This window comes from Geotrypetes seraphini, chromosome 8, assembly GCF_902459505.1.
Source record: "Geotrypetes seraphini chromosome 8, aGeoSer1.1, whole genome shotgun sequence".
Lineage (NCBI taxonomy): Eukaryota > Metazoa > Chordata > Amphibia > Gymnophiona > Dermophiidae > Geotrypetes > Geotrypetes seraphini.
The window spans coordinates 69,200,758-69,266,232 of NC_047091.1; the positions used below are offsets into that span (position 1 = coordinate 69,200,758).

At 46.5% G+C, this 65,475-nt stretch overlaps 1 protein-coding gene across 1 annotated transcript; it reads right to left on the minus strand.

The window, feature by feature from the left end:
• Positions 1-4,862: 4,862 nt before the first annotated feature.
• Positions 4,863-33,377, minus strand: ARL2 (ADP ribosylation factor like GTPase 2). Its single transcript, XM_033957005.1, has 5 exons — positions 33,144-33,377; positions 31,108-31,218; positions 30,695-30,857; positions 18,779-18,859; positions 4,863-5,357 (listed from the first exon to the last, which is right to left on the minus strand). Exons 1-5 carry the CDS (start codon positions 33,206-33,208, stop codon positions 5,223-5,225), a joined length of 555 nt encoding a protein of 184 aa, XP_033812896.1. The 5' UTR covers positions 33,209-33,377; the 3' UTR covers positions 4,863-5,222.
• Between the last annotated feature and the right edge of the window lie 32,098 nt (positions 33,378-65,475).

The following is a 65,475-nucleotide window of genomic DNA, read 5'->3' on the forward strand; positions in this document are numbered from 1 at the left end:
AGCTAACAGTTGCTCCGTCTTAGGGCCGATTCTATTCAATTTATTCATAGGAGATTTGACCCAAGGACTTAGAGGAAAAGTATCACTGTTTGCCGACGATGCCAAACTATGCAACATAGTTGGCAAAAGCAACGTGCCTGACTTTATGACGCAGGACCTAAGACAGCTTGAACAGTGGTCATCAACTTGGCAGCTGGGCTTCAATGCTAAAAAATGTAAAGTAATGCACCTAGGCAAAAAAAATCCACACAGAACTTACACACTAAATGGTGAAACCTTGTCCAGGACCACGGTGGAACGTGATTTAGGAGTGATCATTAGCGACGATATGAAGGCTGCCAATCAAGTAGAGAAGGCATCGTCCAAGGCAAGACAAATGATGGGCTGTATCCGTAGGGGTTTTGTCAGCAGAAAACCTGAAGTCATAATGCCGCTGTACAGATCCATGGTGAGACCTCATCTCGAGTATTGTGTTCAATACTGGAGACCACACTACCGAAAAGATGTGTTGAGAATTGAGTCGGTTCAGCGAATGGCTACCAGGATGGTTTTGGGGCTCAGGGAACTCACGTATGAAGAAAGGTTAAAAAAACTGAGGATGTACTCACTGGAGGAGCGAAGAGAGAGAGGGGACATGATTGAGACCTTTAAGTATATTACTGGGCGTATAGAGGTGAAAGATGATATCTTCAGTCTTACAGGGCCCTCAGTAACCAGAGGACACTTGCTGAAAATCAGGGGAGGGAAATTTCAGGGTGATGCGAGGAAGTACTTCTTCACTGAAAGGGTGGTAGATCATTGGAACGAGCTGCCTCAGAGGGTAATTGAGGCCAGCAGCGTGTTAGATTTCAAAAGAAAATGGGATATTCATGTGGGATCTCTAGGAGAGTAAGAATCAGGGAGTGGGTCATTGGTATGGGCAGACTAGATGGGCTATAGCCCTTTTCTGCCGTCAATTTCTATGTTTCTATGGTTTGGTATGGAGTATCTTGAAGGATACTGTTGAATCAGAAGATTTAGGGAGTCCCAATAGAAAGGATTAAAAAAATGATGAAAGAAAGCCAAGAGTGCTTAAGAGGGAAGCAGAGTAAAGATGTCAAGTTATCCCTGTCATCTTCTCAGCAGCCTATGGATACAAGGAAAAAACACACAATTTGAAGTATCTGTATACAAATGCTAGAAACCTAAAAAATAAAACAGGAGAGTTAGAATATATACCACTGAATGATGAGGTAGATATAATAGGCATCTCAGAGACCTGGTGGAAGGAGGACAGTCACTGGGACACTATATTACTTGGGTACAAATATTGCATGGATAGAGTAGATCAAATTGGAGGAGGATTGAGCTATATGTTAAAGAGGGAATTTAATCAAATAAAACAAACATTCTGAATGACACAGATGGTAGTGTGGAATCCATATTGATAGAAATTCCATGTGTAAATGGAAGGAATATACAGGTAGTGTTATAATACCCTCCCCTGGGACAGAATGAGCAGACAGATGAAGAAATGTTTTCAGAGATTAGGAAAGCAGACAGATTGGGCAACAGTATAATAATGGGCAATTTCAATTACCCCAACATTGACTGGTTAAATGTTACATCAGGGAGTGCTAGGGTAAAATGACTGCTTCTTGGAGCAACTGGTCCAGGAACCGACAAGAAAGGGAGCAATTTTAGATTTGGTCCTTAGTGGTATGCAGGACATAGTATGGGAGGTTACAGTGATCATAACGTGATCAAATTTAATTTTCAGTAGGACAACTATGAGGAAATGAGGAAAATGGTTAAAAAGGAGCTAAAATGATCAGTTGCAAAGGTTAGGACTGTTATTTTAAAAATACCATCATGGAAGCCAAGACTAGATGTGTTCCACGTATTAAAAATGGAAAGAAAAAACGAGAACCAGCATGGTTAAAAAGTGATGTGAAAGAGGCTATTAGAGCCAAATAAAAAACACATCCTTTAAAGAATAGAAAAAGGATCCGAATGAAGAAATAAGAAAAGATACAAGCACTGGCATGTTAGATGCAAAGCATTAATAAAGGAAGCTAAGAAAGAATATGAAGAGAAACTTGCCAAAGATTCAAAAACTCATAGTAACAATTTTTTTTAGGTACATCAGAAGAAGAAAACCTGTGAGGTAATCAGTGGGACTGTTGGATGATCAAGAAGCAAAAGGGGCACTCAGGGAGGATAAGGCCATAGCAGAGAGACTGAATGAATTCTTTGCTTCAGTCTTTATGGAAGAAGATTCATGAGATCTACCTGAACTGGAAATGGTTTTCAAGGGTGATGATACAGAGGAACTGAAAGAAATCTTGGTGAATCTGGAAGATTTATTAAGCCAAATCGACAAGAAGAATAAAAAGTGATAAATCACCTGGACCGGATGGTATACATCCCAGGGTTAGTGATCTGTAACCTGTTGCTAAAATTGTCTGTAGTACCTGAGGATTGTAGGGGAGCCAATGTTACGCCGATTTTTGAAAAGGGTTCCAGTGGAGATCTGGGAAATTACAGACCAGTGCTGGGCAAAATGGTGGAAACAATTATAAAAAGTAAAATTGTGGAACATGTAGACAAATATGATTTAATGAGACAGAGTCAGCATGAGTTCAGCTGAGGGAGATCTTGCCTCACCAATATCCTTGACTTCTTTGAAGGTATAAATAAACATGTGGAATAGGTGAGCTGGTTGGTGTAGTATATCTAGATTTTCAGAAAGCTTTCAACAAAGTTCCTCATGAGAGGCTCCTGAGAAAATTAAAAAGTCATGGGATAGGTGGCAAAGTTCAGTTACTAAACTAAACTAAACTAAACTAAACCAAACCTTAAGTTTATATACCGCATCATCTCCACGAAAGTAGAGCTCGGTACGGTTTACAAGAACTTAAAAATGAGAAAGGATAGGAAAAGGTTTACATAAGTTTATAAATAGAGTGGAAAAGTAAGGGAAAAAAGAAATTACATGTTAGAGAAGAGCCAGGTTTTTAGTTGCTTGCGGAATAAATGGAGGGAGCTCAGGTTCCGCAGCGGGATAGTAAGGTCGTTCCAGAGACCTGTGATTTTGAATAGAAGTGATTTTCCCAGTTTACCTGCGTGAAGAATTCCATGTAGGGAGGGGAAGGATAGTTTTAATCTTTGGGCGGTCCTGATGGAGTCAGGGCACGAGGAGTTTAAGAAAAGTGGGATTAGGGAAGGAAGGATGCCGTGAATAATCTTAAAAGCCAGGCAAGAGCATTTGAATTGGATTCTGGAAATCACTGGGAGCCAGTGAAGATTGGTCAGGAGTGGGGAGACATGGTCAGATTTACGTTTTGCAAAGATCAGCTTGGCTGCAGTATTCTGAATAAGCTGGAGTCTTTGGAGGCTTTTTTTTGTTAAAGCATAGGTAAATGGCATTGCAGTAGTCAAGTTTGGAAAGGATGATGGATTGGACGAGGACGGCGAAATGTTTTTGGCGGAAGCAGGGTCTTGCTTTCCTTAGCATGTGGAGGCTGAAAAAGCATGATTTTGTCAAGGAGTTGAGGTGATCGTTGAGGGAGAGAGAGGAGTCAATAATGATGCCAAGGACCTTGCTTGAGAACTCAAGGTGTAAAGCAGTGCTTGAGTGTAGTGCGAAGAGGGTAGGCAGGTGTTCTAACTTTGGGCCAAGCCAGAGTAATTTTGTTTTTGATTCATTTAGTTTCATCTGTACCAAGAGGTACCAGGAGTGGAGTCTCATTATGCAGGATGCTATGATATCGTGGAGGTTGGTGAGGTTCTGGTCTGTTTCAAGAAGGACAAGGATATCATCGGCGTATGTGTAGATTGTTTCAAGGGGGGAGAGCTGGAGGAGCTTCAGTGAGGACATATAGATATTAAAAAGGATAGGGGATAGGGGTGATCCCTGAGGGACACCGCAAGAAGGAGACCAAGGAGCAGACATGGTGCCATTAGAGTTGACAATGTAGGAGCGAGAGCGAAGGAAGTTTGAGAACCAATTAAGAACGGTGGAATCAATTCCTATCTCGGAAAGTTGATAAAGTAGTATGTCGTAGTGGATGACATCGAAAGCAGCAGAGGTCGAATTGTAAAAGTACAGCGAATTTGTTTTGAGAATGTAGTTGTTGCACCTTTGATATTAGGGAAACAAGGAGGGACTCAGTGCTGAAGCTGGGTCTAAATCCATGTTGATAGGGGGGCAGAATGGAGAATCTCTCTAGGTAAGAAGATAGCTGGGTAGCGACTATGGTCTCAAGCAGTTTGGTTAGGAGGGGGATATTTGCTATGGGGCGGTAGTTCGATGGTGAGGAAGGTCGAGATCAGCTTTTTTCAGAAGAGGGGATAAGGCAATGTGTCCCATTTCTGTGGAGAACAGGCCAAATAGTAGGGCAGTGTTTACAAGATTGGTAAGGGAGGAGATGGCCTGCACAGGAATGTTATCGTAAAGGTAGGATGGGAAAGGATCTAGGATACATTTGCAGGATTTCAATTTGAGACAAAGTTTAGAGATCTGGGGTTTGGAGGTTAGTTCGAAGACAGTCCAGGATCTATCTGCAGGGATAGGGTTGGAGTCGTTGGGAGGTAGAGAATTGTAAGAGATAGTTGGGGGGAAGGAGCATCTTATGGTGATGATCTTTTCGTTGAAGAATTTAGCTAGGTCGTTTGTGGATGGGGGAGAAAGGGGGAAGGTGGAGTAATTTTTTGAGGTTAAATTACGCCAGATGTTGAACAGTGTACTAGTTTGGTTTTTTGATCTGGTGATTTTGTCACCATAAAAATTTTTCCTTGCTTTTTTCAATACAGTGTTGTAGAACTTGATGTTGTCTCTCCAGGATTGTCTGTCAGAATGGGATTTAGCAAGAACAAACATGTAGAGTTTTAACTTCAAACTTTTATTTGCAAAAAACAATGTCATAGTACTTTAAATAATTAATGTCATAGTCCATCCTCCCTCCCTTCCACTCTGAAAAAAAAATTATCTGCAATGTCTGAGTAAAGCAGATATAGGTAGGAATAAATGTACCATATGGGACACTCCATAAGGGTGTTGCATTAATAACTGACAGGGGCTCTGAGAAAAAGCAGTCAGTCTTCAGGATCATCACTACATAAACCAAGATATGACTGCGTCTGCCACCAGTATCTGCAGGTTTCATAAGGAAGCAGATTGACTTAAGTCTTAGCTGCTTATAAACAAGGAACATGGGTCTGTCCATCAAGCTGTCTCCTAATCAGTCAGCAGTAAATATCCGGCTGGAAATGTCATCAAGAAGCCAGTCGATTCCCAGCAGCAGATTCTCCCCAGTGATAGCGCTACATCCCTGGATACACCAGTGATGGGTCTTTATGTTGTCAAGTTCCAAGGCCTATAAGAGGGCAGAGAGAAAGAGAGAGATGGCAAGAAGGAATATCTTAAAATCAGATATTAAATACACATGCATGTTTGGGAGTAAGAGAACTATTTTAAAGCATTTATATTCAGCATATTCAAAGTTCTGAGTGGACTACAACAAAACATAAGAAACAGCTGGCTGGGGTAAGGGGATTTGAATTTAATTAATTTGTATTTACTGCCTTTTTGAAAAAATTAACTCAAGGTGGTGTACAACAAGAATATGTCAAACAAAGGCAATAGACAATTACAGCACTGAAAATATTCAAAGATGACATAGTATGCTACCTAATCTAATCTAATCTAATCTTCCATTTGTGAGTCGCAACATATCTATACAGGCTCAAGGCAACTGATCAAAAAGGAAGGGGAAAAGAAGGAGGGGAAGAGGACGTGGAGAGATAAAAGGAGGGACTTAGATGTAGGGGATGCTATACAGAAACTGAGATAGCTAGTTGTCAAAAAGGTGAGTCTTCAGGTTTTTTCTGAATCTAGTGTAGTTTGTCTCTTTCCTGATAGCTTCTGGTAGGTCATTCCAGATTTTTACACCCAGATAGGTTAGCATAGAGTAGAAAATTTATTTGTAGTGGAGGTATTTTGTGGATGGTAGGTTTAGTTGGACTCTGTTAAAGATTCTTTTTGATGTTGACCAAACATTAGAGAATAATTGGATGAGTGGGGCTGCTGAGCTTCTGTATAGGATCTGGTGTAGGATACATGACGATTTGAAGATTATTCGGGATGATATTGGGAGTCAAAGTAGTTGCCTGATGAAGGTTGTAATCGAGTCAAATTTCTTTAATTTGTAGATTAGTCTAACGGCTGTGTTCTGGATGAGTTGTAGTTTGTGGATAAGAGCAATGCTGATGCCAAGGTAGGCAGAGTTGCAATAGTCCAGTTGGGGTAGGACCATCATCTGAATAATGTCAACACAATATACAATGAAAACATTTAATAGACAACATAAGGTATAAGGAAAAGTGGAAAACAGAGATAGATAAGACAGAGTAAAAGGAGATTATGTACTTACCCTGGTAAGCTCTTTTCCAGTAGATAGTTGAGAGATTCTAGACCAGTGTTTCTCAACTTGGTCTTGGAGTACCCCCTTGCAGTCAGGTTTTCAAGATATCCACAATGAATATGCATGAAACAAATTTGTATATAATGGAGGCAGTGTATGCAAATCAAGTTTATGCAAATTCAATGTGGATATCCCAAAAACCTGACTGGTAAGGGAGTGCTCCCCGCGATCCGGCACCCCCCCCCCCCCCCCCCCGCGATTCAGCACCCCTCCCCCTGCCGCAATCTGAAGTCCCCCAGACCCACCCGAACCCGCTTCTTACTGTCATCTGGGCCTCGGCACCGGCATGTCCTGTGCATTGGTGCCGGTGCCCAAAGATCGGCCTCCTCTTCTTGCTGGGCCTTGAGCATCTGCGCATGCTCAAGGCCTGCGAGTTCACGCTCTCTCCGAGATCTCGGCCATTCCTAAAAAGCATGTGCAAATGTACTAACCTCTTGCCCACACTTCGTACAGTGTGCCGTGGGCATCCCACCACTGTAATACAACTGCTTCTGGGTAAAATGCGCCCAACAAAGCACTCTGAAACCACATTCCTGCAATCAAGCACTAGATGTCAGGGAGGGAATAGTCCGTTAGTTGCACCAACTTCCCAATCTTCCCGGTGCATACCCAAATTCTCTTCCTAACTGATACGATAAGAAGTAAAATCCTTAGACAAGTGTATCGCAAACTGTGTGCCTCCTGATATTTTATGGCATACAGGCTCCGGTGTTAGCTAACTTGCAACTTCCTGCCTTCTGTGGGAGCAAGGAGGATTCCTGCTACCCTTCCATAGCAGAAGAGGCTGTCGCACCTGCCTGACAAAGGAAAACACCCTATACATTGCCAAAAAATCCACTCTGAAGATACTCGAAGCTGTTTGAGGAGGAGCAGTGGGCAGGGCTGATTCCATATGCAGCAGGAGAGCAGCCTGGCTGCTGCATTCAAAATGGCAGTGGTTCCCACCAAAAGAGGAGCCGCCAACCCTATGCGTTCTGACTCTTTACTCTCCAGGCCCCTGACTTCTGCTACCTTTCAAGAAGTACAGGGCTTCAATCTGGAGTCAGACGCTGCTACCTGCGAAGAGGCTCTGGGCAAACAAAAAGAGCAATTTCTGTTGGAATCAATCGTCCGGTGCACGCCCCTTGGGAAAGAAGAAAACAACCCCACAATAGGAAGGTAAACCCTGTGACAGCAAAAATACTGCAAGGAGGTAATTGCTGGGACTCCTGCTTTCCTCTTCTTCTCTCCCCACCCCCGAACCAACAGCGGCAGCTCAGTGTGATTTTAACTTAGCCACACAGCAGCAGCTATCCTAGTGGCAGCTGTGTGGCTAAGTTAATATCACACTGAACTGCCCCTAGGCTAGAGAGAGGAGGTATTACTGGACGGGGAGGAGGGAAGGAAAAGGGGTACTACTGCTAGACATGGGGTTAGGGAAGGGAGAAGGGGTACTGCTGGGCAGGGGGATGAGGAAAGTGGTACTGCTGGACAGAGGGGAGGTAAAAAGAAGGGAGAAGAGGTGCTGATGGACTTGGCAGAAAGGGCAGGGAAAGGAAAAGTGCTACACACTGGAGGGGAGGGCAAGATGGTGCATGGGGAGAGAGCATGTTGGGTTGAGGGGTGGGAAGGAGGGATGCCACTGGAGGGAAGAGGCAAGGATAGAGGGAGAAAGCATGCAGGAGGCAGAAAGTGTCGGAATTATAGAGAGGACGAGATGGATAGGGGGAAGGAGAAGTGTTACACTCTGGGGAAGGGGGAGAGAGCAGAGAGTGAAAAGTTGGATCATGGAGGGAGAGAGATGTTAGTTGGGGGAGGGAAGGAGGACCAGAGGAGAAGCATGCAGGAGGAAGAGAGAGAAAAATGTTGGACTGGTGGAAAGGAAGGCGAAATGCTGGACTAGGAGGAGGGCCAGAAAGGAGGAAGGGAAGGGATATGGACTGCAAGAAGCAAAAAGGAGGTTCTTCATGGGCACCAGACCCTAACTGAGAAGATGATGAACAGGGAACTGGAGCTTCTTGGCTTGCTGAAGACGTATGAGATCCGCATACCATGGATGAAGAGGCTAATCCGGAGCTACTAGAATCACCAAGCTGGGATGTGTCGCTATCCAGCGGATTAACTGACCAACCAGAAGGCACGGAGGGAACACATACAGGAGCTCTTGAACTGGCCAGCCTAGACTTCCGCTCTGTGTACTTCGACTGAAAAGGCGCCTGGCTTTCGAGTTCTCTGCTGCAGCCATCAAGTCCAGTAGAGGTTGACCCCAGCGTTGAACAATCAGACTGAACGTCTTATGTGAGAGAGACCATTCTCCCAGATCCAGAATCCGTCAGCTTTGGAAATCTGCCTGAACATTGTTGATGCCGGCCACACATGCCACTAAATTACAGAAGATAGAGCTTCCGCCCAATGAAACAGCATGCGAGCTTCTTGGCACAAGGGAGCACTTCTTTTACCTCCTTAAAGATTTATGTATGCCACTGCCATGGCGTTGTCAGAGAAGACTTAAACCGCTTTTCCTTCCAGAAGGGGCTGGAGAGCAAGTAGCGCCAGCTGAATTGCCCTAATCTCTAGACAACTGATCGACCAACGTTTCTGACGAGGAGTCCATTGCCCCTGAATTGATCGTTTCCCACAATGAGCACCTCAACCTGACAGGCTGGTATCCATCATAAGTCATCCACTCTGATATCTGAAGAAGCCTGCCCTGACGGAGAGCCTCCCGCTGAGGCCACCAGCTCATGCTGCTGCAAGCTGGCCCTACCAGGGGAGTGGTATCTGAAGGGAATGACGCTCGGAGCCCACTGAGAAGAGACTCCTGTAACAGGCCCATGTGCGCTTGGGCCCAGGGAACTGCCTCCAAAGAGGCCACCATGGACCCCAGAAACTAAAGATACAGCCAGGCCGTGTGAGCTGGGCAGTCCAGAAAAGCCCTGATCTGAAGTTTCGGTCTGCATACCTCGGGAAGAAACACACGACCCTTATGAGTATCGAAGAGAAGGCCCAGATACTCTAAGGACTGGGAGGGCATCAATTTGCTATTCTTGAAGTTGACAATCCACCCCAACGCCTGCATCTGAGACACTACCATCTCCACTGCACTTTCGCACTCCAAACAAGATGAAGCTCGAATCAAGCAGTCATCCAGGTAAGGATGAACCTGGATCCCCTGCTGGCGGAGAAAGGCTACCACAACTACCATCACCTTGAAGAAAAGTGCGAGGCGCCATCACAATGCCAAAGGGTAGAGCGGTGAACTGAAAATGCTGTTGCAGAACATGGAAACGCAAAAACCTTCAATGCTCCGGGTAGATCGGAATATGGAGGTAAGCCTCTGAGATCCAAGGATACCAGAAATTCTCCTGGAGAGATAGCTGCTATGACTATGTGCAAGGTTTCCATCTGGAAATGGGGAATCCGAAGAAGCGATTGACTGACTTTAGATCCAGAAAGGGCCTCCACTCTTCCGAATCTTTCTTTGGCACAATGAAATATAAGGAGTATCTATCTAAGCCAAATTCTTGCTCTGGAACGGGTGCTATTGCTGCGATGTCTAACAGATGTTGCACAGTAGCGCAGACTCAGATCTCCTTTTCCAACTGACCCGCCGGAGAATCCAGAAAGAGCTCTGGAGGCAGGCAAAAGAAGTCTTGTGCCCCTCCCGAATGATATCCAGCATCCATTTATCTGATGAAACACAAGTCCATTTCTGATAAAACTGAGACAGGCGACCTCCAATGCGAAGAAGTTTCGACTGACTCTTAGTGTCATTGGGTCTTCTTAGGAGCAGCCGCTGCTCGGGAGGCTAGAGGCCCAAGGCCACCTGGAATCCACTTTAGGTTGTTCAAAAACCTGCTGAAATTCAGGGGCGGGAAAGGCAGCCTGCACCTTGAAACCCAGGTGGGTTTCCGTTCAGACGCACACAGCCTGCGCTAGAAACCTGTGACAGGGTCACCGGCCAGCAGACTCCCACGGGAAGGAACCCTAGGTACTCGAAAAAGGTGGCACACAGCAGGCTGGCTCCACAGATCCACCAGAGTTTCTCTGTAAAGTTACAGTCTGGCACCGCAGGACTGCATCCTTTTTTTCGACAGGGGACCACCGGGGAGGATCTCAAGGCACTGAAGCCACCAAAAAATGAACTTTAAGCAAAAAAACAAGAACTAGAAGCAGAGCAACTGCAAAAGACTTCTGCACAGACTGCTTGCAGAAATTGTAACTGGGATTGTTTACCAACTCTCAGGCTAAGGGGGGGGTGGAGCATGTGTTCAGAAAAGATGTGGATTTCTGCAACACTCGGACTGCGGATTGGGATTGAACATCAAGCATATGGAATTCTGAAGGGAAGTAACAGAATCTAGTTTGATGCAGTGGAGGTGGCCTGTGAGTGATGAAAGAGGCCTAATGCACCAGGTCCCCTGTGCCAGCATAGTTCTGAGAAACTCCTCCACCCCTAGGGCAGGGCCAGCATAATCTAAGGACCAGGTGAGGCTCTGGCCCAGGGCACCAGCACTAAAGGGTGCCAAACACCCAAGCTCATGACATCACTGGCCTATAAGTTAAACTTAGATAAGCTGCTTACTGTGAGCAGCTGGCAGTGATCCAGATGCCCAGTATACAAGCAGAACACAACTTCAGTATTTCCCTCCACTGATGCTGCCTGGAGTGAGGAACAGACCATCATTTTCAAATTCCAGGGTCTTGAACTCAGTCTGAGTCTGGGGGAGGAAGAAGGTGAAATAGTGGAAATTACTGTTTGGGGGTAGGAGTGAGAGAACCTGAAAGCTTGCCACCTGCTAAAAGGAGGGTGGCATCATGAAAAATACTGCTCCTTTGGTTCATTTCTATAGCCCAGGGATAGGGAACCCCGGTCCTCGAGAGCCGTATTCCAGTCAGGTTTTCACCAATGAATATGCATTGAAAGCAGTGCATGCAAATAGATCTCATGCATATTCATTGGGGAAATCATGAAAACCCGACTGGAAAGCACATTAACTGATGGGTGACGGAGTCCCGGTATGGACAATTTTAGAGTGATTGCACTCTAAGAACTTAGAAAGTTCTAGCAGGCCGCACCGCGCACGCGCAAGTGCCTTCCCGCCCGATGGAGGCCTCTAGAATGGAACGAACCGGCTGAGAGAGAGAGACAGGAGCAGTGGTTGGGCCGAGAGAAACTAAGCTGTCAGGTGGTGAGATGGCAGGTTGGGATGAAGTAGAGATTGCTGATGCTGAGTAAGTAGAGTAGGAAATACTGGCAGCAGTATGGGTTCCCTGTAACTGAGCTGAAGAAGAAGGGAGTACCAATGTTGACGAGGCCACCGTGGGGCGATGAGAATCATGGTGGCCTTCTCCCTCTGAAGCTTGAACAATGTCCACAACATGAGAGGAAGGGGAGGAAAGGCATAAAGAAATTGGTCTGCCCAATTGAGGAGAAAAGCATCTGGTGTCAGACGATGAGGGGAGTAGAGTCTGGAACAAAAGAGGGGCAGTTGATGATTGTGGGGAGCTGCAAAGAGGTCCACCTGAGGAGTGTCCCACTGAGCAAAGATGGACCGTAGAGTGACAGGGTCGAGGGTCCATTCATGAGGTTGAAGAATCCTGCTGAGGTTGTCTGCTAAGGAATTCTGTTCGCCCTGAATGTACACCGCCTTCAGAAAGAGACTTCGAGCTGTCACCCAAGACCAAATCCTTTGGGCTTCCTGACATAACAGGCGAGAGCCTGTTCCACCTTGCTTGTTGATGCAGTACATGGCTACCTGATTGTCTGTGCACAGAAGAAGAGCCTGGGGACAGAGAAGATGTTGAAACGCTTTGAGAGCATAAAACATTGCCCTGCGTTCCAGAAAATTGATGTGATGAGCTCGTTCTGGACCGTCCACAGACCTTGTGTGTGAAGATGGTCCATGTGTGCCCCCCAGGCATACGGGGAAGCATCCGTGGTAATGATCATGGAGTGAGGAGGCAGATGAAAGAGAAGACCTCTAGAAAGATTGGAGGAGTTCAACCACCATTGCTGAGACTGTCGGAACGACGATGTTACAGATATGTGACGTGAAGGCGGATCTGTCGCCTGGGACCAATGAGTGGCCAAGGTCCACTGGGGAGTACGAAGGTGGAGACGGGCGAGAGGAGTGACATGCACCGTCGAGGCCATGTACCCTAATAGAACTATCATCTGGCAGACTGAAATGGAGTTTTGAAGGAGCACCTGATGACAGAGGTAGAACAGTGTCTGTAGACGGTCGGAGGGAAGAAAAGCCCTCATAAGAGTGGTGTTGAGGACCACTCCAATGAATTGCAGTCGCTGAGTAGGAAGAAGATGCGACTTCGGGTAACTGATCTCGAATCCAAGGATTTGAAGGAAGGAGATGGTGTGGTTGGAGGCTAGAACCACCTGCTGAGATGAAGGAGCCTTGATTAGCCAGTCGTCCAGGTAAGGGAATACTTGGAGACTGTGAGACCTGAGAAAGGCAGCTACCACTATCAGACACTTGGTGAATACCCTTGGAGATGAGGCTAGGCCGAAGGGTAACACACGGTATTGATAATGACGGTGATGGATTTGAAATCTGAGATACCGTCTGGAGTTCTGATGTATGGGTATGTGAGTGTATGCCTCTTTGAGGTTGAGGGAGCATAGCCAGTCGCCCTGAGTGAGAAGAGGATAAAGCGTGGCCAGAGAGAGCATTTTGAACTTTTCCCTGACTAAACATTTGTTGAGATCCCTGAGATCCAGGATAGGTCTGAGATCTCCCGTCTTTTTGGGGACCAGAAAATAACGGGAGTAAAATCCCTGCCCCCTCTGATCTAGAGGAACTTCCTCTATGGCGTTCAGAAGAAGGGATTGGACCTCCTGAAGAAGGAGGGAGGACTGAGAGGGGTTGGAAGCAGACTCTTTTGTAGGATTGTCTGGTGGAAGAGTCTGAAAGTTGAGAGAATACCCATGACGAATGATGTTTAATACCCATTGATCTGAGGTGATGAGTTCCCAACAGGTGAGAAAGATGTGCAGGCAACCTCCGATAGGCTGTGGTAGAGGGGAAGATGGAGGGAGACTGGTTATGTCCCTGAGAAGCAAGTCAAAAGGGCTGAGTTGATTTGGGTAGAGCAGCTGGTTTTACAGGTTGCTGCTGTGGTGGACGAGCCTGTTGATGTTGCTGTTGACGCTGCCTCCTAGGCTGATTCTGAGGAGGATAGAGAGGCCGAGCAGAATAGCGACGTTGGTAAGACTTGTGTTGACGGAAAGGGCGATCTGGTGGAGGCTTCTTCTTGTTTTTTAGTAAGGTATCCCATTGGGTCTCGTGGGCAGACAGATTTTGTGTGGTGGTGTCCAAGGATTCACCAAACAGCTCGTCACCCAATCAAGGAGCATTTGCCAGGCGGTCCTGGTGATTCACATCAAGCTCCAAGACCTGAAGCCAAGCTAGGCGGCGCATGGCAACCGCCATGGCAGTAGCCCTGGATGTCAGCTCAAAGGTATCGTAGATGGAACGTATCATGAACTTCCTCAGCTAGAGCAGACTGGAAGTATATTGCTGGAATAAATGGACCTTACACTGAGGGAGGCATTTCTGGAGGGAAGACAGCTGTTGGATCAAATGCTTCAGGTAGAAAGAAAAGTGAAAAGCATAATTACCAGAACGGTTAGCCAGCATAGCATTCTGGTATAACCGTTTTCCAAATTTATCTATGGTCTTCCCTTCTCTACCAGAAGGGACGGAGGCATAGACACTAGAGCCCGCCGATTTTTTGAGAGTGGACTCCACGAGTAAAGACTCATGGGGGAGTTGTGGTTTGTAGAAACCTGGGATAGGGATCACCTTATATAAAGTGTCCAATTTTCTTGGAGCTCCTGGGATTGTCAAAGGGGTCTCCAAGTTCTTGTAAAACGTTTCTCACAGGATGTCATGCAGAGGTAACTTGAGGAACTCTTTTGGAGGCTGATCAAAATCCAGGGCTTCAAGGAAAGCCTGGGATTTTTTGGAATCAGATTCCAAAGGGATAGAGAGAGAGTCAGACATCTCCTTCAAGAATTTTGTGAAGAAGGACTGTTCAGGCTTAGAAGGCGGTTCTTGGAGAGAAGTATCTTCCTCGTCTGAAGAAACCGCCTCCTCGGTACCCATAGGCTCTTCAAAATCGTCCCACAAGTCAGGGTCACGAACCTGTGAACCCCGACCTCGAGAAATCGGGGTCGAGGGTGCAGTATGGTGGGACTTGCGCACCGATTTAATGGCGCATAAGGAGGCAGCACCGGGAGAAGTGATACGGTGCCGAGCGGTATTGGGAGACGGTCTGCAAGGCATGGTGCGAGGTTCTGGGTTCCGCTCACAAAATGGGCATGGAAGCGGAAACAGGAGGTATCGGTGCCGAAAGTGTCGACACCGACAATAAAGGCTGCTCAACCAACGGTGCTGTATGCTCAGACCGGACCGGGGCTGGAAGGTTCAGTGCCAGCAGAGCAGGGAGAAGATGTTGCAACTGCTCTTGAAGCTGGACCGGTAGGATAGCCACAATGCGGTCACCTAAAGAAGGCACCGGTACCGCTTTCTTTTTCTTCGGTACCTGTGGTGCCGCTCGACACTCGGGAGATGAGGAGGCCGATGATGTGGCACTCACCTCAATGGGAGTGGAGCGCTTACGGGGGTGCCTCGAGGTCGGCAGGACTGGACTCACTGCAGGATCAGCCGGAGGACGCTCCAGGGAAGAGGAAGGCTTCTTAGCCAGCTTACCTGGGGGTGCGACACCGGAGGAAGCTCCGGCAGTGTCGAAAGAGTCGGTGCCGATTTAGAAGGGGCAGCCGATATCGGAGTGGATGTCGATGGTTCCATCCCGGCACCGAAGAGAAGTCGTTGTTGGATTTGGCGGTTCTTCAAGGTGCGCTTTTTAAGAGAAGCGCAACGGGTGCAAGAGGAGGCGTTGTGATCCGGACCCAGGCACTGAAGGCACCAGTTGTGGGGGTCGGTCAAAGAGATGGGCCGAGCACACCGCTGACACTTCTTGAAACCTGGCTGCGGGGTGAACACAGCCTCTGCTGAATCGAAGGCGGAGGCTTCGATTGTGCCAACAGGCCCCGCTGGGGCGAGGTGAAAAAAAGATCCAAAATTAAGAAAAAAAAAATTTTTTTTTTAAACAATACTAAATGAAAAGAAAACGAGGAAGAAAAACTTCCAGACAGAAAAAAACGCGCGAGCGGGAAGGCAAAGAAAATTTTCAACAGCCGTTGAAAAAAAACACGTCTTCTTAGCTCCGCGGAAAATAAGAAACTGGGGACCGCGCGCCTCCGTCGGGCGGGAAGGCACTCGCGCGTGCACAGTGCGGCCTGCTAGAACTTTCTAAGTTCTTAGAGTGCAATCACTCTAAAATTGTCCGTACTGGGGCTCCGTCGGTGCCGTCACCCATCAGTTAAGAATATGCTGCCTGCTTGTCCTGGGATAATACGGCTCTTGAGGACCAGAGTTCCCTACCCCTGCTATAGCCCATCCTCCCAAAAGGAGCCCAGATCTGGTTACAGGAGTACATACACAGTATAATTCAAAACACGACATATTCAGGTAGATAGACATATACATCTGGTTTACAGTAGATGGTACATTTGGATTACACTAAGAATAACATTTGAGTTCTAGTGGGTCGGTTAATGGAGCTACTGAGTTTTTAGATGCGGGACCTTAAAGAGTTGGGTTCGTAAAGAGGAAGGTTTTCACAGCCCTCCTGAAGTTCCATAGTCCATCTTGCATTTTGATGGAAGAGGAGATGATGTGACATAGTCTATGTATGAAACCGCTTGTATGCGGTTTCAGTCTTGAAGGAATGTTCAGCCAGTAGGGTCAGACGTCTCTCTCCTTGAGATCTCAGTGGTCGGCTGGGGGCATAGGTTTGTAACTTTGTTGTCATATTGTCATATTCTACAATATACCTTCTCCCTGGTATATTGTAGAAGGTTTTGAAACCAAAAACCAGGGCACTGAAGGTGCAGTGTTTTTTAATAGGTAGCCAGTGCATGGAAGCTAGTATGGCGGTAACATGTTTGCGGATGCCCAAGTTTTTCAGAAGGTGGATTGCAGCTTTCTGCACACACTGGAGGCAGGAGAGGGTTTTAGTAGATTGAAAAGGTGACGTTTGTTTCTATGAACTTGCATAGTTGTGCGAGTACTATCTTTTCTAATATTTTTGACACAAAAGGGAGGTTTGATACTGGTCTAAAGCTACTTGGTTTGTCTGGATTCATGGTGGGTTTTTTTTTTAGAAGCAGTCCAGCTCTGTAGTATCTCGCCTGATTTTAAGGTAAGATTATCAGAGGTAAGATGGATTCCAAGAATGCCTCTTTGGTTTCTAGCGTAGTGGATGGGCATGGGTCAAGGACAGATATTGTGGGGCATAAGGAGTCTACTATAGATTTTAGGTCGTCATAGGTCACTTGTTTAAAGTTGTTTGATTGACAGATCTATGGCTGTATGCTGGGGGGGTGAGCAGAGAGAGCGCTATGGGTAAGAGAGAATGTGTATGCTAGAGGAGGCAAAGAGCTCTGAGTGTATGTATGTGCATTCGGTGGAGAGGCATAGAGAAAACGGGGGTTATCCACCTTTGAGAGGAAGACCATATGGAGCCACCATGATAAGGAGGATACTTGGAGTATGATTGACAGATTTATGCTGGGGGGGAAGCAGAGAGAGCGCTATGGGTAAGAGGGAATGTATATGCTGGAGGAGGCAAAGAGCTCTGAGCGTATGTATGTGCATTCGGTGGAGAGGCAGAGAGAGAAAACGGGGGTTATTCACCCTTGAGAGGAAGACCATAAGGAGCCACCATGATAAGGAGGATACTTGGAGTACGAGCAACCGCAGCAGTAGCCCTTAAGGAGCATTGTTTGCCAGGTAGGCAATTCTCCAGCAGCCCTTTTCGTAGGATACATTTTTAAGACTTGTGTGCGATATCATGTAGAAGGGTCTGTGGGATGTTTGGTAGAGTTTTGGCCTCCTTTATCCTCCCCACCCAGCAATCTCAAATCTCACCGATTGCTAAGGTGGGGAAATAGCAGGAGGAAAGCTGGGAAAAATAAAGAAAATGGGAGGGAGGGGGCAGTTGGGGCTTTAAAGCTAAGAAAACAAGAATAAAATATTCATAGAGACAAAAAAGGATAAGAGAAAATATTCTATGGCAGGGGGCCGAGGGGAAGGAAGGTGGCAGGACAAAGAATGTAAAGAAGGGAGAATGAACTTTTTTTTGGGAGGGGGGATAGTAGAGGAAGATGCTGTATCACATTGTGGGGGGAGATTTATACAGGACAGAAGGATGGCTGCTTCTATGCCAAATGAAAATGGTGGGATGTATTGTTTCCATTCTGACCCGTTTCCTCACTTAGTCCTTGGGACTCTGACTGATCTAGTTTTCTGGATATCCACAGAGCATGCACAAGAGGTTTGCATGAATTGCCTTCATTATACATTTCCAGAAAGCCAAGGCATGTCCTGGGAACTGGATTCTATACCTCTGCCTCAGCCTGTCAGCAAATGTTCAGTGCAACTCACCTCCCTGTATGCACAGAAGTGTTCCTATAATCTCAGCATATTTATCCGCTATAATAAAGCCCTTAGCGTGCATGCGTACTTCAAACTCCGTGTGTCTGTGCTTTGTGCCTCCATATGTGAAGTACAATAATTCGCCTGCCTCAGCCCCGATCTCCAACTGACTTCCTGCCTTCTACCGGGACACCTCTTTTTCTCACCCCCGGACCAGAAGCGGCAGGAGCCACGGTTTCATCAAGCAGCCATGGGGCCTCTGCTAGGCCGTCCCACTTTATGCAAGGCGGGCCAGCCCAGCAAAAGCCCCGAGGCTGCCGAGGCTAGCAGATGCTGGGGAAGGGATAAGGGGTACTACTGGACAGGGGGAGAAAGAAAGAAAGGCCTCAGCGCCCCATTGTGCTAAAAGTTTACACATCTATTCTTGCATCCGTTAATGTAACGGGCTTAAACACTTGTAGTTCTATATTTATTGTCACTATTTGAATGGGTAGCAGTGCTGAATGTATGGACAATATGGATACCACACTGGCATGTTGTTCTTCCTCACTCCTTTCCACTACCTCCTCAGTCTTCCATATCATCTTGACCCCTTCTGCCAGGAGAAAGGAACAATTTATTTTCTTCTTTATATATAATTTTTCAAACTGAGTGAAACATTCTAATTTTGTTTCCAATTTTATTTCTATCTAGTTTATTTATGTAGCTCATATCCCCAAACTGGCCCTAAGTAGGGAGGTGGGGCAGAAGGGGAAGTTGGTCTAGGGTGCTACAACCTCTTCAGCCAGCCCTGCCCCCAAGGGCAGCTCTTACCTCACGGATGGTGTCCTTTGTGAGTGCTCCGGGCAGGTCCTGCTTGTTGGCAAAGACCAGCAAAGTTGCTCCAGCCAGTCGCTAAAGAGGAAAAAATGTCCATCAGAAACCCATCATAAAAACTCTCTAATATCATCCCTGTTTTCACCTACAGATCTCATGCTGTGGTGTCCTCCTGTGGGAGACCAGGATGCAACTTGTACCTCACAGCCATTTTTGATGCAGAGTGAGCATCTGTGTATCTTCATAAGACCAGCACTTCCTTATATTAAAAAAAAAAAAAAGTCCCCTACTTGCATCTTAAAATACAGAGGAGCCCTTTTACTAATAGAATTAGCACACACTGGCCCGGGTTCTGTATAGGACGCCATGATAGGTATAGCAACAGCCTGTCCCCCCCCTCCCCTCTCCCGCTCGACGATCACCAGCAGGAGGGTGCCCAACCTCTCCTGCCGGAAGGCTGAAGCCCCCTCCCCCAATCGCCAGGCCTAAGGAGGCACCTGGTGCTCACTTATCCTCTTTTTCTCCTCCTCCAGCACTGCATGCAGTACTTATACAGGACAATGAGGATGAAGACACCAACTGAGTAAGAGATAGGTACTCTATACTGTATCACCCATGCTTAATGTACAGTACTGTGTAATTCAAAAACTGCAATAAATATTGTAAATGTTTTCACCAAAAATTGTGGATGTGAGCTTTTTGGTTATTCGCGGTTTCATTATATTCACAAGGGTTTTTAACAGAAAACCGCGAACATATGAAAAGTTATTCATGATTTTTCTGTATTCGCGGGTCTGTTCATCCCCCAATCACTGCGAATATGGAGGGAGAAGTGTAGAAATACTAACAAGATACATAGTCCTCAATGGAGGGATGCAAGAACCCCAAACCATAGGAACCGATGGTATCACAGCCAACAAAAATAAAGAGATAGATAAAAGGAGTAAAATTTCAAAGGCTTAATTAACTGACAAGATGAATTTAATCCAGCCATATTAATTCAAAAGAAAATACATTTTCTCAAGGAAAAATCTCATTCAAGCGGCTCCATAAACACTATAGTGAAGGTGGTAGTTTTAACAAATTTTAATAAACAATGTTTAGCAGACAGCACTGTGTACACCTAGTAGCACTATAGAAATAAGTAATTCTTCAGCTAAAATCTCACGTAACGTCTCTAGATCAGTTTTTTAAACTTTGGGTTGCAAACCAGTGGGTCACAGCCTTGTTCTCCTTCTTGTACTGCCTCAATTTTTTTTTTTTTGGCTTTAAAAGCGCCAAAGCCAAGCTTCCCTTTCTTTCAAAACCATGGTAGTAATGAAGGATTTGGACAGGATTTCTATATGTAAAAGACTGTGTCATTGGTGGGAGATCAGGCAGTGTGGAGAAGAAGATGGGACAGAGCAAAACAACTAAACAGATTTACAAAGGAATTACAATACAGGGACCTGTACTACCATGTTATTCTTAGTGTTTGTGAGGAGAGTGAAGGTACAGATAGCAAGTTGATCTGAACCGGCTAACTGAGAGAGATGAGAAATGGGTAAAGGGAATAGAGTGAATCACACTGAGTGACTAGAGAAGTGAAGAAAGTGAATGTACAAGAGTGTTTGGAGGGGTGGTAATGAAGAGTGAGAGCAATGGGGGAGGAAAGCACTGTGACCAAGATACAGAGAAAAAGAAATTGACAAAGCCGATACTTGGAGTAGCACTTTCATCAGGACAGGTTAGGTCCACCTTTTAGACTGTGGGCCCGATTTAATAATATTACATCTATATCAAAAATCCAAAAATATTTATATTTTAAAAAGGCAACATAGGCGTCTATGCACCTTTATATGTTTTATATGTCCCCAGATCCAATTCCAGTACTACATGGTTACCAAAGCATACATTTATTTATACTTGTGTAAAATAAGCAAGTGTATTCTGTGTGAGCACACATACAGTATTTTATAAATTACATATAACATTGCAGGCACACTGTTGCTTGTACATTGCTGCATAATGTTAGAAAAGCCCATTTCTAAATAATAGGATTTACATGCAGAATGAAAGATTAGGTTCTTACCTTTGCTAATCTTCTTTCTTGTAAATCCACACTTTATTCCGGGACCAGTGGGTTAATTCCATCCACCCACCAGGATCTGTAGGAAGCCTCAAAACTTCAGAGGTTTTAACTCCTCCCCCTCATACCTCATTGCTGAGTATGCTCCTCATCTCACCAGTCAGTGAGTAGCAAAGCAGCCAGGAACATCTGTAGAGGATAAGAACAAGAGAGAGAGGGGTACGGGGACACTCCCCGACAAGTAAGTATATTCTGCTCACAACTGTAAATGCAAAACAGCAATAAGGAAAAAATCAAATCTGGATAAACATCAGTAACCTGAATGACAACAGTGCTAGAAGTAGAAACTGACAGGAGGTGCCTTAACTGGGGACCCCCCCAAACTGAGTGCTAACCCCATTCTGATGGCACTCTAAATAAAAACTGGACAGAAATGCAGCTTAACAGTATTTGTAAAGGCAGACACTCGGTGAATCAGCAAGTATAGGGTGGGTACCTAGAATAACAAGAATTTACAAGAAAGATGATTAGCAAAGGTAAGAACTTAATCCTTCATTCTTGTACAATCCCACTTTATTCCGGGACCAGTGGGATGTAACAGAATAGTCTCGAATATTCAGGTGGGACCGATGAGCCTGCTGCCAAGACAAAGACACCAAAAGCAGCATCTTGCTTGGCCACATCAATCCTTTAAAACTTGGAGAAGGTATGCAAGGAGGGCCAGTTAGCAGCCTTGCAAATCTTGTCCAGAGAAACAGCCGATGACTCTGCCCAAGAGGATGAAACATCTCTGGTTGAATATGCCCGTACCTCCAGAGGGGGCTATATTTCAGTCGCAACGTTAGCCACTGCAATAGCCATCCGAATCCAACTAGAAATGGTGGACTTCAGAGCTGGCCTAATCCTGAAGGTAGGGCCTGTCAGAACAAACAGGTGGTCAGAGAGGCAAAACTCTTAGGAGTCCTCCAGATACAGTAACCAAAGCCTGCACATGTTCCAAGGATCGCAAACCCCAGTCCTGCTCCCTCAAACTAGAGGAAGCAAAAAACAGAAAGTTGGGCTTCCTGATTCACATGAAAAGTGGAACCACTTTCGGAAGAAGCATCACCATAGAATACATAATACGGAGAAAATGCCCGAAGGAGAGGGCCCGAAGCTCTGAAACTCTACAGTCAAAAGTAATCGTCACCAGTACATCTTGACCGCAAAATCCATCAGAGATGCTGGCTCCACAGGTTCATACAGAGCGGAGAGCCAGATTAAGGTTCACTGTGGGATAGGAAAGGCACAAGGGAGGCCTAAGCTGCAGAGCGCTCCATAGAAAATGAGCTACATCTGGATGAGCTGCCAAAGAGCCCTTCAAAGAAAGAGCAGAGCCCACACATGAAAAACACCCCTACAATTTACACTTGGAGTGAAGTTACCACTAAGCGCTTCTGAAGGTTATCCTGGAAAAACTCCAGGACCCGAGAAGCGGAGGGGAGAAACTGGTCCACCTGACTCAGGGCGCACCAGACTGGGTAACACCTCCAAGCCTTTGCATAGGTTGCATCGTAATCTGACTCTGTGTGAGAAGGCGGGAATGCAAAGCTGGAGCCCCTGATCCTGTTGGAACCGAACCAAATCAGCATACTTCAGCTGCCTCAGCCAATCGGGAGCCACCAAAACCACCGGATCCTCGTGGGCTGCTATCCACTCCAACAGATGCCTTATCAAGGGCCATGAAGGAAAGATATAACAGAGGCCTTTCGCTGGCCAGGGCTGAACCAGAACATCATAGAAACATAGAAATTGACGGCAGAAAAGGGCTATAGCCCATCGAGTCTGCCCATGCCAATGACCCTGACTTTTACTCCCCTATTGATCCCACGTGAATATCCCATTTTCTCTTAAAATCTGACACGCTGTTGGCCTCAATCACCTGCTGAGGCAGCTCGTTCCAATGATCGACCACCCTTTCGGTGAAGAAGTACTTTCTAGCATCACCTTGAAATTTCCCTCCCCTGATTTTCAGCAAGTGTCCTCTGGTAATCGAGGGCCCTGTAAGACTGAAGATATCATCTTTCATCACTATACGCCCCGTGATATACTTAAAGGTCTCAATCATGTCCCCCCTCTCTCTTCGCTCCTCCAGTGAGTACATCCGCAGTTTTTTTAGTCTTTCTTCATACGTGAGATCCCTGAGCCCCAAGACCATCCTGGTAGCCATTCGCTGAACCGATTCAATTCTCAACACATCTTTCCGGTAGTGTGGTCTCCAGAATTGAACACAATACTCGAGATGAGGTCTCACCATGGATCTGTACAGTGGCATTATGACTTCAGGTTTTCTGCTGACAAAACCTCTACGGATGCAGCCCATCATTTGTCTTGCCCTGGACGAAGCCTTCTCCACCTGATTGGCAGCCTTCATATCATCGCTAATGATCACTCCTAAATCCCGTTCTATTGTGGTCCTGGACAAGGTTTCACCATTTAGTGTGTAAGATCTGTGTGGATTTTTTTTGCCTAGGTGCATTACCTTACATTTTTTAGCATTGAAGCTTAGCTGCCAAGTTGATGACCACTGTTCCAACTGTCGTAGGTCCTGTGTCATAAAGTCAGGCCCAATGCTTTTGCCTACTATGTTGCATAGTTTGGTGTCGTCGGCAAACAGTGATATTTTTCCTCTAAGCCCTTGAGTCAAATCTCCTATGAATAAATTGAATAGAATCGGCCCTAAGACGGAGCCCTGAGGTACTCCACTCGTCACAGCTGAAGTTTTGGAGGGGGTACCATTTACCATCACCCTTTGAATCCTACCATCTAGCCATTCCTTTACCCATTTAGTGAATGTATCCCCCAATCCCATCGATTTTAGTTTGTTTAACAGCCTGCGGTGTGGGACGCTATCAAAAGCTTTGCTGAAGTCCAAATATATCACGTCCAGGGACTCCCCGGCATCCAGATGACTGGTCACCCAGTCAAAGAAGTCAATCAGATTAGTTTGGCAGGACCTTCCCCTGGTAAATCCGTGTTGGTGTGGATCACGTAAATTTTCTTCGTCTAGAATTTTGTCAAGATTCTGTTTGATCAGTGTTTCCATGAGTTTGCACACTATGGATGTAAGACTCACCGGTCTGTAATTTTCTGTCTCTGTTCTGCAGCCCTTTTTGTAGAGTGGAATTACGTTAGCTGTTTTCCAGTCTAGGGGTACTTTTCCCGTGCGCATGGAAAGATTGAAGAGCACGGATAGTGGTTCAGCCAGAACTTCCCTCAGCTCTCTGAGTACCCTGGGGTGTAGATTGTCAGGTCCCATGGCTTTGTCTACTTTGAGTCTTGAAAGTTCGTGGTAGACGCTACTGGGTGTAAACTCGTAATCATGAAACAGGTCATTATGGCTGTCTCTTATCTGTAGTTGTGGACCAGCTCCCGGTGCTTCACAGGTGAATACTGAGCAGAAGTATTCGTTTAGCAGTTCTGCTTTGGTATTATCAGATTCTGCGTAGTTTCCGTCTGATTGCCTAAGGCGTACTATCCCATCTTTGTTTCTCTTCCTGTCGCTAATGTACCTGAAGAAGGATTTGTCCCCCTTTTTAATATTCCGTGCTAGATCTTCTTCTGTTTGAAGTTTGGCTTCCCTGACTGCCTTTTTAACAGCCTTAGATCTGGCCAGATAGTCTTCTTTTGCCTCCTTTTTCCCAAGATGTTTGTAGGTGATAAATGCTTCTTTTTTCTTTTTAATGAGGTCCGAAATTTCATTGTTGAACCATTGTGGGTTTTTGTTTCTCCGGCGTTTGCTTACTGTATTTATGTAGCGGTTAGATGCTTCGTTCAGAATGGATTTTAGATTTGACCACATAGTTTCCGGATTGTCAGTTTCTGCATGGTTTTGCAGCTCCTGATGGACAAAGTCTCTCATGTGGTCGAAGTCTGCGCCCCTAAAGTTGAGGACCCTCGCAATAACATCTGAAGAACTGATCAGCTTTCTTGTTGACCGCAGTCACCATGAGAATGAGAGCAGGACACCCCCACTGAGCGACTGTGCAATTGAACGCTCTTTGAGAGTGACCACTCTCCTGGTATAGAGTCCATTCCTACCATCTGTACTGCAGGCAGCAGCACAAGGCAGTTCTCCGCCCACCAGAAGAGCAGCTGAGTCCCCATGTTTAGAGAGGGACTCCTAGTGTCCCTTCTGTCGATGAACGTAAGCCACTGTCCGAGAATATATTAACAGCTCAATGACAAAAATGATCCTCGAAGTGGAGAAGAGTCAGCCGAAATGCCTGCAGTTCTAGGTGTTTGATTGACCACTTGCGCATGGAGGGCACCTACTGGCTTTGAACAGTTTAGCGGTCATGCATATCGCTCCCCCAGCCTTTAAGACTCGCAGCCGTAGACAGAATCACACAATCTGAGATCCAGAAGGGAAGGCCCCTGGAAAACGTGAGAGGTCACAACCCCCATGCAAGACTGCTTCGTGCCACAGACATCTAGGGTAGGGGGTGGATGGAACAGGTCCAATTATATATTCCAGCATGAAAGAGCATCCTGCAATGGACACAGATGGCTCTGACCCAAGGGACAACATTGATCATTGTCGCCATGGTCCTCAGAACCTGAATGTACTGCCATGCCATTGTGATCCAAGTGGTTAGAAGGTCCCTGAGAACTGGTCACAGCGTCTCCTGATGGAACACCTGCAGAAACACTGTGTTCTGACTTGTGTGAACTCAAACTCCTAGGCACTCCAAATCCTGGGCTGGCTAGAGGTGATACATTCTGAAGTTGGCGGTGAAATAACTGTACCACCTGATGGATAACTCCGACGCCCCTCGGACAGCGAGGAAGCTCTGGTCAACCAGTCATCCAGATACGGGAGAACCAGGATGCCCAGGGTGCAAAAATGGTCTGCCATCACCAACATCATTGTGATGAAGGTCCTGGGTGCCATTGCTAATCCAAATGGCATCACCGCAAACTAGAAATGCTGCCCCAAGGCATGAAACCGCAGAACCTTCCGGTGGGAATATGGGTATATGACTCCGTCAAATCCAAGGAGGCTAGAACTCCCCTGGCACCACTGAAGCAAACACTAAGCACACAATCTCCATGTGGAAGCGAGGTACTTTCAGCGCCGCATTGCCTGCCTTGAGGACCAGAATTGGTCTCCAATCACCGGATCCTTCCCATACAACAATGAAGTATGTTGAGTATCTCCAAGTCCAATTCTCGCTCTGGAATGTATTCTTTGGCCGCAATATCCAGGCGTCTGCGGACTGTGATCTGCACCAGAATCACACTCTTGGGGTGGCCAGCAGGGGAATCCAGAAAACACTCGGTCAGAGGAAAGAGAAATTCCATTATACAGTCATCCTTGAGAACCTCCAGAACCAAGCAGTCGGAAGTAACAGCCTGCCATTCCGCCATAAAAGTTGACAACCATCCCCCAATGTGCGGGAGAGGAGATAGAGAGCTGAACGGGAATCCCGTGGGTTCTCCCTTCAGGTCGCGGGGATCCCATGGGGACGCTCCCCTAGGGTCGCAAGGATCCCGTGGGGACGCCCCCTAGGGTCGCAAGGATCCCGTGGGGACGCCCCCTAGGGTCACATGCACTCGAGCTGCGAGGCTCGTCTTCTTTTCCCTACCTGCCCTGTCGCAGCACACAGCCGACCGGAAGTCTTCCACGATGTCAGTGCTGACGTCGGAGGGAGGGCTTAAGCAAAGCCCTCCCTCCGACGTCAGCGCTGACATCGAGAAGACTTCCGGTTGGCTGTGTGCTGCGGCAGGGCAGGTAGGAAAAATTCAAGGCAGTGGCGTACCAAGGGGGGGGTCCGCCACGGGTCAGCCTTAAGGGGGGGTGCAGAGCCGGCCAGATCCCCTTACCTTCGTGGCGCTTTCCCCCGACCGACCGACAACAGGCCCGGTCCGACAAACCTCCCTGCCCTGTAGCCGCGAATCTAAATTACCTTCGTACAGCAGCTGGATTCAGGGCAGTCAGGTTTGTCTGACCAGGCCTGTTCTGTTGTCGGTCGGGTGGGGAAGCGCCACGAAGGTAAGGGGCAGGGAGGAGAAAGGGAGGAAAGGTGGAGTGGAGAGGAAAAGACGCTGAAGGGACATGGGGAAGAGAGAGTGGGGCGAAGGACACTGAAGGGACATGGGGAAGAGAGAGTGGGGCAAAGGACGCTGAAGGGACATGGGGAAGAGAGAGTGGGGCGAAGGACGCTGAAGGGACATGGGGAAGAGAGAGTGGGGCGAAGGACGCTGAAGGGACATGGGGAAGAGAGAGTGGGGCGAAGACGCTGGCAGGGAAGAAGACAGAAATGCCAGACTATGGGGGAAGCGGAGGGAAGAAGATGGGCGCCAGACCAATTTGGAAGGGGGGGAGAAAGAGAGAGGCACAGTAACAGAGCAAATGGAAGACGCAGAGAGAAGAGAGATAGTGGATGGAAGGAATTGAATGAGAACATGAGGAAAGCAGAAACCAGGCAACAAAGGTAGGAAAAAAATTCTATTTTTTTTTTTACTTCAGGATAAAGTAGTATATTAGTTGAGTTGATAAAAATTTATAAAAACATTAGAAGCTCTGGTAGAAACCCGTTTACAAAGTATGTATTCTTCCCAATTAATATTTCCAAATTAATAAAGTCTCTTTGCTTATTTGTAAATGGGTTTCTACCAGAGCCTTTAATTCAGTAGCATAATTAAATGAAATAACTATTTCTGAAGTTTATAGGGACGGGTGGGGATAGAGCGGATTCCTCGTGGGGACGGGTGGGATTTCTGTCCCCGCGCAACTCTCTAGGAGGAGACCGCAGTCTGGTGTCAGAGCTCTATCTTTTTGGAAGCAACCAGCTGACTTGCCATGGACTGCTGACAGCGAGACTTGCCAAAGCGTGGTCTGGCAAACGAGGAGGACCATTGTCTCATGGAAGAGCCCAAGAACTGACAAAAACACCTGAAGGGAGGAAAAGTACAATGCCCAGAACCCCTTGAAAGGTGAGATATATACCCAGAAAACACTTTGGGCCTGCAACCTTGCACACCAGCCATAAGGTCATCCAGACCCTGGTTGAACAAGAGCTATCCCTTAAAGGGCAACCGGTTCAAGGTCTCTTTAGAAGATGAAACACCAGACCACTGTCAGATCCAAAGCAGCCTGAGCCAAAACAGAATGGGCACCAAGTATGGCAAAAACTGTCAAATTGTTGTATAAGACATCAGCCATATAAACCACTCCAGAGATGAGAAAATCCAATTTGCGAACCACCACAGCGCCAGGATCATGGCACAGCTTGGAATGGCACAAAATAGGAAGATGATACCGGGGGGTCACGTGATGTGCACGTTCTGAGTAGGACACCCCGAGGAACAGTTCCGGGAACGGCTCTCCTAAATCGGAATCTCCCTCCGACCTACCCTCTCAGATTTGAATCTCCAGTGTATCTATTCGTTGCTAAAGATCAGACAGGCAGCCTATTATCTCCAGCAAATCTGTCCTGCGGGGCATGCCACATAAAGGTGCACGGAATCATCATGCTCCCTCTACTTTGGCAGTAGCCAAGATGGTGTCAGAGACCGGGCCCTCTGCGGGGCCATCTGTCCAGCCCCCTACTGTGCTTCTTCATGAGGACGTGGTCGGCGAATTAAAAAACACAATTCATGGCCATTATGGACGAGAAAATATCAGGGCTGCAGGCAAGCTTTCAGGAGGTGAGGGACAGTTTGAGCACCTTTAATAATCACGTGCTCCAAGGTGAGGACCACATGGTGCAGCAGAAAGCTGCCACGGACTTGCTCTCTACTCGTATTTAGACACTTGAACGTACAGCTCAGCAACTGCAGGAGAGCGTGGACAACCGCGAAAACCGAACTCGACGGAACAACTTAAGAGCAGTGGGCAAACCAGAAATGGTAAAAGACGGTGATCTGCGCGCCTGGCTGGAAATCTGGTTACCCAGATCCCTCCTAATGGGCGAGGACCCAACAAAACTGAGTCTGGAGCGAGCGCACCAAATTGGGCAGCGATGAGAGGGAGAACATTGACCTCGCCCGGTGATCATGCGGTTCCTCAACTTTGTGGAGAAGGAGCAGGTTCTACGCCAATATCGGGAGGGTAAGCGGCTCACCTACGAGAATTGCCCGGTGCTCCTGTTCCAGAACTTTTCTTCAGCGGTGGCGGCTAAGCAGAGAGCGATGGCTTCGTTTTGTTCAGTGCTGTACCAGTGGGGCCTCCATGCTGTCCTTCAGTATCCCGCTCGAGTGAGCCTGCACTATCATGGGAAGCAGCTATCCTTTGACCAACCGAAGGAGTTAGAAGCTTTTGTGCAGGCTTTACCACTGGCGGGCTGCGGGAGCTTCTGGTTTGTTACAGGCACCCCAAGGGAGATGCTCAGAGGAGCCACCTAAGCAGGACTGTTTGCCTCACTTGTGTACAGCTTTTGGTGCCTTTCACGCCGCTGATGGCTTAGAAACCATCACCCCTGACGGAAGGCAAGCAAAAAGACCCTGGTCCACCAAAGCAGGGATCCCTGTGACCAGCACAGATGTTGGTGGAATCCATGACATCCTGCCCTGGGGAGGTCATCTATGTGGTTTTCTTTCAAAAATGAAGCTGGCAAGTATAAAAAATAACTTCAAAATCAAATTTGGAAAAATCCAAGATAGCCACTGAGGGCCTGTTTGATTAAAAATAGCCCGGGATAATCACAGATAACCCTCAAAAACAGAGGTTTTAGGATTTTAGGGGTGGGGCGGGCATAGGGCAACTACCTAAAAACCCCTTTTTAAAGACCCCCCAAATCTCTGATTCAAGTTGTTAGCTTGAACTCACAGAAACATGTGCTGACAGGAACACCGCAGCCTGTACTCACTGTAAAATGTGCTGAATGGAAACATACTGCAGACAGAGCAGAAAATGCCTCAAAGAACTGAAAATCCGGATTTCACCTCTTCTGACTGCCCCACTGGCCTGACCTTCATGGCTGGAGACCTCTGCCACTCTCGGACATGCCTTGCAAATGCCTGGCAGAGGTACGCAGTCTGGTTCTGATCCCAGCCATGTCTCCACAGAACCACTCAGCCTGCGCTCAACCTACTAGCTGACAAACCTGGGGTGAGCAAACTCCCAAGGAAACAGTTCCTGAGTCCTGATCTGAAGTGCAGGCTGCCCAGGGGGTTACTGCCTAACAGAGAACCCTCCAGAAGCAGACTTTTTCCAAAGGTCTGCAATCTCCCGCAGTCAAGATGTCCCCGCAGGGAACTTCCACAGCACGAGGGCGAAAACTGCAAACAAAAAATACTAAAATTCCACGAAATTAAACACGAGCAGAAAGATAAGTTCCAACAGCGGTGAGATGAGGAGCATGCTCAGTGATGAGCGGTAGGGGGTTAAAGCCTCTGAAGTTTTGAAGCTTCCTACAGATCCTGGCAGGTAGACGGAAATAACCCACTGGTCCTGGAATAAAGTGGGATTGTACACAAAAGGCAGTTATAAAATTATTCCTCCTCCCACCTCCACCAGGTAAAATGTATATTATCCTTAAAATAGTTTTTAATCATTATTACATGTCAAAGTGGCTATAGTAAACAGATACCATCCTTTACCTTTATAAGAAAAAGTATTTGTTTTTTGCTGGGAAAAAAGTGTGAAAACCACTGATTTAGACTGCTTTCCCTAGAGGGGCAGTTCGCACCACTTCAGAGGTATCTCCTTATATTCAAAGATGCAGAAACCCAGAGCAGAATGACTATGCCTAGACATGTTACAGTTTTGTGCTTAATGAATTTTGAAGATTTTATACTTTCTGAAACCATGATAGTTACTGGGTGGAGTAGGGCAGGCAGCAGATCAAGAGCTCAGTTACCTCTTCAACCAGCAGGCTGGCTAGTTCCTGTCTGCAATCTTGTAACCGTAGTCGATCAGCACTGTCCACTACCCAGATAAGCCCATCAGTGCTCTCAAAGTAGTTCCTCCAGTAGGAGCGCAGTGATTTTTGCCCACCTACATCCCAGAAGTTCAGCTTAAACCTAGAAACAATAAAAAGAAAGTGAAAATGGCTTTGTATTATGACCACTAATGAATATTAAGCATGAAGTCCTATGTGAGTTAATAGAGGTTGGGGAAATGGGAAATGAACACCATGGCAAAAATCCAGCAATCAAAGGCAGACAAACCCCCCCAAAAAAACAAAACTGTTACATGACCACCAATATTCACTTAGTGGCTCTTATGTCCTTGCCATCAAAAGGACAAAGTATGCTAGAGGCCTTAACTCACCCCCTGTGTTCTAAGGTCTTGATATTAAAACCCAGCGTAGGCGAGATTGTATCTACATCCTCTCCATTGAACTTCTTCAGAATTGTGGTTTTCCCAGCATTATCTAATCCCCTGGAATAAATTTCAGTTAAGAAGTAAATAAAAAATGAGTCTCTTCCCCAACCTTTTTGACACCAAGGACCGCTTTTATAGAAGCAAATTTTTCCAGGGACCAGGATTTAGGGCGGGTTTGTAGGGCAGTTTTATACACAATATACATTACATTTCTATTATTATTAAGAAATAATATTGTAAAAAGAAATTATACAATTTACCATAAAGCAGAATCAGTGAGAGCCCTGAGCTTGCTGAACTTCGATGACCCCGTCAACCCAACCCCCTGTGCAGCATCTTTCCATCTCTTCCTCCTATCCCTCCTGTGCAGAAGAACCCTAATGACCCCCACCAACCATCCCTCTGGGCAGCACCTAACTATCTCTCCCTCCCATCCTCCATGTGCAGCAGAACCCCGATGACCCTGCCAACTCATCCCCCTGCGCAGCATCTTTCCATCTCTCCCTCCCATCCCCCATGTGCAGCAGAATCCCGATGACCCGGCCAACTCATCCCCCTGCACAGCATCTTTCCATTTCTCCCTCCCATCCCCCATGTGCAGCAGAACCCTGATGACCCTGCCAACTCATCCTCCTGCACAGCATCTTTCCATCTCTCACTCCCATCCCATCCCGCATAGCAGAACTCCGCTGACCCTCCCACCATGAGGCCGACATACCTTCGTTCCAAACAGCAGCGGCAGCAACACTGAACAGGCTGCTTCACTGCCTTCCCCGCCGGGGCCTTACCTGTGCCGCTGCATCATTGATGATGTCATCAGTGACGCAGCAGCAGAGGAAAGGCAAAAAAAAAGCCTGTTCAGTGCTGCCACCGCAGCTATTTAGAACGGAGGTATGTCGGCCTCATAATGGAATAGTTGGCGGGGTTCTGCTGTGTGAGATGGGAAGGAGGGATAGAAAGATATTGGCGAGGAGATCTCTCATGTCCTGGCTGTCAGACGGCGACCTGCAGCCCGGGGGTTAGGGACCCCTGTACTAAAGAATAGCTTTCTTACATTTCCCAATTTCCAAGCAAATACATTAACTGAGACAGATAGGATTCAATACAATCTCCTCTCCTCAGGATCAGAACTAGAACTGGGCCATTAAATTAAATTTGGGATGGGCATGGGAAGGTGACACCCTCCCATTCAAATGTTTAATGTGCTAATGCAGAATTGGTCCCGCTTCCCCATTGCCAATATGACTGCCTTAGCTCCCCAACAAAAAAAAAAAATCTATATACCAGTATATAAAATCAGATGTATCTCTGTGTGTGTGTATGTATGTTCCAGCATAACTCTGAAACACATAGACAGATTTCAACCAAACTTGGTATACATATGACTTACTATCTGGGAAAAAATACCGTGGGGGTGAGAAGGGGGTGACGTCAAAATAATAAAAAACGACAGATAATGTGTAAACCCTTAGTTTTCGGGCTAGCTGAGACTAATACTGACACACTCCCAATGCCCTTTAAGTTCAAGTTCAGCCCCATACAGAGGGCCATTCTTGCTGCTAAAAATGAAGATGTCCACGAAATTACCTGGCGTAATCACTGAATACAAGTCTATCGATACCGGAAGATTGGGATAAATAAATATCCAGGCAACGCCGGGTAATCAGCTAGTAAATAAATAAATGAAAGAGAAAGAATTCACAGCTATAGTCTAGGGTTGTCACACCTTTACCCAAGGCGCTCATTCTTCGTTGCCCTGCCTCTACCGTGACAATGATTTCAGTCTTTTCTACAGCCCTACATGAGTACGCGGCACTGTACAGATACACATGAGAAGTAGTCCTGTTTTGCAGTCCAGCTTACTTTTTCCCTTCCCCAACAATTGTTATTATTAATCCCTAAAATTTGGCACACACGTACCCTCACCCAGATGCTGGGGAGGGGCAGTTGCGCTCTTCCCTCCCCTTCAGGTGAAAGGATACAGCATGAGGATGCGCACTTCACGCTCTTTCTGCTTCATTTTCTTAAGGATGGCGAGAAGTCCCATCTTCTCCCGGAAATATCCGCACGGTCATGCACCCCACACTTCCAAATCGTCAGATGCACCGGCCGTCCCTCCCCTGCAACATCACTGGCCTACCACCGTGACTTCCAACAAACACATCTTCACTTTGATTGGCCGTACTGCGTTTTTTTTTAACTTTCTTCCCGAGAGGGCGGGAGAAACAAAACCCACAATTTTATTGGTCCATCGCGGGGATAGTCAATTACCACGCCACATCTTGATTGGGTAGCTATGAACTGCGCCTCTTTTTAGGCCTCGTCCCAGCTACTCCACTGTTTGTCCATAGTACGGAGAGTTGTCGCTAGCTGCTAGAATAGACAGAAATTTTTTGGGCGGGGCCAAGGAGATGACGCGCGCAGCGCCTGCTGACGATACTCCTGTCCAATACCAAGCACGTTAATCTACTGAGTCCAGTATCTTTCCCTTCCCTCCAGTATCTTTCCCTTCCCTCCAGGTGGCCTGTACCAAAGTACCCTCTATGCCAGTGTTTTTCAATGCAAGGCCCGGGAGGGGTGCAATGGCGGTCCTCGTTAACTTTTTGGGATGCAGTGGGGAGCCAGGTGTTCTTCTACTCTTTCGTCTGGACAGAAAAGGAAAAGTAGATGGGGAGAGTGTGTTTGAAGGACATGGAATTTCTGAATAGACAAAAGAGAATGCATTTGGAAATGCTCATAACCTTTGATGGTACACCCAATGAAGTTTGAGAAGTTTGGTTGTGGGGGCACTGGCTCCAGCAGGTAGGGTTACCATATGGCTCCAGAAAAAGGACGGATTGAGACATCTGGGTTTTACTTTCATTGCTTTCAGTGGAAGTAAAACCTAGTTCTTGTACATGTGGAATCTACACCATAGGGTTATTTTTCTCTTCCAGCCTTAAACTGTAGGATATTTACAAGAAAGATTAGCAGAGCTAAGTAACCTAATTTTTCACTGTCTCAATCCGTCCTTTCAATGGTTTTTCTTCAGCTCATTAGAATCCAAAGTGTCCCCAGATTAAAATTTAATGAAGACCACTGCTATGCATAAATCCTCATCATACATTCCTGCCAGCAGTGGCTTGGTAAGGAGGGGAGGGAGTGGGGAGAGTCTGCCCCAGCACGGTCTTCCTAAGGGCATGGCCCCCCTCTTCCTCTCTGACCTCCCCCGCTCCTCTCTTTGCTGCATGTACGCATCCCTTGCCTTCCCTGTTACCTTTTTTACTTCCCCAGTGCGAGGTTGCTGCCCATGTCATCGGCATTCTCTCTGTCACTTCTAGGACCTGCACCTAGGAAGTGATATCAAAGGGCAAGCCGACATGGATGGAGGCATGCTGCTCACGCCAGAGAAATTAAAACAATACAGAGAAAGGGAAGGGACACCAACACCTTGGGTGCTGCTCACCCATACTATGCCACTGACTGCCAGTGGGGGTAGTGTCTAGGTCAGTGTATCGCAAACTGTGTGCCTCCTGAGATTCCAAGTGTGCCACAACACAGTGAAGAGGAAGCTAGGCGCCTGCAAGCTGACTTGCCTATGCGGTACAGTGCCAGCACTGCATTGTGCTGTCCAATTCGAATCGATTCATTGAACCGATTCGTTTTCTAAAAAAATCGGGCTCGCCAATTCTGTGACCAACCCTCCTCTCCAAACCTTTGGGCCTCCGAAAGCAGGAGTGGCAGCGCTCTGGCAGTGAACAACCTGTCCTAAGCGTTGCCTCTTGCTGACTGTCTGCTGCTGCTCCTGCTTTAGGGGGCGATGGGGAAGGGTCAGTTGGGAAGTGCTACATAGGCGCCAGCGCTGGATACCCTTGGCTCCACAGATTTAGGGGGCCCCCCGAAGGGCGGCATGTTTCCCCCTTATCTCTAGCATTCTCTGGCTTTGCCCCTGGCCTCCAGGTCTCACTTTCAAAGTTAATTACAGCAGCCTGCAGAGGATCACCGGTGCTGTAGCGATCCTAGAAGGCTGCCGTCGGCCTCCACAGCACATTCCCTCTGCCATGATCTCACCCCTCCTCTGACGTCAGGGGCAGGACCGCAGCAGAGGGAACATGCTGTGGAGGCTGACGGCAGCCTACTAGGATCGCTACAGCACCGACGATCCTCTGCAGGCTGCCATAATTAGCTTTGAAAGTGAGACTGGGAGGCCAGGAGGGAAGCCAGAGGTATAGAAGTACATGGAGGGAGGGGTCCAAAGAGACATGCATATGCCGGACTGAGGGGGGGGGGAAGAAATAATGGGTCTAAAATTGGAGAGGGAGAGAGATGGTGGACAATGGGATGGAGGGACGGAAGGAACAGAAAGGGAGAGAAGTTGGACATAAGGGATGGTGTGGAAGGGGGCAGATAGAGATACTGGATAGGAGGGTAGTTGTGAAGAGAAAGGGAGAGATGATGGGCCCTGGGATGGTGGACGGAGAGATGCAGGATGAAAGGGTAGTTAAGAGATGGTGAATCTGGGGGTGATGGGGTCCATCGTTGCAGCTGCAGGGATGGAGACAAAGAAGGATGGAGATTAAAAAAAGGAAAGATGCCAGACCTTCATGGGAGAGAAGGGAAGGACAGAGATGGAAGATGGATGGTTAGTACGGAGAAAGAAGAAAACGACAAATGGGCAGGAGATACTGACAAGCAAGTTATCAGAAGACAAACAGAAACTAGAGCTGGGGACCAATATGATTTGAATAATGACCAGACAACAAAAGGTAGAAAAAATAATTTGTTTCTGTTTTGTGATTACAATATGCCAGATTTGAAATGTGTATCCTGCTAGAGCTGGTGTTAGACCGGGAAAGTGAGCTAGGACAGAGAGGAAGTCTATTTTTGTTTATTTTGTTTACACCACAGCGCCAGTATGGGTAGGGCAAAGGGGGTGGGGTGGGTGAAGAGGCTATAAAATAAACCCATCAGGATGTTTGAAAACAAAACAAAACCAAAAAACACTCAATTGGGCAGGAAAATCGAATTGAAAAATCGATTCAATAGGCTGAATTGAATCGAACATTTTTTTCTGAATTGGATCCTCCTGCTGTCGCGTATCTACCGGGACTCCTGCCTTTCTCTTCTCTCTCCCCACCCTCGGACCAGCAGCAGCAGCTCAGTGTGCATATAAATTCGCCACAGCTGGTGTTAGCATTAGTTTAGACGCGGTTCCATCAGACAGCCTTGGGGCCTTTGCTAAGCCAATCCGCTTCGATGATGCAACTTCCTCTTTCGTCAAAGGCGGGCCGGCCTAGCAGAGGCTCCAAGACTGCCTGATGGAACTGCGTCTAAACTAATGCTAACGACAGCTGGGTGGGGAAGTTAAAAGCACAGTGAGCTGCCGCTAGAGAGGAGAGATACTACTGGTCAGGGGAGGAGGGAAAGAAAAGGGGTACTGCTGGACAGGGGAGGAGGGAAAGGGAAGAGAGGTACTGGTAGACATGGAGAGAGGGAGAGGTGCTGCTGGACAAGGGGGAGGGAAAGGGAAGGGAGAAGAGATGCTGCTGGACCTGGCAGGAAAGGAAAGGTGCTGCACACTGGAGGGGAGGGGGAAATGGTACATAGAAAGATGACCGCAGAAAAGGGCTATAGCCCATCAAGTCTGCCCATTCCACTGTCCCACCCCATTAAGTCAGAGTGCTGCTCGACCCACGTGGATGTCCCATTTATTCTTAAAGTCGAGCACGCTAGTGGCCTTGATCACCTGCACCGGTAGTTTTTTTCCAGTGATCCACCACCCTTTCTGTAAAGAAATACTTCCTGGTGTCACCACCAAATCTCCCTCCTCTGAGTTTGAGCGGGTGCCCCCTTGTGACTGAAGGTCCCTTAGGAAAGAATATGTCGTTTTCCACCTCGACACGACCTGTGACGTACTTAAATGTCTCAATCATGTCACCCCTCTCCCTGCGCTCCTCTAGAGAGTAGAGCTGCAACTTGCCCAGTCTTTCCTCGTATGAGAGACCCTTGAGTCCGGAGACCATCCTAGTGGCCATTCGCTGGACTGACTCAGCTCGAAGTACATCTTTACGGTAATGTGGCCTCCAGAATTGCACACAGTACTCCAGATGAGGTCTCACCATGGTTCTGTACAGTGGCATTATGACTTCAGGTTTATGGCTGACGAAGCTTCTATTGATACACCCCATCATCCGCCTTGCCTTGGATGAGGCCTTCTCTACTTGTTTGGCAGCCTTCATGTCTGCACTGATGATTACTCCCAAGTCCCGTTCTTCTGAGGTCGTAGCTAGTGTTTCTCCATTCAAGGTGTATGTTCTGCATGGATTTCTGCTGCCGAGATGCATCACCTTACACTTCTTTGCGTTGAAGCCCAGCTGCCATGTCGAGGACCAGTTTTCCAACTTGATCAGATCCTGCGCCATACCATCCGTGAGATCACTTTCACCTATTATATTACACAGTTTGGCGTCGTCGGCAAACAGCATTACTTTTCCCTGAAGCCCTCGGGTCAAGTCCCTTATGAATATGTTAAAAAGGGATGGTCCCAGGACTGAGCCCTGCGGCACTCCGTTAGTCACCTCCGATGTCTTAGAGAGGGTGCCATTGATCACCACCCTCTGAAGTCTTCCACTCAGCCAATCATTGACCCATGCCGTTAGTTTCTCACCTAACCCCATCGATTTCATCTTGTTTAATAGTCTACGGGTGTGGGACACTGTCAAACGCTTTACTGAAATCCAAGTACACTATGTCCAGAGACTCTCCCGAGTCTAGCTTTCCTGTCACCCAGTCAAAGAAGCTGATAAGATTGGATTGGCATGACCTGTCCCTAGTGAATCCATGTTGACAGGGATCCCTCAGATTCCCCTCATCCAATATCGCGTCCAATTTCCCTTTAAGTAGAGTTTCCATGAGTTTACACACTATTGATGTGAGACTTACTGGTCTGTAATTCGCAACCTCCGCTCTGCAACCCTTTTTGTGCAGAGGAACAACATTGGCAGTTTTCCAGTCCAGGGGGACTCTACCCGTACTTAGGGAGAGATTGAAGAGCATGGCTAACGGTTCTGCCAAAACATCGCATAGCTCTCTGAGCACTCTTGGGTGCAGATTGTCCGGTCCCATGGCTTTGTTCACCTTGAGTCTTGACAGTTCTTGGTAAACATCAGCTGGTGTAAACTCAAACTTCTGAAATGGGTCATCCATGCTTTGCTTTGCATCCAGCCGAGGCCGTGCCCTGGTGCCTCGCAGGTAAAGACTGAACAGAAGTAATCATTCAGTAGTTTGGCTTTATCGGAATCAGTTTCCACATAATTCCCATCTGGCGTTCTAAGGCGTACTATCCCGTTTGTGTTCTTTTTCCTGTCGCTAATGTATCTGAAGAAGGATTTGTCCCCTTTCTTGATGTTCTTCGCTAGAGTTTCTTCCATACGAAGTTTGGCCTCCCTGACTGCTGTTTTGACCGCTGCAGACTTTGTCCTGTATTCAATGTTTGCTTCTTTTTCCCCCATGCGTTTGTATGATAGAAATGCTCTTTTCTTCTCCTTGACAAGGTATGATACCTCATCTGTGAACCATTGGGGTTTCCTTTTTCTTTGTTGTTTGGTTACCGATTTTATGTAGCGGATAGTTGCCTCATGAAGGATCGATTTCAAGGTTGTCCACATAGCTTCCACATTATCAGTTACTTCTTGAACCTGCAGCGTCTGGTAGATGAAATCTCCCATGCGTGCGAAGTCAGTGCCCCTGAAATTGAGTACCCTTGTTTTTGTTTGTGATCTAGGGAAGCCTTTCTTAAGGTTAAACCATACCATGTTATGGTCACTGGTGGCTAGCGTCTCTCCCACCGAGACGTCCGAGACGCTTTCCCCATTCGTAAGTACCAGGTCCAGGATGGCCTGGGCCCTAGTGGGCTCTAGTACCATTTGTTTGAGCCGTACTCCCTTCATGGACGTTAATATCCTCCTGCTATCACAAGTTGTCGCTGATAGTGTGTTCCAGTCTACATCAGGCATGTTGAAGTCTCCTAATAGAACAGCCTCCCCCCGTAAGGTGATATTCTCAATGTCTTCAATTAATTCTGCGTCCTTTTCCTCCGATTGTCTCGGAGGTCTGTATACCACACCAAGGTACAGGCATTTTTCTCCACCTCTGGCCAAGTTTACCCAGATGGATTCCCCAGTATACTTGACATCTGTGATCCTGGTTGTCTTAATGTTCTCTTTGATATAAAGTGCTACCCCACCACCTAACTTACCCTCTCTATCTTGTCTAATCAGGTTGTATCCTGGTATGGTTATATCCCACCCATGAGAATCTGTGAACCATGTTTCGGATATTGCTACTATGTCTATGTCTGCATTAACTATTTCTGTTTCTAGTTCTAGAAATTTATTCCCTAGGCTGTGTGCGTTAACATACATAGCTCTCCACTCTTTCTGTTTGCTAAGCTCCTGTTTTGAGCCACCCATTTGAGTCAAATTGTCTCCTAGCGATTCGTTTGCAGTAAGGGTACTTACCTCAGACCTAGAAGCGTAATGTTGGTGCGCTACATCAGGGCTGTTACTTACTGCTCCGGTGTAAAAGTGGGTACCCACCCCCGACTTACCTAGTTTAAAGCCCTTCGAAGTAGGCGGGCTAGTCTGTGTCCAAAGACATTCTTACCTCTGTTGGTCAGGTGGAGTCCATCTGGTCCCTGTAGTGTCTCTCCGTGATTCAGGAATCCGAAGTTCATCTCCTGGCACCATCGTTGTAGCCACTCATTCGTCTTCAGGATGCGTTCGTCCCTGTCCCTTCCTCTGCCCCTAACAGGAAGAATGGAAGAGAATACTACCTGTGCTCCTATCTGCTTCAGCCTCTTTCCCAGAGCTCCGAAGTCTCTCGCTATGTCCTCCAGGGTGTTCTTGGCAGTGTCATTCGTTCCGACGTGGATGAGCAGCATGGGGAAGTGGTCCTGGGGCCTGAGAAGTCTATTGAGACAGGTGGTCACGTCTCTTATTCTGGCTCCGGGCAGACAGCAGACTTCCCTCGACTGCATATCCGGTCTGCATATTGGTCCCTCGGTGCCCCTCAACATGGGGAGAGATCATGTTAGTTGTGAGTGGGGTTGGGGAAGGGAAGGAAATTGTTTCAGGAGAGAGTGAGAAATGGACATGTGGTGGAGAAGGAGAAATGGTGCATGGGGAGAGAGCATGTTGGGTTGGAAGGAGGGAAGTTACTTGCGGGAAGAGGCAAGGAGAGAGAGAGAAAGCATGCAGGAGGCAGAAAGTGTTGAACTCATGGAGAGTGAGATGGATGGGAAGGAGAAATGTCACATTTGGGGGAGAGGGCAGAGAGTGAAAAGTTGGACTCATGGAGAGAAGTTGGTTGGGAAAGGGAAGGAGGACCAGAGAAGCAGCATGCAGGAGGAAGAGAGAAATAAATGTTGGACTGGGAGAGGAGCCAGAAAGGAGAAAGGGAGATGGATTGCAGGGGGCAGAAAGGAGGGAGAGAGAAATGTTACACGGGGGGGGGGAGAGATGACTAAAGGAAAGGAGAGATACCAGACCAGGGAATGGAAGGGAAGGAGGGAAGTCTGGTAGTGCTATAGAAATAGTAGTAGTAGTAGTAGAGATGTCAGATTTGGGAAGGAGAGGAGAGAGATGCCAGACTGGAAGGGGGGAAAGGAAGGAGAAAGATGTTGGACCACTGGGAGGAGGGAGGGAAGGAGAGAGATGTCGGACTACTAGCAGGCAAGGAGAGAGATGTCGGACTACTGGGGGGGGGGAAGAGAGATGTCAGACCATGGAAATGGGGAGGGAAGGAGAGAGAGATGGGAAGGTAAGAAATGGAAAAGTAGATTTTGAGAAGATAGCAGAAAAATTGAATGTTAATGCCAAAGATGGATGCAAGGCAGAAAGTGAAGAAGGAGAGAAAAACAGTCAATGGATAAGAAGGCACTGGAAACAGTTTAAAGCACAGAAAAATAGTCACCAGACAACAAAGGTAAGGGAAATGATTTTATTTTCATTATAGCAAGAATGCACTGACTGAACAGTTCAAGATCTTAGGAAGGAAACTGAAGATGAGGACCCAGAGGATAGCCTTCTCAGAGATCCTGCCGGTACCGAGGGCAGAAACGAAGAGGCAGACGGAGCTACAATCAATTAATGCATGGATGGGAAGATGGTGTGAGGAAGAGGGTTTGCTCTTCGTGAGGAACTGGACAATGTTCTGGGGAAAGAACAAGCTCTTCAAGAAGGATGGTCTATTCCTGAGCAAGGAGGGAACTAGACAACTAGCAAATAACGTCAGAAGAGTGATAGAGCAAGCTTTAAACTAAGTAGAAGGGGAAAGCCGACAGTCGACCTGGTATCGACGGTTCAGGAAACAGTATCCAGCGAGGGTACTGAGGGGGAAGATTGCGGGGAAGACACAAGTGGCAAGCAACAGACTGTGAACAAACAAGGGAGCCAGATGAAGCGAGAGGGGGACAGGATGAACATACTACAAGGGGAAGTCAAAATGGGACTGGATGATGCGAAGGAACAAGAGGAGGACAATAGGAACACGCCACAAGGGGAAGGCAATAGGAATCTACCACAAAGAGAAGACAAAAGAGACAATACTCAGGAGTTGGCAGGTCAGGAAAGGGACAGAATGAAGAATGAAGAGGAAGGGAAAATACCAGGACTTGAACGGCATGTATACTAATGCAAGGAGCCTAAAGAACAAAATGGGGGAACTAGAAGTTATGGCCAATAATGAGAGAAGAGACATCATAGAGATCACAGAAACATGGTGGAACGAGGAAAACAAATGGGACATAGTACTGCCAGAATACAAACTCTACCGAAAAGACAGGACTTACCAGAAAGGAGGAGGAATAGCACTATACATAAGGGACACCATTCACTCAACCACTGTGGACACAGCAGCGACAAATGCCCAATTGGAGTCATTGTGGGTCAAAGTACCAGGAAGCAACGGATCCGAGATAAAGATAGGACTGTTCTACCGTCCACCTGGGCAAGCTGAAGCTGAGGATACAGAAATGGTAGCCGAGCTGAGAAGGGAATGCAAGAACCCAAACACCATAGTTATAGGAGATTTCAACTATCCTGGGATAGGGATTTGGAAATTCAAAATGTGCAAGGGAAACGGAGTTCCTGGAAGCTGTTCAGGACTGCTTCATGGAACAACTTGTCGAGGCACCAACGAGAGGATCAGCGATTCTGGATCTGATCCTCAATGGGCTGAAAGGACCCGCAAAGGGTGTGGAGGTCGTGGGACCACTAGGAACCAGTGACCACAACATGATTCAGTTCAAAGTGCAAGTAGGATTACCTAAGGGAAAGAGAACCAAGGCAACAATGTTTAACTTCAAGAAAGGGAACTATGATGCCATGAGACAAATGGTGAGAAAGAAGCTCAGAAACAGCTCCAAGGAAACTCGGACTGTGGAGCAAGCTTGATCCCTATTCAAGGACACAGTAAACAAGGCACAAAACCTATATATACCAAGATTTAGGAAAGGATCCAAAAAGAATCAGACTAAGGACCCTGCATGGATAACAAGTGAAGTAAAGAAAGTGATAGGAGACAAGAAAAAATAATTTCGGATGTGGAAAAAAGACAAAACTGAAGGAAATTGGAGAGAGCACAGGAAGCATCAAAAAGAATGTCACCGAGTAGTCAGGAAAGCCAAGAAAGAGTATGAGGAGAGACTGGCCAAGGAAGCAAGAAATTTCAAACCATTTTTCCGATATGTGAAAGGGAAACAGCCAGCGAGGGAGGAGGTGGGACCCCTGGATGAGGGTGACCGGAAGGGAGTGGTGAAAGAGGAAAAAGAGGTGGCTGGTAGGCTAAACAAGTTCTTCTCGTCTGTCTTTACAATAGAAGACACATCCAGTGTGCCAGAACCGGAAGAAATCTTCAGGGGAGATCAAGAGGGGAAATTATCATGCATGGAGGTAACCCTCGAAGACGTTCTCAGGCAGATAGATAGATTAAAAACTGACAAAGCTCCGGGCCCAGACGGGATCCACCCGAGAATACTGAAAGAGCTCAGAGATGAAACAGCAGAGTTACTGCGGCATATTTGCAACCTGTCCTTGAGAACAGGGGTAATCCCGGAGGACTGGAAGATAGCGAATGTTACACCGATCTTCAAAAAAGGATCAAGAGGTGACCCGGGAAACTACAGACCGGTGAGCTTGACCTCTGTTCCGGGGAAGATGGCCGAATCACTGATCAGGGAAGGTATCAATGAGCATATAGGAAAACATAATCTGATGAGATCAAGCCAGCATGGTTTCTGTAAAGGCCGATATGCCAGATGAATCTACTGCATTTCTTTGAGGGAATAAGTAAACAATTGGACCAAGGTGACCCCGTAGACATCGTATATCTAGATTTCCAAAAAGCCTTCGACAAGGTGCCCCATGAACGCCTACTGAAGAAACTGTGGAGTCACGGGGTGGAAGGGGACGTGCACAGATGGATCAAAAATTGGCTGGCGGGCAGGAAGCAGAGGGTAGGAGTAAAGGGGCACTACTCTGACTGGATAGGGGTCACAAGTGGTGTTCCGCAAGGGTCAGTGCTGGGACCACTGCTGTTCAATATATTTATTAATGATCTAGAAACGGGGACGAAGTGCGAAGTTATCAAATTCGCGGATGACACAAAACTCTCCAGCAGGGTCAGAACTGTTGAGGAATGCATAGAACTGCAGAGCGACCTGAACAAACTGAGTGAGTGGGCAAAAAAATGGCAGATGAGCTTCAATGTAGAGAAATGTAAGGTCTTGCACATAGGGAAGGGAAACTCCATGTACAGCTATACGATGGGAGGGAGGGTACTCGGGGAAGGCAGCCAAGAAAAAGATCTGGGGGTATTGGTGGATAACACAATGAAGCCGGCGGCGCAATGTGCAGCGGCCTCAAAAAAAGCGAGCAGAATGTTGGGCATTATCAAAAAAGGTATCACTACCAGAACGAAGGAAGTTATCCTGCCACTGTATCGAGCAATGGTGCGCCCACATCTGGAATACTGCGTCCAATACTGGTCGCCATACCTCAAGAAGGACATGGCAATACTCGAGAGGGTCCAGAGGAGAGCATCGAGGATGATAAAGGGTATGGAGAACCTTTCATATGCCGAACGGTTAGACAGGCTGGGGCTCTTTACCCTGGAAAAGCGGAGACTGAGAGGGGACATGATAGAGACTTATAAAATCATGAAAGGCATAGAGAAGGTGAAGAGGGACAGATTCTTTAGACTAGCAGGGACAACTAAAACAAGAGGTCATTCAGAAAAACTGAGAGGAGACAGATTCATAACGAATGCAAGGAAGTTCTTCTTCACTCAACGGGTGGTAGACACCTGGAACGCGCTTCCCGGAGAGGTGATAAGACAGAGTACAATTCTGGGATTCAAAAAGGGACTGGATGACTTCCTGGAAGCGAAGGGGATAACAGGGTACAGATAGAGGTTTACCTTACAGGACATTGAGCGAATAGGGTATGGACATTTTAGGTTAGGTAGGGAAAACTTTCAGGTCATGGACCTGGAGGGCCGCCGTGGGAGCGGACTGCCGGGCACAATGGACCCCTTGTCTGACCCGGCAGAGGCAATGCTTATGTTCTTATGATTGAAATGTGTCAGTTTTGAGAATTTATATCTGCTGTGTATATATGAAAAATGAATGGAAAAAATTGAATTACAATTAGTAAAGGAGGTGGGTACTGGGGCACAGCTTGGGTGGGCCTAGAAGGTTTGTGGTTGGGGGTACTCAATTGATATTTGTTAGACTTAATGGGTACTTAGCTTGAAGTAGTTGAGAAACACTGCTGTAGGCAATCAGCTGACGCCAGCACCTTTTTCACTCCGGCTGTCTTCCCTGCTGGCACCCCCTATTGGCGTCTCGGGGCCCGTCTGGAGGGCCTCTGCGTATGCGCAGATCTTGATGTGATGATGTAACGCACAGCGATGTCCGCACACTTCCGGGTACCTTTAGTGTGCCCCGGCTTGAGAAAGTTTGAGACACTTGTGTAGGTATTGCATTTTCTGTAGAGGGATAGGGAACCTACCTGTCCCTGGTAATTCAAAACAATATTGAAGTCTCACCTCTTACTCCCCACTTCCTCAGCACACACACTGTTAGGAATATGGTTAGTGTTTCTCATCATGTGGTTTGCGAGCCACCTGTTGGGGATACGTAGTCTGGCTGCCACCAGGGATCCCTGTCTGCCCCCCACTGAAGCCACCGCCACCGGGCGGCCTTTCCTGCCTCCCCGCCCGCCTGCTGCACCAGCCCCGAAGCCGACCCTACCACCAATCCGGAACCGACATGCTCCATCCCCTCCCCCCAGCAGTAACTCTGCAAGATTGTGGCGGTATAGGAAAAATAAAGTTATTATTATTATAGATGGGCTTGGTGCATACAGTGACTCACACGCTGCTGGCCCACAAGCCTCCCACAAGCCTCCCCCGACGTCAATTCTGACGTCAGAGAAAAGGCTCTGGTCCAGCCAGGCAGTGATTGGCTGGCCCGGAACCTCTCCAACATCAGAATTGACATTGGGAGAAGGCTTGTGAGCCGGCTGTGCAGTGTGTGCTGCTGCATGCGCCGTTGTGGCCCGTCCCTGCACGGAGTTGCTACTGGGGGGGATGGAGCGTGTCAGCTTCAGCTTACTTCAGCTTCAGGAGTGGGGGATGATGGGCGGGCAGACAGGGAGGCATCCCTGGCAGTGGCTTCGGCTTCAGCTGGGGGCAGGCAGGGATCCCCAGTGGTGCCTCTGGCTTCTGTGGACCGGTCAGCTTCGGGGGCACTAACTTGGGACATAGGAGGGAGGGAATAGAAAGGGAGAATTGATGGGCATGGATGTGAGTAATAGATGGTTCACGTGTGAAAAGGAAGAAAGGAAAATTGGGCATAGAGAGAGTGCAGTGAGGTACAGATGCATGGGGAATAGAAGGATGAGGAGAAATGTTGGATATGGCGGTGGAGAGGACAGATTGAAGGGGGAGAAATATTGGACATAGTGATGGAGGAAGAGAGTATACAGGAAAGGGACTTGGGGGTAATGGTGGACACAACAATGAAGCCGATGGCACAGTGTGCAGCGGCCGCTAAGAAAGCGAATAGAATGCTTGGTATAATCAAGAAGGGTATTGCGACCAGAACGAAAGAAGTTATTCTGCCGTTGTATCGGGCGATGGTGCGCCCGCATCTGGAGTACTGCGTCCAATTTTGGTCACCATACCTTAAGAAGGATATGGCGTTACTCGAGAGGGTCCAGAGTAGAGCGACACGTCTGATAAAAGGTATGGAAAACCTTTCATACGCTGAGAGATTGGAGAAATTGGGTCTCTTTTCTCTGGAGAAGAAGAGACTTAGAGGGGATTTGATAGAAACTTACAAGATCATAAAGGGCATAGAGAAAGTAGAGAGAGACAGATTCTTCAAACTTTCAAAAAATAAAAGAACAAGAGGGCACTCGGAAAAGATAGAAGGGGACAGATTCAAAACGAATGCTAGGAAGTTCTTCTTTACCCAACGTGTGGTGGACACCTGGAATGCGCTTCCAGAGGACGTGATAGGGCAGAGTACAGTAATGGGGTTTAAGAAAGGATTAGACAATTACCTACTGGAAAAGGGGATAGAGGGGTATAGATAGAGGATTACTGCACAGGTACTGGACCTGTTGGGCCGCCGCGAGAGCGGACTGCTGGGCACGATGGACCTCTGGTCTGACCCAGCAGAGGCACTGCTTATGTTCTTATGTTATGTGCCATGGTGCTGGAGAGGGGTGATAGGAGAAATGGGCATGGGGCTGGTGGGCAGTAGTGAAAAATGCTGCATATGATCCAGGGGATGAGAGGAGAAATGTTGGATGTGGCAGTAGAGGGGGTGGGAGAGATGCCTGGATCTCTCAAGACAGATGGACAGTGAGAGAGAGATAGGGAGACATATTGCCAATAGGGGTGGAGGAGAGAGAAAGAATAGTTGGACTCATGGAGGGACAGAGTGAGATGTTGGTTGGAGAAGGGAATGAATGGGGTCTTCTGGAGAAAAAGTGTGCAGTAGGCAGAAATAAATAAAGATTTGGGGAAAAAAAAGGAAGAAGGAAGATTTTGAATACTAAATAAATAAATAATTATTGGAAATGCAACTAGACTCATGAAATCACCAGACAACAAAGGTGGGGAAAATAATTTTATTTTCAATTTAGTGATCAAAATGTGTCAGTTTTGTGAATTTATATCTGCTGCCTATATTTTGTTCTATATTTGTCTATTTTTCTACTACTGATTGCATATTTTAAAGTCATCTGCCTTGACCTCTGAAAAAACTCCCAAATATAATTGATAATTAACATTTTCTGTGCGTAGTGTGCTGCTTTTTTTAATTTTGTGGTTACCATTATATATTAATAAGATTATATTGTTTGTATATGAAAAATGGATGGAAGAAATTGCATTACAATTAGTACTATTATTATGGGGGTGGGGTCAGGGGTGGAGCTTGGGCAGGTCTGGTGTGGAGCTTGGGTAGGGGTATTCAGTTGGTATTTGTTAGGCTTAGGGAGTACTTGTCTTGAAGAAGTTGAGAAACACTGGGTTAGAGGACCTGCAGAGTAGAAGTTCTCAACACACTATACGCGTACCTCCCTAGGTGTATGCAAACCACTGGTGGGGGGTACATGGCACTGTGTGGGTCTCCTGCCCTCCTTCCTCAATCCCCTGGTGGAGCCACTGTCATAACCGCTGCTGCAACTCCTGCAGATTTTGTAGTCTTAGTCCGTGGTTCCTGCTTCTCCCGCACTACACTGTTGCTTCAATGGGTTAGCAGCAGCAATTCCTACATGCTACCTGCCGCTATCCCCAAAGCTCCTGTGCTGGGTTCTTCCCTGTCAGAACTTCCTGTTTCTGTCAGGCAGCATGTAAGAATCACTGCCGCCAACCTGTTGAAGCAAGAAGGAGCATGTTGTGAGTGGGTTGTGGGGCAGGGAGGGAAAATGTTGCAGGAGGGATGAGAGTGCTAACAGAGAGAGAAATGGACATGAGGTGGAGGGGGAGAGAGATGGTGCTTGGGGAGAGAGCATGTTAATTATGAGTGGGGTTGGGGGGAGGGAGGGAAGGAAGGAAGGAAAAATTGCAGGAGGGATGAGTGATGAGAGGAAGAAATGGACATGGGGTGAAGGGGAGAGAGTATGTTGTGAATAGGGTTGGGAGAGAGGGTAGGAAGGAAGGAAAATTGTTGCAGGAGGGGTGAGAGCGATGAAAGGGAGAAATGGCCATGGAGTGGATGGAAAATGGTTCATGTGGAGATAGCATGTTGTGAATGGGGTTAGGGAGAAGGAAGGAAAATTGTTGCAAGAGTTGAAAGTGGTGAGAGGGAGAAATGGACATAGGGGAGGCAGAAATGGTACATGGGGAGGCAGTATGATAGTTGTGAGTGGGTTTGGGAAGAGATGGACTGGGGGCGGGAAGGAGGGATGTCACACGAGGGAAGGGATGAGAGAAAGCATGCAGGAGGCAGAGAGTGTTAAGACTCATGGAAAGAGGGAGAGATGTTGGATGGGGAGGACAGAAAGGAGGGAAGGAGAAATGTCACACTTGGGAAGGGGAGAGGGCAGAGAGTAAAAAGTTGTACTTATAGAGGAAGAGAGAGATGGTTGGGGGAGGGAATGAAGACTGGAAGAGAAGAAGCAGGAGGCAGAGAGAAAGAAATGTTGAACTGTTGGAGGGAAAGGAAGGAGAAATGTTGGTCTGAGAGGGGAGATGTTGGACTGCAGGGGGCAAAAAGGGGGAAGGGAGGGAGAAATGTTACATTGGGGGGAGGAGAAATGACTCAAGGAAGGGACAGATATCAGATCTGGAAAAGGGTGATTGAAGGAGGGAGAGAGATGCCAAACTTTGGGAAGGGGGAAAGGAAGGAGAGAGATGGACCATTGGAGAGGAGGGAAGAATGGAATGAGAGAGATGTCAGACCACTGGAGGGGAGGGAAGGAAATGTCAGACCATGGAAAAGGGGAGGAAAGGAGAGATGTCAGACCATGGGAGAGGAGATAGGAAGGGAAATTAAGACACATAAAAGTAGATTTTGAGAAGAAAGCAGAAAAATGTAAATAAGCTGAATGTTAAAAGTTAATGCCAAAGATGGATGTAGGGCAGAAAGTAAAGATGGAGAGAAAAACAGCCAAATGATAAGGCGGTCCTGAAAACACAGTTAAGAGCACAAACAGAAGGAAGTGCAACCAGAGACTACTCTTCTGCCCTCCAACCCAGCCAGCTGATTAACCGGTCCCCTTAACTGTATCCATGACATCTTGTTTGTCTGTCTTGCCTGTTTAGATTGTAAGCTCTTTCGAGCAGGGAATGTTTTCTTACTCTTTGTGACTCTGTACAGCACTGCGTGCATCTGGTAGCGCTATAGAAATAATTAATAGTAGTAGTAGTAGTAGTAGTAGTAGATTAGAAAAATAAAATCACCAGACAACAAAGGTAGGGAAAATGATTTTATTTTCAATTTAGTGATTGAAATGTGTCAGTTTTAAGAATTTATATCTTCCCCACCCATTGTTTTTTTTTTTACAAAGCTACCATTAGCATTTTTTATTGCAAGCCACAGCGATAAAAGCTCCAATGCTCATAGAATTTCTGAGCATCAGAACTTTTACCGCCATGGCCAACGATAAAAAACAAAAATGCTTCCCTATCTGGGGTAACCCACGCATCACTATTGGGTCCTGTACGGTGTTTTGGCCTACGTGGATTAATTATGGAATATGGCATTTACAGGATTTACTTCTAGACCGTAGTTTGATGACCTTTGCTCAGCTACAATCAGCTTTTAGGGTGCCTCATCATCAGGCATATAGATATTTTCAACTTTATCATAGTATTCATGCTGCTTTTGGGCCTGCTTTGGAAAGCCTGCACTTGGGCCCTGCCTATTATGCTCTGCTGTTAGCTCATTGGAGTTCAATACCCCATGTAATTTCTGTAATTTATGGCGCTCTTACAAATTCAGGAGCACAGCGTCCTCTTCCTATCCAGCAGCTGTGGATGCAGGATCTTGACTGTACCATTACTGAGCGTCAATGGTCCCAGGTGTGGCGCTCCTGTAATCGACCCCTGCGTTCAGCCTCCGACAATCACTGATCTTTGTTCTTCATAAATCATTATGGACGCCTGTCAAACAGCAGCGGATCTCATAAACATCCTCTACCAGATGCTTGGCGTTTATTGGCACCTTCCAACACTTGCTTTTTGACTTATGAGTCGCATTCTCCCTGTTCCTGCTTCTCTGGACTATCGTACGGTGATACTACGCTCTGCCATTCTGGAGCTTTCACTATCTCATCCACATTCTGCTTTATTTGACATTCTTCTTGGACTGGCCATTAAGACCGTGTTGCTACACTGGAAACAACAGTCCCCAGTATCTACTTCTCGCTGGTGGCACATCAAGTTTTCAAGTTTATTAGGATTTTATATACCGCCTATCAAGGTTATCTAAGCGGTTTTACAATCAGGTACTCAAGCATTTTCCCTCTCTGTCCCGGTTGGCTCACAATCTAGCTAATGTACCTGGGGCTATGGAGGACTGAGTGACTTGCCCAGGGTCACAAGGAGCAGCGCGGGGTTTGAACCCACAACCCCAGGGTTCTTAATGCCTACCAGTATGAGCTTTGCATGGCTGAATGCAGTGGATCGTAATCTGCTTTTCATCGCATTTGGTCTCCCTTGCTAGCATACTGCAATAGCTGACTATATGTAGTGTTTTCTTTTTGCTTATGCACCTGCACGTGACATAGTATCTCATGTACTTTCATTCTGTTACTGTATGCATATGGCTATCTCTGCCTTTATTATTGAAGATGCTGCCTGCTTGTTGTTTTGATATGTTGCATTCTGTTTTGTTTTCAAATAAAAATGAGTGACTTAAAAAAAAAAAAAAGTACTTAAGCCAATCAGAACCCCCCTCTCTCGCAAATGCAGCTTCATTAAAGGGGGGAGGGGTATATTTGTCTATTTTTCTTAGCAGTTACTGAGGTGACATTGCATATTTAAGTCATCTGCCTTGACCTCTTTGTAACCCCCCCCCCCCCCAATATAAATAAATAAAAATTTCTCTGTGCACTTTGTGTAGTTTAATTTTGTGGTTACCATTATGTATTGCTAATACTGTGTGTATATGAAAAATGAATGGAAGAAATTGCATTACAATTAATACTATTATTGTGAGGGCGGGGTCTGGGGCAGAACTTGGGTGGTTAGGGGTTCTTAGCTTAAAGAAGTTGAGAAACACTGGCTTAGAGGGCACATTGCACCTAGTACCTTGTCCTTTGTCTAAACTCCTCCCCTCCCTTCAGCATCTTCCTTTCCTATTCCCTAAGGCAGGGGTGTCAAAGTCCCTCCTCGAGGGCCACAATCCAGTCAGGTTTTCAGGATTTCCCCAATGAATATGCATGAGATCTATGAGTATACAATGAAAGCAGTGCATGCAAATAGATCTCATGCATAGTCATTGGAGAAATCCTGAAAATCCGACTGGATTGCTGCCCTTGAGGAGGGACTTTGACACCCCTAAGGGCTCTTTCCTCATTACCATCCCACCCCTCAGGTCAGGGGTGTCAAAGTCCCTCCTGGAGGGCTGCAATCCAGTCGGGTTTCCAGGATTTCCCTAATGAATATGCATGAGATCTATTTGCATATACTGCTTTCATTGTATACTCATACATCTCAAACATATTCATTGGGGAAATCCTGAAAACCCGACTGGATTGCAGCCTTCCAGGAGGGACTTTGACACCCCTACCTCAGGTCCAGTATTTTCACCTTCCTAGGTTAGGGGTAGGCAATTCCAGTCCTTGAGAGTCGGAGCCAGGTCAGGTTTTCAGGATATCCACAATAAATGTGCATGAGATAGATTTGCATCTCAAGGAGGCAATGCATGCAAATCCATCTCTTACATATTCATGGTGGATATCCTGAAAATCTGACCTGGCTCTGGCTCTCGAGGACCGGAATTGCCTATCCCTGCCCTAGGAACCATATTCCAGAAAAAGGAGGACGGATTTAGACATCCGGGTTTTACTTCCATTGGTTTCAATAGAAGTAAAGCTTAGATATCTCTCTGTTCTCCTTACTTCCATTGCTTTCAGAAGTAAAACCTGGATATCTCAATCCGTACTCCTTTTTCTGGAGCCATATGGTAAACCCTACCCCTTCCTCTCCCTACCTCTGGGGTCCAGCATTTCCCTCCCCCAGTGTAACATTTTCTCTTCCCCTCCTTTTCAGCCTACCCCCCTCAAATTCTGTTGCATCCAGCTCCACCCCTAAGGCAGATTTCCTGTCTGGGGGTGGGGGGAGCACAACAATGCTTGAGGTGGGCCTGCACTTAAAAGGACCATGCCAATGCTGAGTTGAAGCTGTAATACAGTCAGGGAAAGAGGTAGGGAGACAGTGGTGATGGCAGCCGAAGGGAAAAGTGGGGGAGTAGCTGGAAAGGAGATGAGATGCTCATCTGCTCCCTTCTCTCTGCTTAGATTATTCAAATACACATGGTAAATTAGTATATTTTATAATTTACATAAATACATAGATTCTGATGTTGGCACATAGAGCATTATTTCAGCTAAAGCCTTCATCTTTCCAACTTGGTGTTATTTTATGCCCCAAGGCATTTACTACAATCTTTGAATGACAATAGGGTAGTTGTTCTTCATATCTCGCAGACACATCTTGCGTCAACCAGAGATTGTGCGTTTTTATTTAGGTCCTCTTTTACAAAGGTGCACTAAGCATTCTAACGTGGATTTAGCCCATGTTAAATCAACATGTGCGCTAACCGCTAATGCATCCATAGGATAACATGCACGTGTTAGCATTTAGCGCGTGTTTAGCATGTGCTAAAAAGCTTAGTGCGCCTTTGTAAAAGAGGGGTTTAGTTCTGCGGCTACAGAATAACTTGCCTATAGACTTGAGAAATCATATAAAAATTTTAAAAGACATTTAAAAGCACATTTTTTTTCAATTGGCTTTCTCAAATTGAAGAATTGAGCTTGGAACTGTAATCTGTATTTATGTAATGATTAATCTGTGTGGAAATTTTTAGTTGTATGCATTAGTTTTGGTTTATTGAGATTTGATTATTTTATTATTAGAATTGTTATTGAGATGTTGATTTAGTATTTTATGAAAAAATAATTAATTTTTGCTGGTATTCTTTCCTATTTTTAAATGGAGTTCTTTTCTTAATGAATGTGAACTATTCATAATCCACTTGGATCCTTTTTAGGCTGTTATGCGGTATATAAAGTTTTTAATAAACAATTCTGCCTGTGTACATAGCTATTGTCAAAATACACTGAATTATGACATCATGCTTACTTTTACTCTGGTAATTTACACATTTTAGTTTTTTATATACAAAAATGATTTATAAAATTATTCAGTGGATAGCTTTTTTTGTTTGGGAATGTCCAAGGTCTACCCTCATTTCTTGCATATCATCCTAGTTCCCTCCTATGGCGCCCAACATCTCTCTCCTCTTTCCCTCTCAACCTTCCCCCTGGTGTCAATCATTTCTCTCTCCTTTCCTCCCTCTCAACCTCTTAAGGTCTACAGCATTTTTCTCTCCCCCCTGGTCTCCAGCACTTCTCTCCTTCCCCATCTTCCCTTCCCGTTGTATTCATTGTTACACCTCCAAGGTCTCTCCTTCCCAACCCATGTTCTATAGCAACTCTACCCTCCCCCCCCCCAATTGTCTCTAGTATCTCTCTATTCCCCTCTCTTCAGCATCTTTCCCCTTCCCTTCCCTATGGTGTCCAGCATGCCACTTACTCCATGGTCTCCAGTATTTCTCTCCTTCTTTCCCTCTCAAATATGTCTCCTGCATCCCCAATTGTCTCAAGCCATCTCTCTCCTTCCAATTTTTCTACCCTTCCCTCCTCTCTTCAGCATCTCCTTCACTTCTCTTGTCTGTGTTGTTCAACATTCCACCCCATGTTCTCCAGCATCTCTTATTATTCCGCTCTCACCTGTGGTGTCCAGCATTCCACCACCCTCTATGGTCTCCTCTTGCATCTGTAACCTTCCCTCCTCCTGCTGCCTTTGCTGTTATTCACCCCCTGTGGTATCCAGCATTCCAGTTTCCTGCATCTCTCTTCCTTACCCTCCCCTAGCCCCACCCTCTTCTCTTCAGCATCTCTTTCCACCCTCTGCCTATAATGTCCATCATTCAAACCTGGCTCCCCCCCATCAGAATTTCACTTCTTTCCTTCTGCCTGCAAGGTATTTATTCTCTAAGCACATGCCCTTGGAGTGACAACTCTATAAGCTATGTTGGAAACATCGCGTAGCTAGCCCAGTACAGAGCCATCAGATGTTCATGACCTGCTGGCTCCCACCTTCTTTGAACTTCATGTTTCACAGGGGACATAAGCCAGCTGGCCAGCCTTAAGCATGCACAGATGCAAGGTAAGTGAAGAAAGTACAGAGAAAGGAAGGGTAGCAAAATTTTAGGGTGCTATAGCATCTGCGACTCCCTTTGTTACAGGGCCTATGAAATTACTTATATGATGTGTTGCATGTTGGGACATTTTTGATAGGTTGTCTCAGTTTGGACATTTTGGGAAAGACATCCAGAAATCCAGTAGAGAAAAATATTCATTTTTGAAATAGCAAGATCTGAACTTGGAAATTGCTAAGGCTTCCTTTTACAAAACTGCGATAGCAGTTTCTAGCGCGGGGAGCCATGCTTAATGGCACACACTGTCCCGACGCTCATTGAGTTCCTATGAGCGTCAGGAGCAGCGCGGCTCCCCACGCTAGAAACTGCTATTGCAGTTTCATAAAAGAGGGGGTACAGACTGGAAATAGGTTTTGCTATTTGATATATTTTTTCTAGACTAGAGTACTAACTTTAATATTAATTATTGGGTTTTAAACTGTTGAGTTTTTCTAGACTGATTTTAATATTGTTACATCTACTCAGGAGTCCATACATTAGGTGATCAATCCATTGCTGCAAACCAGGTTTTCTTATACCATCCCATTTGATTCCAGGACTAGTGGGTTATTGCCCTCTACCCACCAGGACCTGTAGGAAGCCTATTCCAGACTTAAGCTTCACCCCTCTCACCTCAGCACTATTCTGTCTTGAACCAGTTTGTTTTCTACAAGCCAGGATGTAGGAGCTTATCTTTTTTTGCTTGTGCTTATTTTGCACTAGAAGCAGGTCTTATCTCCACCTGCTTACTTGGTATAGAGTTGATGAAGTTCCTAGATCATCTTCAGAAAGTTGTAGCTAACTGCCTTACATCAGCATGGAAGGTCATGAGCAAAGGCTGAAAATCAAGTACATCTCCTACTTTGGATTTGTTGCATAAGAGATGTAATCCTTACAGAATATTAATGACATGGTACTGAGCAAAAGTACATAAAGAACTGGGGGAGGGCTGCAATGTTATTTGAACTCTGAGTTGTGTGAATGGTTGCTTATACACTTTAGTCTTGTATTGTATTTTGTTCTTTGAAGAGATGTGGCATTTTGTATAATGAATCTGATTACCTAGGGATTTGTGTGTAGGGGATAAAGTTTGAAGCATGTTTAGTTGATGTAGCATATGGAACAGTTCCAGTATGCTGCCCTTATCTGTCAAGATTTTTGGTATGTATTGTTCTTTACTTTTAACTGTTGAACCTTAATAAAAAATTCAAGTTAAAGAAAGGAAGAAGACAGGCAAAATTATCTGGAAGTTAACAGAAGCTGGTAAAATTATCTGGAAGTTAACAGAAGCTGGTAAATGAGTCAGGAAAGCAAAGATGAAAATAGCCAACATGGTAAAGGGGGAGGGGGGATACATTTGTTTTAGATATGTTAGTGATAGGAGGAAGTGCAAAAAAGAGATTAGGTTCTTACCTCTATGTTTTCCAGTACAGTGCTCCCTTGCGAATTTGCGGTCCCAGTCATTCGCGGTATTTTCCGACAGCGAAGGGGAGGCTGGAGGGGGCAGTTGGAGAGTGAAGGAAATCACTCGCTGTATGCTCTGACCACCTCTTCCTGTACAAAAGTCGGGCCTGACCAATCAGGAGCTGCGTGTCAAAGCAGCTCCTAATTGGTGAGGCCCGACTTTAGTACAGGAAGAGGCAGTCGGAGCATACAGTGAGTGATTTCCTTCACTCACCGGCGCTCCAGCTACCCTCTCCTGTCTCCCCTGCCTAAAAAACATATTTACGGTTTTTCAACATGCGCGGGGGTTCCTAGAACAGAACCCCTGCGAATATCGGGGGAGTACTGTAGATAGGGATGGTATGCTGACCCAAGGGTCTTCTATACACTCCCACAAGTCCATTGCAAGAGATAATGATCACTGTTTTCAGCACCTCCTCCTTCTCCCTGCTGCTTACAGTCTTATTAGTTGAACAGAAGGGGAATGGGAGACACCCCCCCCCAAACAGGAACTTGATCTGCTCCTACAAAAGAACACATCGCTCACAGACATGCCAAGGAGAGGAAGGGAACAAAGGCAACAATCTTAACAATAAGCCATGAGACTGTGGAACTTAGAAGTATCTCTAAGGAACTATATACATTTAATATACAATTTCATCAAAGGAATGAAAGCTGGCCAAAAGATCAGAGATGCAGCCTTCAGGCAGAAGACAGTCCAGGCAGACGGGGGGTTAACATACCATTTCTATCTACTGGAACAGATATTATCAAGGTAAGAACCTAATCTCTTTTTCCAGTGCAATAGGGATGGTATGCTGAACCAAGGGACATACTTAAGCAGTCCCCAAAACCCTGGGTGGGAGAGATAAGCCTGCTCCCAAAACCAAAGCTCCAAAAGAGGATTCCTCCTATGCCACTATGTGCATCCTATAAAATTTGGTGAAAGTGTGAAGAGACGAACAAAGTCATCGCTCAACAAATCTCATCTGACAAAATTGTTCTAGTTTCAGCCCAAGAAGAGGCAACTCCTCTAATTGAATGTGCTCGAAGAGCAAAAGGAGGCTGCTTTCTGCAGACAATGTAGGAGGACAAAATAGCTGACCTGATCCATCTTGAAATGGTAGCCTTGGAAGCCGACCTCCCCTTCTTCGCTGGATTCAAGATGAAAATATGGTCTGATAAATGAAAATCATTCAAAACGTCCAGGTATTGCAAGATAGCCCTTCCAGACATTCAGCCCCTTCAAAACTTTATCCTTTTTTCTAGAACCAGATGGTTGAAAAGCTGGAAGCTTCCTGGTCTGGTTGATATGGAACACTGAAACCACTTTTGGCAAGAAAGAAGGGATGGTCCACAAGGAGATCCCCCAACATATATGGAGGTAAGGATCCCTGCAGGATAAGGCCTGCAATTCCAAAACCTGTCTAGCAGAAGTAATAGCTACCAGAAAACTGTCTTGATAGGCCCATAAGTGTGGCCTGTATGTTAAGGTTCCAGAAAGGATAGGGCTGGCAAACCAGAGGCTTAAGAATCTGATAATATCCAGGCACCCTTAAAGAATCTGATAATATCCTGGTGCGAAGAAAAGAAAACCTTGCACTTTGGCTCAAAATCAGGAAACTCCAATTACCTGAACCTTTAGAGAAGAAATTGCCAAACTCATATCTAAGCCTTCTTGAAGGGAAGATAGCACAGATGACACTAAGGCTGTGGCAGGGTCCAGTTTCTCCTTATGACACCAACATTGGAAGGAATCCTACACCATGGTGTATGCAGCAAAAAGTACATAAGAATTGCCATCTCCAGATCAGACCCTGGGTCCATCAAGTCCGATGATCCGCACACGCGGAGGCCCCGCCAGGTGTACCCTGGAATAGTTTTAGTCCCCATATCACTGTATGCTTCTCAAGGGATATGTGCATCTAATTTACCCTTACCCGTATCACTCTATGCCACTCTTAAGGAGATGTGCATCTAGTTTACCCTTAAATCCTAGAACGGTGGATTCTGCAATTACTTTCTGGCTCTCAGAAGCGTACATCACCAGGTCAGAGTAGCCCTGGCTCAATAGCCATGCCGTAAAACCAAAGCGCTCCGGATCTTGCTTCATGATCGGACCCTGAGAAGCCCCTTGAGTGGTTGAAGCCGCACTCGATCTGCATACCACAGGCACCGGGTCAGTCTAGAACTACCAGGACAACACACCCAGGTGCTTGTCTATTCTTCGCAGGAATCTATTATGGGTCTTGGTGGGAATATGTACAAGATTTTGTCCGCTGGCTAAGGCTGAACCAGAGCGTCAATCCCTGCGCTTCCAGGCTCATATCTGTAGCTGAAGCAGACTGCTTTTTTGTTCTTCTCCGTTGCCATAAGGTCAAACATCGCCCTGCCCCAGTGCTTGACTATGATCTGAAATGCCTAAGGGGAGAGAGACCAATCTCCCAGGTCCAGAGTTTGTCAGCTGAGAAAGTCCACCTGCATGTTTTGAACAACAGCTCTGTGGGCTGCCAAAATGGCCAGATGAACCTTTGCCTTCTTTTGGTGCATGATACTCCTGGAACCTCCTTGCTTGTTGACATAAGCCACTGCTGTGGCACTGTCCGAAAACACTCTGACCACCCTGTTCATCAGCCATGTTTGAAACTGCTTCAGAGCTAGGCACATGGCTCAGAGCTTCAGCCTATTGATGGACCAACAGTGTTCACATGGAGACCACCACCCCTGAACTAGACTGTCCTTACAGTGCATTCCCCAGCCCAAAAGACTGGCATCCATTGTCAGCGTGATCCAAGAGTCAATCCGAAGAGGTATCCCTGAAATCGAAGACTGTGGACGAAGCCGCCAGGCCATGCTGCAGCGAGCAGCTGTCCAGGGCAGAGTCCCTCTGCTGGAACCAGCAAGATAGGAGGGAGTGTTGTAGAGCACATATATGAGCTCTTGCCCAAGGCACCAGTCATGGCAGTCACTGAACCCAGGACCTGAAGATAGTCCCAGGTTGACAGTGTCTGTTGTGCCTGAAGAGCTGAAATTTGGCCCCAAAGATTCTGTCTGTGCTTCTGGAAGAAACACTCATCTTTTCTCCATGTTGAATCAGACACCCAGATACTCCAGCATCTGAATTGGCTGCAACTGACTCTTTCAAGTTGACAATCCAGCCCAGACCCTGAAGGGTCACCGTTATGGTCTGAACCAATCTCTCTGATTCCTCCCTTGAGGAGGCTCTGATGAGCCAGTCATCCAAGTAAGGGTGGACAAGCCAGCCCATTTTGCGGAGGTGGGCCACCACCACTACTATCACCTTGGTGAAGGTCCACAGAGCTGTTGCAAGACCAAAGGGCAGAGCCATGAACTGAAAATGCTGTTCCAGAACATGAAAACGAAAGAAACGCCTGTGTTCCACAAATATGGGGATGTGTAGATACGCCTCCATCAGGTCCGAAGCTTCCAGGAACTGAACAAAGTGTCTCCGTATGAAAACGAGGCACTTTGAGAGCTGTGTTGACATACTTGAGATCCAGGATCGGTTTCCAATCCTTGGAGCCTTTCTTGGGCATGACGAAGTATATGGAGCATCTGCCAAAATCTGAAGCTGCATCTGGTACCCTTTTGCTTGAATGTAGAGCAATCTGTTTAGGGTTACCTGAAATGAGTGGCTCTTTCCAGTCAGCCTGCTGGGGAGTCCACGAACCAGGCAGAGAGAGAAGAGGCAAACTCCAAATTGTAGCCGTCCCTTATAACCTCTAGTACCCATTGGTCGGTCATGATGGTTTCCCATGCCTCCAGGATGTAATGTACTGCAGCCTGCCTCCAGGATGTAATGTACTGCAGCCTGCCTCCATTCTTGCATGGAGGGACTGGAAGCCTGCCAACATTGTGATTCCTTGGGCTGTCCATCTGAACTCGAGGCAGAGCCTGGGGCTTTCTATTCCCAGGGAATCTCTGCTCTGAAAGGATATCTGGGACGAGGATCCAGAAGAGAATAGGCACAAACAGTGTGAGCCTCAAAAGGACCTATGGGCTTGCCCTTTTGAAGCCTGAGGCCTGCTATCCAGAACAGATTCTGGACGGCAATCCTGGATGCTAACCATGAGATCATCTAACTCCTGGCTGAATAGCATATTACCCCTGAAAGGAAGCTTGCTGAGAGTGGTTTTGGAAATAGAGTCCCCAGCCTAATGTCTGGTTCACAACATCCGGCGACCAGACACAGAAAAAGCAGAGAACTTGCCTACAACCCTTCAGCCACATAGTCCACTCCCATCAGCAACAGCTGGGACAGTGGCTCTGAAGATGCATCTCCTGGGCTACGCAATTCAGAGTGGCATGCTAAGGCAACAAAGGAGACTGCCGCAGCAGCCTTAACTGCTAGTTAAGGCCTCAAACTGCCTCTTCAGCAACATGTCCAGTCTGTGATCCTATTGATCCTTGAGCACCAGGCCTCCCTCGCTGAGCAGGGACTTGCACTTTAGTCACCTGAACCACCAAAGAGTTCACCTTAAGCATAGCAAACATCTGCTGGAACTCCTGGTTCATAGGATATAACTTGGACATGGCTTTCATCTCCCTAAGGGAGCCCACAGAGTTCTCCCAGTGCTCAGAAATTAGAACCATGAAAAGGCAGTAAGCTGAGAGCAGACCCCGTTAAGCAGAGAACATTGGGATGTAGGCTGAGGATCAATTTTGAGCTCCTTAAGAAGGTCCTTCAGGGCAGCAAACTTGAATAGTCTGAGCAGAGGGGTCCTTGCCATGGTCCGCAGCAGCACTTACTTCCTCATCCACTTTACATAGAACTGCATCGTCCTTGACTGAGGTTTTACTTTGTAAAAGAGGAAAAGCATCCAGATCATCATCATCAGTGACCCCATCCGACCAACTGTCAGAGTCTGGGGGAGATACAGGTCTTCTTAGTGGGCCCACGAAAAGGCTGCACAGCTGGTCACTCTCCAACTGACTCAGAAGGCACACTAGTGCTGCTAACATAGCGTGCCAGAGCAAGTTCACAAAGTCTGGTGTAAAGGGCATAGAGTACTGAGAATCCCTTACAAATGAGAGCACTTTCTTTTCAATTTGAGGCTATTTGTGCCCTTACTAGGCACCGACACCGCATTCTGGGACTCCAAGTGGTTAAAACCATCCTCCAACCATCTCAGCAATCTTTTGGCAGCCTTAATAAGGTGGTCAGAGGCTGAACCCGAGGTTCCCACCTCCATCTTGCACGGCAGAACATGCAGTGCAAGGGTGCTCTTTCAGTGCCCAATCTGAACAAGCTTCATATTAATTCATGTTATTAGAGCCAGAGGACTCCATCCCTGGTTGATAGAAGCAAAAACAAGGCTTTTTAAAGACTTTTGAGAACTTAGAATTCAAATTGGGAAAAATCCAAGATGGCCACCGCCAGGCATTTCCACTGAACAAATGGCTGTAACTCCAATAGAGGTCAGCAAAACCCAGCAATTTTAGGGGTGAGGAAACAAGGCCACATCAAAAAAAAAAAACCCTACAAATTCAGATCCCCGAACTGCCCTGTGATCTGTGACAACCCTACTTACAGACCAGATGCTGAAAGGGTAGCTGGAAACTGGAGAGGACCTCTGCCACTAGGAATTCTGCCTCTTCTGAATCTTCAGTTGCTAGATGGGCCACTGCCAGACTGAGCCTCAACCCCTAAGACAAGAATCCAAATGCTGTGAGGAGTGGGGAAGAAAATGCAGCTGACATCGTGTGCGCTCCAAAGAAACACAATTGGTGTCCATACATCCTGTGCTAGCGCTCCTGATTGAGTCAAGAAGTGAGCAAACAGTAGGGGAAAACCCTGAGCGCCACAGTTCAAGTAGGCTGGCTGGGCAGGTCCCTGCAGGATCCACCTGTCAGCTGCAGACAAAAGTCTGCCCTTTTCACACAGGCTAGGCAGTCACCGGAACTTTACTGGAACACGAAATCCCACATAAAGACTGCAAAAAAGAAAAACAAGCAGATCAAAGTTGCTCCTGCAGGCTCGTTACCAAAATACTTATCCATGCCCTCAACACCTTGCACTTAAGACTATTGCAACTCGCTACCCTCAGGCCTTCAGCTTAGCCATATCGCTTCCATAGAATCTGTCCAGAATTTGGCTAAACGACTCATAATCCAGGAGAGTTGCTTTACTCACGTTACCCCTCTCCTAAAGTCACTTCATCGGCTTCCCATCCGTTTCTGAATATAATTCAAACTCCTCTTACTGACCTACAAATGCACTCACTCAGTTGCCCGTCTCTTTTCACTTAGCTCCCCCTATGACCCCCCCCCCGAGCTCCGCTCAGCTGTTAAGTCCCTCCTATCTGTGCCCTTCTCTTCAACTGCCAACTCCAGACGCCATCCCTTCTGCCGTATTTTAGACAGAGTCATTATTCTGAATTTTCCTTCCTGCTCCTTACAATCCGAGGACAAAAATCTACTTACTACTTCATCCCTACGAATTATAAATACTAGATATACCACACTCTTCTCTGTCACTGCTCCCCAAATGTGGAACCTACTACCAGTTCAGGTAAGAAAAGAACTTCGCAAAAATTAAAATCAAAACGAAAAAGTTTTTTATATAGACGCCTTTAATTTGCCTTTTTAGCTGAGTTACTATTTCCATTTGAAGTAGGAATGTACTGATCTAATATAACTCCTATTGCTTTATCCTTTCTTGTTCTCTTTCCTGTATCAAATTGTAGTTCTTCTCCGATTTCCCTATGAAATGCACGTCTGTCTATCCCTTTACAGTGGAACCTTAGTTTACGAGCATAATTTGTTCCAGAAGTATGCTCGTAAACCAAATTGCTCATATATCAAAGTGAGTTTCCCCATAGGAATGAATGGAAACTCGCTTTGATTCGCTCCACCAACCCCCCCCCCCCCCCACCTGAGGCCATGGTCGCTGCTCCATACCCCCCCACGATCCGGCATCCCCCCAGCAATCCGGCATCCCCCCCCAGTGATATTACATGCTCCCCCGAGCACCAAAACGATATCCCTTACCCCGATTGGGCACCGGCACCAGCACCAACGCACAGGACATGCTGGTGCCGAAAGATCCTCCCCTCTTCTATGCTGGGCTGGGCGGTGCATCGGCGATCCTTCCTCTTGCTTGTGTTGGGCTGGGCCTTGAGCATTTGTGCATGCTCAAGGCCTTCTGGTCTCGCTCTCTCCGAGATTCTGAATCTGAGAATCTCGGAGAGAGTGAGACCAGAAGGCTTTGAGCATGCGCAAATGCTCAAAGCCCAGTCCAGCCCAGCCCAAGCAAGAGGAAGGATCGCCGATGCACCGCCCAGCCCAGCACAGAAGAGGGAGGATCTTCGGACACCGCTATGTCCTGTGCATTGGTGCTGGAGCCCAATCGGGGTAAGGGATATCGTTTTGGTGCTCGGGGGAGCATGTAAGATCGCGAGGGGGGGATGCCGGATTGCGGGGGAGTGGCACTCATAAATCGAGTCAAACTCGCTTTCCAAGGCTCCGATTTTACGAATGTTTTGCTCATCTTGCAAAACACTCGCAAACCGGTGCACTCGTAAACCGAGGTTTGACTGTATTGTATATCTCCTTCTTTTAAAAAAAATAAAATAAATTTTTTTTTTTGTTCATCGCTTTGTAATCTTTGAAAAAAGGGATTTAATCAAATATGAAATAAACTTGAACAAGCTGCCCAAATCCCCATGGCGGGCTCAGTCTCTGGCCGTGTTCAAGGTCCTGTTAAAAGCCCACTTCTTTGAGAGTGCTTTCAACTTCTAACTCCTCTCACCTTGGGTTCTACATCCCCAGCCCTATATGTCATGTCTATCTGTCCAAGCAGGGACAATCTATAAATGTCAAAATGTACAGCGCTGCGTACACCTTTCAGTGATATATTTATTTATTTAATTTGTTTTCTATCCTGTTGATCCCAAAGAGCTCAGTACGAGTTACAGGTTAAGCATAAATATTTCAGTATAAGATTACATGTTTTTATCCTAGGGATCTGATATTAATATACATAATATACAGTTTACTGGTTACGATTTGCCATACAGTAGTTTTATCAGGTTAGATTTGCCAGTTACAATGCAAGATTTAACAATGTAAGTTTTCCTTACGTGACACATACTATACAGTAGAAGTAGCAGAGAGGGGGAAAAGGAGGAGATGCTGAAAATGGTAATAAGTATCTCCTGTAATGGACTTGTGAAAGCAGTTAGGAAGACTCTTGGTTCAGCATGCCATCCCTATTGTACTGGAAAGTGGAATTATGAGACCCACAAGGTGAAAGAAATATGTAGGTGATAAAAGGATGAATTGCTCAACAAATATTTCTGTTCTGTATTCACAGCTGAAGGGCCAGGAGCAGGACTGCAGAAGACAAACAAACAGGAAATGGAGGTAGTATAGACCCTGAACAATTTTCAGGTCTGTATTCATGAGGAGCTAGCTAAACTAAATGTGGACAAAGCAATGGGGCTGGATGGCATACATCCAAGGACACTGAAGGAACTTCTGGCAGTTCTACTGGCTGACCTTTTCAATGCTTCTCTAGAGGTGAGAGCAGTGCCAGAGGACTGGAAAGACAGGATGTCCCTTTTCCATAAAAGCAAAAACTCTAAGCTGTAAGTCTGACTTCTGTGGTAAGTAAATTAATGAAATAAATTATAGGACCCAAAGCAACATGGTTTCACTACAAGTAGGTCTAGTCAGACAAATCTGATCAATTTTTTTGACTGGGTGACTAAAGTGTTGGATAGAGAGAAAGTGCTAATGTTGTGTCTAATATAAACCGAGTGCTCTCGGTATGTGCCCAAGGTTAAGAACTGGTAGAATAGAAGTACATGGAGCTCACTCTGAGGAAAGGGATGTTACCAGTGGTGTGCCACAAGGTTCAGTTCTTGGACTTACTTTTTAACATTTTTGTAAGCAATATTGCTGAAGGGCTGTCTGGTAAGGGAGAGGAAAAGAGTAGGCATGGATAGGCAGACTAGATGAACCATATGGTCTTCATTTTTCTATGTTTCAAAGTACTTGACATGATGTCCCTTTCCCATCACTTTATGCCCTAATCTGTTTCAGTAATGGCCTCCCACAATCCCTGCTAGTGGGCCAACTTAGCTCTTTTTACAAATTTAAGTCATCACCTAGGACCATTTTCATGCTAAAATGTGGTTTCCTGTTGCTTATTGACATTTGGGTTTAACCATAGTCTCTTCTTGAAGGCCTGAACAACCATTGCTTAAAAGTGCTGCTTCATGCACACTATTGCAATGCTTAAACTCATTTCCTTCTGAAGACAGAACCACCACAGGGGTGCAGGAAAAATGGATGTCATGAGAAGGGATTATGCAACACTAACTATGCCACTGAGCAAAAAGCACCACTCAAAGAAAATTAGAATC

Coding starts and splice junctions, on each gene's coding strand:
- ARL2 (XM_033957005.1), bottom strand. CDS start 33,208: ATGGGACTTCTCGCCATCCTTAAGAAAATGAAGCAGAAAGAGCGTGAA. Junction 31,219..33,143: donor GAAGTGCGCATCCTCATGCT/GTATCCTTTCAC, acceptor AATTTATTCCAG/GGGATTAGATAATGCTGGGA. Junction 5,358..18,778: donor CAAAGGACACCATCCGTGAG/GTAAGAGCTGCC, acceptor GCCCTCTTATAG/GCCTTGGAACTTGACAACAT.